This window comes from Henckelia pumila, chromosome 3 (genome assembly GCF_033568475.1).
Source record: "Henckelia pumila isolate YLH828 chromosome 3, ASM3356847v2, whole genome shotgun sequence".
NCBI classification, from domain to species: Eukaryota; Viridiplantae; Streptophyta; class Magnoliopsida; order Lamiales; family Gesneriaceae; genus Henckelia; species Henckelia pumila.
The window spans coordinates 160,734,462-160,806,550 of record NC_133122.1 but is presented as its reverse complement, the minus strand read 5'-3'; the positions used below and the strand labels follow the sequence as shown (position 1 = coordinate 160,806,550).

Sequence of the window (72,089 nt, the reverse complement as noted above, 5' to 3'; positions counted from 1 at the left end):
GAGTACATTGCATGCGATTTCATTAAAGTTTTAAGTCTCATCTACATTTAATTTCAAGCATTTTTCCGAGGAAAAGTTTCAACGTATTTTGAGTACAAATATTTTAAAGTATTGTGCATGTATTATTTATCCTTCGTTACTTCATGCTTTATACTTGTTAAGCCTTTACACTCACTACTTTGCTTGGTGCAGGCTAGGATTTCGATGAGATCGAGGGGCATGACTCTTGAGTAGAATGCGATGCAGGCATGACACATCCCTCCAACCTATGCTAGTCTTCCGTAGATGTCATTTAAACAGATAGTTTTGATGCATTATATTTTTTATATTGGTTAGATGTAAATTTAAGAACTTCTAGATTTGTTTTGTTGGCATGTAAACTATTTAAATGTTAAACTTTGGATGTTTGTAATTTCGAACCTCTTACATTAGGTTTCTGTTCGTTTCTCGTTTTGATTTTTCTGTCTTGTTGGTTGCATCTTTAGTGTGTTGATTTAGGCAGGTGGATTTTAACAGTTATTGAAAGGTCATGCCGATTTGTTTTTTAAAAATCCGCATTTTTTATTTAAGTTTTATTTAAAGTAGATGTTAGGGTCGTTTCACAAGGATTTTAAATAAAAAAAACTCTTACAAGTGACTGAACCACAAACTCAGTTTCTGAGCAGGGATTTTACTCCAATTTTCCCATAAAATTATGTTCAAAACTAGCTAAATATGTTGCAGGTAAACTAGCGACCCAACCAAATGCTACAAGAAAATCACTGGTCGTCTCTAATTTAAATTAATGACGATAAATAGCCATTTTAACAACTAATCTCATTTTATTTTGTTGTAAAACTTTTGTAATGTCCAAAAATCTATAAATCCAATCATGAGAATTTAATTAATTATATTAAAAATTATGAGTTTAAATTATGAATGTTTTAAGCAAAAGGTTAGTTTTTGATGTTTTTCAAGTATGAGTATAATTCCGGTGACGAAGGGAATCGAGACTAGCCTACAAACAAGGATTAGAAATTTTAAAGAAGTATATGTTTAATAAGTAATTTTTGTTTAAAAATTAATGTATGTTATTTAATTTTAAAGTTTAGGAAAAAAATTATTTTAAAAGGTTATATTTTAAGCTTTATGGACCCGCTTCCGACCCATAGACTTTTTTTTAAACATTAGAGTCCAAACTTAACACATTCAAAAGCTAGCGTCAAAACCCTCTCTCAAGTTTCAGCCGCCTCTCCCCTTCCCCAAATCCTTTCAAAAATTCACTCCATTCAAGAAGATTTTGATGTCTCTTGTTCGAGAGAAGTTAGGATCGTGATCCCGGAGACCAGATTTCTCATACCAGACAAGAAAAGGCAAGTTTTAATCAATATTTGAACCACTATCCAAGCAATATTATGCAATTTTGATATTTATATGTGTATTCTAATTATATGATTATTTCTTCTGAGGAATCCCAATGATTTTGTAAGAATGGTGTATGATGGCATGTATCCATAAAGTGTAAGCCCTTCTTGATGAGTTAGGATCATGGTTTGGGTATAAGGGCTTTTAAAAAGAGTACAAATCTTTTTTATGATGATTTGAAGTTTTGATGCATTTTTTGGAGTCATGTTCATGGGTATGAGTTATTATAATAATGTTTTGATACATAATCGAGGTCTATTTCATTGGGGATATCATATTTTGTGTGCGTATATGCATTCGTAAAGGTTTTCCATGAGCCAAAAGTATGTTTTTGATAAATATTTGATGTTTGATGTGTTTTGGTAGCAAGAATTTTAAAGAATCAGAAATCTAAAGTTTTGGGTGTAGAGTTGAGTTTGACGTGTTTTAAGATTCAAAAATATTGAGGATGAATCTTTTTATGGGTCCTATGTTGTGTTTTTAAGTCTATTCTTCGATAGATATTGATTATTAGGTGTTTGTGAGTGAGTTCAATGGTTTTGAAAGAGAAAGGAAAAGAAAAACCCCTGCCCAAAGTTTCACGAAGCATGGTTTGGGCTAGGGCACGCAAAACTGCTTTCCCTAGCACGATCTTTGGAGCTAGAGCATACAGAAATGCGCGCTATAGCGCACCTCGCAGGTTGGGGCGCAATTTTTCAGCCCGTGGATTTTGCACAGCATTTAACTTTGGTGCCCAGTCCCTAAGTCAGATATTCTTTATTTTGGCTCCCTGACACAACACATTTTTATTTTTCACTCCTTAACTCATTATTTTACCTATTTGCACAAATCTTATTCGGTAAAAAATAACTCAACCTAATGTACAATATCAATTCTTCTCTGTTCTCTCCACTTCAACGGTACACAAATGAAAATTGGTCAACCGACAGCCAGAGGTGAGTGACAAACACAATCACTGTGTCTAAAGAATAAAGTTCTCTTCCTTGGCCATGCTAGAGTTTTAGGATATTTGAGAAATAGCAAGCTGCTGAATTTGAGGAAATCAAGCGATGAAGCACAGTCAATGCGTCTGAAAGTGTAAGATCTCCTTGTCCATATACAATTGTTAAGGCTTTTGTGACACTGTAACTTTCTTGTTGGTTAGAGCAGGAAACGAGAAACTAGTTGAAATTGAAAAAAACCCATTTCCTTTGTCGAAATGGGGATGAGTTGAATTAAATTTTTTATTGCTAGATTTTATTTTTAGTGCATTTTTACTACTGCGGTATCTTGATTTATCTTTTATATCAATATCATTTTGGGTAACATGGTTTTTTATGGCGAAATAGTATATGAATTTGATTGCATGGAATCAAAATTTCGAATGTTTAGGTAATTAATTTTAGTGTTGGTGTACTTACTTATCAATGAAGTTCATGTAATTCTTTTCTTTTTATGTAGTTGGTCCATTTCGTTCATTGATTTCCAGATATATATAACATATATTTACATATTTTAATACTTGATTCTCCAGAAATTTCACAGGTTGTGTCATTGGAATAGAATCCAAAATATGGGTTGTCCACTTGTGTAATTTATTACAATAAAATACTCCAGTATTTGTCACGGTTTGTCTATTTGCAATAAATACCAACTCACGAATTCAAGTTCACGGGTTTTCTAGTAGCAACTGTCATGGCTTGTCTAGTTGCGATCAGAGACAACCCAACTGTCAACTCTTACACAACATCATCTGTCACAGGTTGTCTAATATCGTGTAGTAAAAGACACAAAACATGGGTTGTCTAGTTGGCCACTACTCACGGGTCTTGATGAGTGATGTGACTTGTCATTTAGATATATAAAATATATTAATACTTAGTTCTCTAAATATACACCTTCATATTCAATTTGCGTATCTCAAGAAAAAATACATCCAAGTAAGTTGATTTATACCGTCAGATCATATATCCTTTAATCTAGACCGTTGAACCATATTTGTTATCCAAAATTGTTGGGCTATAAATAGAAATTTCATTTATAGCATTGGCGTATATCATTCACATTAAATAATTATTTACGATCAAATGACTTCATCTAAACGTGATGTTGCTTTCTCAATTGAGGAGGACAAACTTCTTGTCACGGCGTATCTAGACCTCTCCCAAAATCCAATAATTGGTATAAACCAATCACACGATAGGTTGTGGTCGCGAGTTGCAGCAACCTACAACGAACAACTATATGGTAACTCAGCAGAGCCTCGTACTATTAAGGCCCTCCAATGTCGCTGGTTCAACATAAACAAATTATCTGTTTCTCACAAAATATCTATCGCCTTGTGTGTTAGTCCATGTAGACAATTTATGACAAATAGTACAACTTTGTGCACTGATACTGTTGCAGTGTCTACAGTGTGCAGAAACCTTTATCAAAAAATATCTAATTTACAACTCTTAAGTAGATTGAATATGTTGGTAATGTTTATAGACTAAACTAACAGTCTTGAAAATACAATGAAGTGCATCAGTTGTCCTCTACTTCAGTTGCGGTCTCGTTCAGTTGAGCATCCTTGACTAGTCAAGAATAGCTTACAGTTACGATTCAGTCAAGGTCCTAAGTTTATTCGTGATTTTCAGTATTTAAATATTTGACTATATCCAATCTTGGTCTATATAATAATTCAATCGTCTAGTCCAGTCATGTCTATCCAGTTAAGCTTGTGTATTGTTGACTCCATGTATATTTTCCTGTTCTGCCTTTAGATTAGTTTTATCGTAGATTAACTTAACACCAAAACTTAGATGTCCCAACAGTTTCTCCCTTTTTGGTGTTGACAAAACTTATGCATATTTTAATTAATCGTCTCAGGCAAAACTTTCAATTGAATTTGTAGGAACTTTGAATAAGAGTGATAATAAATCATAACTGAGTGCTTGAGAAGATAAAAGTGCTGATATAGTGTGTAGATAAATAAGAAAATAACTTCAGCAGTCGTCATCTTCTTCTATGGCCCTGATTGCCTCTACTTTGATGGCTTCTTGACAAATATGTTCTAGATCCCCGAATGGGTTCAGGTCTCGAGCCACGATGTTCCCTGAAATTACTACCAGTTTTCCCTGTTGGCTCATCGAGTGTTCTGTTTCTCCCTTTTTGTCAACAAACACAGAGTGTTGAATTCAAATCTACTAGCTATTTAGATAACGATTCCATTTTGGTCGTAAGATCAGCTTGATATTTATCAACTTTGGAATCAACTCTGGCAATCATTCATGTTAAGTTTTCATTAGAAGTAGACTGATACTGATCCACTTTAGTACCAACAATCTCAATCATATTGGACAATGTGGTATGGGTTGTTGCTTGTTCAGATATAGACTATTTCCAAAGATTTTCCAGTGAACTATTCAGGGACTACAACTGTTTGGATAGATTTACATAGTTAGATGCAATATTTTCTTGTAGTGAAATGATATTCTCATTGTTCAGCTGAGATCCAAATCGAAGTTGGTTGACTGTAGCAGAGAGAGATAGAAAGAGACTAGAATGGTATTGATGTGTTCAACCAGATAATCCTCTAAGTCAGATGGAATCTCATCTTCCTGGTCATCCTTTTCTTTTGGAACAGTAGGAAGAGCCCTAGTAGAGCTAGCTTTACCGGTAGTTTGATTTTTATGCAAATGACTTCATCAGAGTCAACCTCGACTGAGAAATTTTCCACCTTAGGTTCAGGTGACTTAGCAGTCTTTAGTTCATTCATTATTCTTGTGAAAAATACTCGCAAGCATACGAGTGTCAAGTTTTAATAAAGTGATGAATCAAGTATCGTTCCCACAAGGAGTAAATTGAAAATATTCAGTACTTGTAATTATAATAGTCCTAATTTTATTTAGAAAATTAAACTTTGGAGATTTGATGAATAATTAAATAAATAGAAGAAATTATCAAGCTCACGCACACACAATTTTTAAAAGATTGTCAATCAAAGAGAGATGATCTAGAGGTTTTGATTTCACCTTGTCTCGACAATATTCATTCCTAAATAATCTATTTCATGAATTTCTTTTAATTAATAACCAAGAACACTTAAATTATTCTATTTTCCTCTCCCGAGCAACAAATAGAGTATATCGACCACAGTTTAATTTCAATATCCCTATTAAAAATCTAATTGTAATGATATGTGTAGCACGATGTTCCTTAAAGGCTCTATTAAAGTTATACAGTCTCCCGAACTATATAAACAATTAATAGTGTAGTTTCTATTGATCCTATTCAAAATCCCCTCTTCCGAGTGCCGGATTCTAAATAAATATAATAACAAAATTTGTGACCAGTAAATTAAGAAGATATTCAGTACTAGAAACACAATTAATCTGCAGAAATTCAATTCATTAAAATCAATGATTCATGAATATATCTCAACCAAGCTACATCAACCTCTAGACTAGAAAAGTTTAGTTCCTACTCAAATTCAAAACAAACCAAATCATGTTTAACAATTCAAACATAATTCCACAATAAAATAAATAAATAAAGATGAAATAACAAATCCGTAGTTTTTCTTCCGTGTCCGGTTGAAAAGCTGCGTCTTCGTTCCAAGTATTCTTCAAATCACGATCCAAAATCTCACAAAATTATGCTCTAAAAATTGTTTGTGTGTTTGACGGCTAGATAGATCTAATATGATCTCTAAAAACTCCTTTTATATGCCCTAAAACTCGTCCAAAATAAGCCCAAGAAATACCCAAAAGTTTCCATAAAAACTCGGACTCTTCAATTCTGAAATCACGACGGCGCGGGTGCTCAGTAACACGCGCGGGCGCGCCTTCAGTTTGCAAAACATTCTTCAAAATTCCCCAGACGGCATGGGCGCGCCAAGGATCAGCGCGGGCGCGCCTCTTCCTCGCACTTTCTCCCCAATTTCTTCACAAACAGAGCGGGCGCCCCTCATTAGGCGCGGGCGCGCTTTCACCTCGAATTTGAGGTTTTTCTTCTTTTTTTCAACTCTTGATTTTTCCTTTAAACTCCGATCTTTTAGGCTTAATTCCACATAAACGCATCATACTCCATTACTTCCTACAAATAAAAAAACAACAGCAATTCACGCAATATCTACCAATAACTCACAAAAGTAAAGTAAAATCATATACAAATTAAGTGCACAAAATGCACTCATCAAATTTCCCCAAACTTGAACTTTTGTTCGTTCTGAACAAAACTAACACAAAACTCAAAACTCCCAACACATATGACTCAACTAGAACCATCAATAATTATTATGGATTAATGGCCTCCGTATGGATTTCAAAACAATACAAATTCAATCATATCCAACCTACTAACACTTGAAAAATTATTTATCAAGAAAAACAGCTCAACCTTATAAACTCATAAACTCCGCAACTCATGTTTCAAAATACTCTTCTCTGAACTAAATTCAAACATTCACATATCATGAGGACTTTTCAAGGTAGCACATGATCAAAGTAAGGAAAATAAATCAAAAACACTCACAATCGGGTTAATTCAAATAAAAGTAGTGTGTGCGTGTTTCGATCAAAAATTCATACTCATTAAAAGTGTCAATCGACAGTCCATAGGCTAGACTCTCGCAACCTCTCTCCACTAGTATATTGGGCAACTGTGACTTGGTCAATAGAACTTAATCAGCTTATAATGTAAGGTTTGGCTCATGGCTACAAACGAAGGAATAGAATTCAAAAAGAGGGAGTAAATGATATTCAATCTCTAATTTTCACTCCTTGTCATTCAAATTTCACACTTTTTCATCACCCCGTTGATTTTTTCATTCTTTTCATTTTTTTTCTTTCTTTTCTCAACTTTTTCAACTTTTTTTCATCATTTTGTTTTTTTTTTCACTACTACCTTCTTTTTTTTTATTTCTTTTTCACCACACCATTCCATATTCACAAATATAAACTAGGAGCACATAAAATTATAACGTTCAAATTACTTCCTTAAAGGTAGAAAATGGTGTTTGGGCTATTCATGGGTAGTAAATGTAGGACCTTGAAAAAATGACGAATAGGGGTTTATCACACGTTTACACGCATGCCATTTGATTTTCAATAAGGCTCAAACAAGATACTAGAGATAACATGCATTAATAGGGTAGCTTGAAACGCACAAACGAATTCAGAAAAATTGTCTAAATCATTCATAACCACAGTTATGGCCGTATTTTTTCTCGAGGGGTGTCCGAACTAGTTTTAGATAAGTCTCAATCCACAATCAATTCATACAAATTCCAGTCGGTGCAGAATAAATAATCATCAACAGTAAACGATGATTTCAACAAATTCTCAGCATATACCTCAAGTACTCATATAATTCGTGAAAGCTCAAAGGGCAACTAGGGATAAAAAGTTTTCAACAAAAGCAGGCCCAAAAATATAAACAATGCCTCAATCATCTCTATGTTTGTATGTTTCAAGATTCAGATGCAAACACAAATCACAGAGTATATAAGGGTTCAATCGTTCACTTGGTTCCATAAGTTCAAAAATTTGGTCAGATGGGTGGACAGTCATTGATTTCAGTTACAGAACAAAGATTCTAACATCATCGGCCATCTTTCCATGTCATTCATGATTTCACCCAAAACAAAAAACTCACAACGCAACATAATGTCATCTAACCACCAACACAACACAATAAATCCTAAAAACCAAAACAACTAACAGAAAATCAACAAAACAAAACAAACGCAACAAAATCAACAAATTTTTAAATTTGACAACCCCCCCCCCCCCAAACTTGGTACATTAATTGTCCTCAAGGAATAAAACAAGAAAACATAAAGAACATGTACCACAAAAGACGACCGTCAGTGGTCGTCGCAATCACCAGCATCATGGGCAGGGTCAGAAGGGCCAAAGGTGGGTGGCCACTATGGATACGAAGGGAACGGGTGAGCCAAACAAGCTGCAAGCGAAAACTAATGGCTCAAAGCGTCGGTGAAGTCCATCACATAATCCATAAATACATCAGTCTGCTGCTGAAAAGTCCGGAACTCTTTTCGGTGCTGACGCAACTCCTCCTCCAAAACAGCAACACGGTCAGGCGTGACAGGGTTAGGAGTCGCAGGCCGGGGTGCTGGGCCTCTTCTTGCCGCAAATTTCTCATTAAAATCTCTTCTCTCAGCACGCTCCCTCTGCTCAAAAGTAAACACCATCCGGAATGGTGCATGACAAACAATATGAGCGGTAGATTTCAGCAGTTCTTCATTTGGGCTCCACTCCACCCCTTCCTCTTCACATAGATCAGCAATAAGAGCCGACAAGGCAAACCCACCAGTCGTTTTACCAGCCACTACACCTTGAATAGTTTCTTGGCAGATTTGCCCCAAGTCAATGGCTTTTCCCTCCAAGATACAATATACCAGAATAGCTCGTTCCTTGGCAACCTCATGCTCGTGATCTGTCGGTTTGAGTCGAGCACAAACAAAATTTTACCAGAGGTTAGCATCAGCAATCAATTATATTTTCTTCAATTTAGATGGCAAGTGATCACGACCCAATCGCCACTCCGCTCCTGGAATACAGATTCGGCTCAGAATCGCCGAATAATCCACTTCATTGGCTTTGTACTCCACATACTCATCATGGAACACCGGCGGAAGGTTATACATGGTAATGATAGTATGAGCGTCAAAAGGGACCAACTTCCCGTGAACTAGCACTTTGAACTGTATATGTATGACCTTCAAGTTCGCATAGAATTCACGGACCAATGGAACAACTGCATCCTGTGGTGGGGTAGCAAATTTTTGCCACTGACGAGCGGACACAGCCCGGCCAATAGTACTCATGAAATTATCGTTCTCAAATCCCATTAACATATCAAAACCACGCTCAGGTAGAATATTTTTCCTTAACAAGAGTTGATAATGCTCCTCAGCAGTATCGTTCCAAAAACGCTGAGGTTCTGGAGCCGGAGTGGAAGTAGAAGAAGAAGGAACAGATTTCAATTTTTTCTTTGGCGTCATTCATCAAACACGTGATATGCACTCCAATAAACAACAACAATTGAAAAAATTATAACAATTGTTCTCCCCCAAACTGATTTGAACACACAAAACTCCACAAACTCCGAATTCAATCGAAACTCCTCAAGTAATTTAATCAATTAACATGTTACCCCTTTTAATAGCACTAGACTGCAATCCTGAAAACTTAAAAAACAGAAAACTTACCCCTGTTGATAGAATTATGAAGAACACAGCACACCCGTTGAACAACACAAACGACCTAGTACCCCTTGAATATGTGAAGAAAAATTCCGACCCGTAAAGCTTACGGTATAGAGGATAAAGAAAATATTAAAGTGAAGGGAAGAAGGTAGAGCCGAATGGCATAGTAGGAGAATCAAACGAGAAGAACTCGGCGATGTGAGGAGGGATTTAAGACGTAGAGAAATAGGGTAGAGAGGAATTGGGCCAAATTGAAGAAAAGAAGGAAGGGAAGAATCGGTATATGACAAAACATAAGAGCGGGGTGGGCGCTCAGTTGTGCGGGCCTCACGCGCCGTGAGTTCGCACGTTGGGGAGAGATTGAGTCCAGGAGTTGCACGGGCGCTCCATTGGATGGGGGCGCGCGCGCCTTTTGTTCGCAAAAACAAGGAAAATAATTGATGCGGGCACTCAATTGGATGGGGCGCACGCGCCGTTAGTTCAAAATATATGACTGGACAGCTTCAGGAGTGGGGCGAGCATGCAGATGTGTGGGGCGGGCGCGCCTTTACTTCGCATAAAATAGATTTCTTGACATCATGGAGCGCGCAGGCACGCCTAAAAATAGTGCGGGCACGCCGTTGGTTCGATCAGGGACTCCAAATTCCTGGAAAAAAACACAGAAATAATTCCAGAACACACAAAAATATAATTAATAAAAACAAAACAAAAAAAAGCAAAAATAAACAAAGGTAAAGACTAAAAACTAAAAGGTTTGGGTTGCCTCCCAACAAGCGCTTGGTTTAGAGTCATCAGAATGACGTGCACCAGTCTTTATTTGGGGTCCTCAAGCAATGTGCTGCACGTCAGGCTGATGACTCTAAACCAAGCGCTTTTTGGGAGGCAACCCAAACCTTTTAGTTTTTAGTCTTTACCTTCGTTTATTTTTGTTTATTTTTGTTTTTTTTTTATTAATTATATTTTTGTGTGTTTTGGAATTATTTTTGATGATTTTAACAGGAATTTGGAGCCCCTGTTCGAACCAACGGCGCGCCCGCCCCACACATCTGCGCGCCTGCCCCGCTCCTGAAGCTGTCCAGTCATATCTTTTGAACTAACAGCGCGCCCGCCCCATCCAACTGAGCGTCCGCCTCGATTGTTTTCCTTGTTTTTGCGAACATAAGGCGCGCACGCCCCATCCAACAGAGTGCCCGCGCAACTCCTGGACTCAATCTCTCCCCAACGTGCGAACTCACGGCGCGCGAGGCCCGCACAACTGAGCGCCCGCCCCGCTCTTATGTTTTGTCATATACCGATTCTTCCCTTCCTTCTTTTCTTCAATTTGGCCCAATTCCTCTCTACCCTATTTCTCTACGTCTTAAATCCCTCCTCACATCGCCGAGTTCTTCTCGTTTGATTCTCCTACTATGCCATTCGGCTCTACCTTCTTCCCTTCACTTTAATATTTTCTTTATCCTCTATACCGTAAGCTTTACGGGTCGGAATTTTTCTTCACATATTCAAGGGGTACTAGGTCGTTTGTGTTGTTCAACGGGTGTGCTGTGTTCTTCATAATTCTATCAACAGGGGTAAGTTTTCTCTTTGTTAAGATTTCAAATTCGAAGTGTGTGGTGATTCAACGAGATTGCAGTCTAGTTCTATTGGAAGGGGTAACGTGTTAATTGCTTAAATTACTTGAGGAGTTTCGATTGAATTCGGAGTTTGTGGAGTTTTGTGTGTTCAAATAAGTTTGGGGGAGAACAATTGTAAAAAATTTTGTCAATTGTTGTTGTTTATTGGAGTGCATATCACGTGTTTGACGAATGGCGCCAAAGAAAAAATTGAAATCTGTTTCTTCTTCTTCTACTTCCACTCCGGCACCAGAACCTCAGCGTTTTTGGAACGAGACTTCTGAGGAGCATTATCAACTCTTGTTAGGGAAAAATATTCTACCTGAGCGTGGTTTTGATATGTCAATGGGATTTGAAAACGATAATTTCATGAGTACTATTGGCCGAGCTGTGGCCGCTCGTTAGTGGCAAAAATTTGCTACACCACCACAGGATGCAGTTGTTTCATTGGTCCGTGAATTCTATGCAAACTTGAAGGTCAAACATATGCAGTTCAAAGTGCTAGTTCGCGGGAAGTTGGTCCCTTTTGACGCTCATACTATCAATACCATGTATAACCTTCTGCCGGTGTTCCATGACGAGTATGTGGAGTACAAAGCCAGTGAAGTGGATTATTCGGAGATTCTGAGCCGAATCTGTATTCCAGGAGCGGAGTGGCGATTGGGCCATGATCACTTGCCAACTAAATTGAAAACGACATAATTGATTGCTGATGCTAACCTCTGGTACAATTTTGTTTGTGCTCGACTCAAACCGACAAATCACGAGCATGAGGTTACCAATGAACGAGCTATTCTGGTATATTGTATCTTGGAGGAAAAAGCCATTGACTTGGGGCAAATCTGCCAAGAAACTATTCAAGGTGTAGTGGCTGGTAAAACGACTGGTGGGTTTGCCTTGTCGGCTCTTATTACTGATCTATGTGAAGAGGCAGGGGTGGAGTGGAGCCCAAATAAAGAACTGCTGAATTCTACCGCTCATATTGTTTGTAATGCACCATTCCGGATGGTGTATACTTTTGAGCAGAGGGAGTGTGCTGAGAGAAGAGAGTTTAATGAGAGAGTCGCGCCAAGAAGAGGCCCAGCACCTCTGCCTGCGGCTCCTACCCCTGTCGCGCCTGACCGTGTTGCTGTTTTGGAGGAGGCGTTACGCCATCACCGACAAGAGTTCCGGAATTTTCAGCAGCACATTGGTGTATTTATGGATTATGTTATGGAATTCACCGACGCTTTGAGCCATCAGTTTCCGCATGCTGCTAGTTCGGCTCATCCGTTCCCTTCGTATCCACAGTGGCCACCCACCTTTGGCCCTTCTGACCCTTCCCATGATTCTGGTGATGGCAACGAACACTGACGATCGTCACTTGTGGTACATGTATTTTATGTTTTCTTGTTTTATTCCTTGAGAACAATGAATGTACCAAGTTTGGGGGGTTGTCAAATTTAAAAATTTGTTGCTTTTGTTGCGTTTGTTTTGTTTTGTTGATTAGTTGTTAATTGTTTTGGTTTTTAGGATTTATTGTGTTGTGTTGGTGGTTAGATGACATTATGTTGCGTTGTGAGTTGTTATTTTTGGGTGAAATCAAGAATGACATGGAAAGATGACCGATGATGTTAGAATCTTTGTTCTGTAACTGAAATTCATGACTGTCCACCCATCTGACCAAATTTTTGAACTTATGGAACCAAGTGAACGATTGAACTCTTATATACTCTGTGATTTGGGCTTGCATCGGAATCTTGAAACATACAAACATAGAGATTATTGAGGCATTGTTTGGATTTTTGGGCCTGCTTTTGTTGAAAACTTTTTATCCCTAGTTGCCATTTGAGCTTTCATGAATTATATGAGTACTTGAGGTATATGCTGAGAATTTGTTGAAAATAATCGTTTACTGTTGATGAGTATTTATTCTACACTGATTGGAATTTGAATGAATTTATTGTGGATTGAGACTTGTCTAGAACTAGTTTGGACACCCCTCGAGGCAAAATACGGGCATAACTGTGGTTAGGAATGATTTAGGCAATTTTTTTGAATTCGTTTGTGCCTTTCAAGCTACCCTATTAATGCATGTTATCTCTAGTACCTTGTTTGAGCCTTATTGAAAATCGAATGACATGCGTGTAAACGTGTGATAAAACCTCATTCGTCATTGTTTCAAGGTCCTACATTTACTACCTATGAATAGCCCAAATACTATTTCCTACCTTTAAGGGAGTAATTTGAACGTTATAATTTTATGTGCTCCTAGTTTATATTTGTGAATATGAAATGGTGTGGTGAAAAAAAAAAGAAAAAAAAAGGTAGTAGTGAAAAAACAAAATGATGAAAAAGAGTTGAAAAAGTTGAGAAAAGAAAGAAAAAAAAAATGAAAAGAATGAAAAAATCAATGAGGTAATGAAAAAGTATGAAATTTGAATGACAAGGAGTGAAAATTAGAGATTGAACATCATTTACTCCCTCTTTGGAATTCTTATTCCCTCGTTTGTAGTCATGAGTCAGACCTTACATTATAAGCTGATTAAGTCATATTGACCGAGTCACAGTTGCCCAATATACTAGTGGAGAGAGGTTGCGAGAGTCTAGCCTATGGACTGTCGATTGACACTTTTAATGAATATGAATTTTTGATCGAAACACACACACACTACTTTTATTTGAATTAACCTGATTGTGAGTGTTTTTGATTTATTTTCCTTACTTTGATCCTGTGCTACCTTGAAAAGTCCTCATGATATGTGAATGTTTGAATTGAGTTCAGATAAGAGTATTTTGAAACATGAGTTGCGGAGTTTATGAGTTTATAAGGTTGAGCTGTTTTTCTTGATAAATAATTTTTCAAGTGTTAGTAGGTTGGATATGATTGAATTTGTATTGTTTTGAAATCTATACGGATGCCATTAATCCATAATAATTCTTGATGGTTCTAGTTGAGTCATATGTGTTGGGAGTTTTGAGTTTTGTGTTAGTTTTGTTCGGGACAAACAAAAGTTCAAATTTGGGGGAATTTGATAAGTGCATTTTGTGCACTTAATTTGTATATGATGTTACTTGACTTTTGTGAGTTATTGGTAGATATTGCGTGAATTGCTGTTGTTTTTGTATTTGTAGGAAGTAATTGAGTATGATGCGTTTATGTGAAATTAAGCCTAAAAGATCGGAGTTTAAAGGAAAAATCAAGAGTTAAAAAAGAGAAGAAAAACCTCAAATTCGAGGTGAAGGCGCGCCCGCGCCTAATGAGGGGTGCCCGCTCTGTTTGTGAAGAAATTGGGGAGAAAGTGCGAGGAAGAGGCGCGTCCGCGCCGATCATTGGCGCGCCCGCGCCGTCTGGGGAATTTTGAAGAATGTTTTGCGAACTAAAGGCGCGCCCGCGCGTGTTATTGAGCGCCCGCGCCGTCGTGATTTCAGAATTGAAGAGTCCGAGTTTTTATGAAAACTTTTGGGTTTTTCTTGGGCTTATTTTGGACGAGTTTTAGGGCATATAAAAGGAGTTTTTCGAGATCATATTAGATCTATCTAGCCGTCAAACACACAAACAATTTTGAGAGCATAATTTTGTGAGATTTTGGATCATGATTTGAAGAATACTTGGAACGAAGACGCAGCTTTTCAACCGGACACGGAAGAAAGACTACGGATTTGTTATTTCATCTTTATTTATTTCCTTTGATTGTGGAATTATGTTTGAATAATAAACCTGATTTGGTTTGTTTTGAATTTGAGTATGAACTAAATTTTTCTAGTCTAGAGGTTGACATAGCTTGGTTGAAATATATTCATGAATCTTCGATTTTAATGAATTGAATTTCTGCAGATTAATTGTGTTTCTAGTATTGAATGTCTTCTTAATTTACTGGCCATAAATTGAGTTGTTATATTTATTTAGAATCCGGCACTCGGGAGAGGGTATTTTGAATAGGATCAATAGAAACTACATTATTAATTGTTTATATACCTCGGGAGAGTGTATAACTTTAATAGAGCCTTTAAGGAACATCGTGCTACACATATCATTACAGTTAGATTTTTAATAGGGAAATTGAAATTGAACTGTAGTCGATATAATCTATTTGTTGCTCGAGAGAGGAAAATAGAATAATTTAAGTGTTCTTGGTTATTAATTGAAAGAAATTCATGACATAGATTATTTAGGAATGAATATTGTTGAGACCAGGTAAAATCAAAATCTCTAGACCATCTCTCTTTGATTGACAATCTTTTAAGAATTGTGTGTGCGTGAGCTTGATAATTTCTTCTATTTATTTAATTATTCAGCAAATTTCTAAAGTTTAATTTTCTAAATAAAATTAGGACTATTATAATTACAAGTACTGAATATTTTCAATTTACTCCTTGTGGGAACGATACTTGATTCATCACTTTATTAAAACTTGACATTCGTACGCTTGCGAGTATTTTTCACAAGAAGTTTTTGGCGGCGTCGCCGAGGAGTAATTTTTGATTTTGTTTAGTCTTATTACCAATTAGTCTAAGTTTTAATTTAGAGGTTTTTTTTTCATTTTAAGTTAATAATAAATTGTTGTTGTTCTTAACTGCAGTTTATGCGAAGATCTCAAAGCGCGAATTCTTTACTTTTTGATCCAGATATCGAACAAACTGCACGTGTTTTGTGAAGAGCGAGGAGAGAAGAACAACAAAACATGGCTGAAAAAAATATTAGTGAAATTCCCTTGGTTCCAATCAGAGATCACTTCAGGCCGATGATCCATACTCACTATTCTGGAATCGCTCGAGGGACAATAAATGCCAACAACTTCGAGTTGAAGCCGACATTAATCAACATGGTTCAGCAGAACCAGTTCAATGGAAGCGCCACAGCTGATCCTCACCAACACTTGCGCACTTTCCTGGAGATTACTGATACGATAAAAATGAATGGTGTTTCGGAGGATATTATACGTTTACGCTTGTTCCCTTTTTCTCTCAGGGATAAGGCACGGAGTTGGTTGAAGTCTTTGCCGCTAGGAAGCATAACTACTTGAGAGAACGTGATTATGAAATTTTTAGCGAAGTATTTTCCACCGGCCAAGTCTACGCAGCTGAAGATTGAGATCAATACCTTTCATCAGCATGATTCAGAACAGTATATGAGGCATGGGAAAGGTACAAATATTTGTTGAGGCATTGTCCTAACCATAATTTTGTAGATTGGGAGGAAATAGATCTTTTCTACGATGGGTTGAACACGCCTATAAAAATGTCCGTGGACTCTGCTGCAGGTGGTACCATATTTTCCAAGGACCCTATTCAGGCCTATGAGATGCTGGAAAAAATGACCATCAATAGTTATCAATGGCCATCTGAACGTTTGGGAGTCAAGAAGGGAGTGTACAGTGTTGATCCTCTTACTTCCATCACTGCACAATTATCTGCGTTGACTACGCAAGTTGCTGCATTGAATAAGGTGAGTGTAACAGAATCATTAGGTGTGTCGGTTGCCATAGAAAAATCTCATCCACCTGAGGAAGCGCAATATATAAATCCCAGAGGCTATGGAAATTATTGAGGTAACCCTCCGCCCAATACTTATCATCCTAGTTTACGTAACCATGAGAATTTTTCCTATTCCAACAACAAAAATGTGTTGAATCCCCCTCCGGGATTTAATACGAACAAGGGTGAAGGAAAGACGTCTTTGGAGGATGTTGTCGCTACATATGTAAATGAATCTAACAAGAGGATGTCGAGGACTGAGAATCGAATGGACAGCATGGAGACACATATGTGCAGTTTGGGGGCTATGATGAAATCCATGGAAACACGGGTAACTTGCAAATGCTTTGAAGGATCAAAATCGAGGACAATTTCCCCGCAATACTGAAGTAACACTAGTAGAATTTCCTTCATTTACTTCGGTTATTAACTGCAGTCGTTGATAAATAATTACCGAAGTAGTGTCACGTAAAGTAATAGGATACTTTTTACTTGGTGCTATAACCGAAGTCGTAGCCCTGAAATTACCGAAGTCTTTGGTTGGTTCATGGAGCCAAAACAGTTAAAGATTGGGCCGATGCCGAAGTAAAAACATATCATTTACTTCGGTAATTTAATTAATTAACGAAGTAAAAGAAAGTCTTTAACTTCGCTAATTTTATAAATTCCCGAAGTAAACGATATACTTATACTTCGTCGATTAATGAAATAGTCGAAGTAAAAGAAATGTTTTTACTCATTGATTTCATTAATTAACGAAGTAAACGAATTTGTTTACTTCGTTAATTTCATAAATTCTCGAAGTAAAAGATATGCTTGTATTTCGTCGATTAATGAAATTGTCAAAGAAAAAGAAATGAATATCTAAAACTAAAAATGAATAATTAAATTCATAAAATAATCCATACAAAAAACGACAAATATTCACAAATCCACAAATTAACGAGTAGAACCCAAAAATGTATCCGAAAAACCAAAAATGTATCCACAAATATATCCTATAAATTCACAATGGAAATAAGTTTATCCAAACATACACGATCCATTTTAGCACCACATAGGAGTGGACTAATTCTCCCCATTTACTTCTGACTTGATCATATTGAGATTGATTGTAATATCGTTTGTTGATTAATCCTGCAAATCCCAATGGCAGCAGTTTAGAACAATCATAAACCAACAGAAGAAACTCGTCATAAGAAGAAACAAATCAAATCTTATTAAAAATTCGAAATAAACTGCCAACTCAATCAAAATGTCCACGAGAATGCAAACCAAAGCAGACTACAAGACCAAGAATAAATTAACCAGATGGCCACCATTTGAACCACCACCACTAAATCATACACGAAAGGTAGTTTTCAGCAATTAGAACTAATCCACCCAACATATTGAAAATAGAGAAAGTTATGAGAACTAGAAGTGAGCATACCTCCAAAGTTCTAAGAAGCTGACACATCATCCTCTTATTCCTGCTAACCAAACTAGGATCCTCATCTTTCGGCAATACCCTTGGTACATGCTCTTCCGAAAGGATTTCAAAAATCCTATACACACCAACTACAGAACAGAAGAAAACAAATTAAAGAAACATGGTAATATATAAAAAAATCTAACTGAAATAGGAAGAAATACACAAGTCTCAGGGGTTTAATTAACAAATAAAATCTACAAAGATCCATCAACATTTTTGTTTGTAGATGGAAGATTTCAGTCACTTGTGAGGCTAACAACAGAGTAAAAGTGAAAAAACCTTACAAATCAAGACCTAGGTTCAATGTAATAAAACAATGTCATACTCTTCCGGAAGGATTTAAAAAATCCTATACACACCAACTACAGAACAGAAGAAAAAAATTTAAAGAAACATGGTAATATATATAAAAAAAATCTAACTGAAATAGGAAGAAATACACAAGTCTCAGGGGTTTAATTAACAATCAAAATCTACAAATATCCATCAACATTTTTGTTTGTAGATGGAAGATTTCAGTCACTTGTGAGGCTAACAACAAAGTAAAAGTGAAAAAACCTTATAAATCAAGACCTAGGGTCAATGTAATAAAACAATGTCATACTCATAGAAGAAACATCAAGAAGTCTCTAGTAGATTAATGATATCAAAAACTTATTAACTTCTCTATATAATCAAATATATATGTTATCGCATATTCAATAATTCCAGGCATCGTACACGTCTTTCCACTGCTCAGTTTGTCAACAGGCAAATTAACACACTTGTTGCCGAAAAAAATTGGCATAAACTTTCATATCAAAATATCACTCAAAGGAGAAATACAGGCTTAAGAAAATATAAGAAATAGGTTTACAGTTCATCCCCACTCACAGGCACACAGCTGAAATAGGTAAGAGGATATGCTCATACTCTCTCTCAAGAAATTGTACCTTCTTTGATGACTTGTGTAATAACGCAATTTGATGCTTCAAATGGGCAACCTGGTTAACAAAAGATTAAATCAAATTTGAAGCAACGTGGTTAACATGAGATTAAGTCAAGAATTCTTCTATAACAAACACCCATTTTAGGATGGGGTAAGTACACAAGCATGTTTCTATAACAATACCAAACAGGGGATTTGTCCATGATATTGAGTAATATTGTAACTAATAATAATCTCAATTTCAAGATTTAAAAATATACAAAAATCACGAGCCATTATTTTTTTTAGAAAACAAAAGATTGGCACCTCATGTGCTAACAAGTCATATTCGGATATTTCTAATCTAGTTTTTTACTTATAAGGAATCTCTCCCATTTCATGACTCAAATTAGTATAATGACTTAAATTAGTGGAATTAAATTATACTGAAAAAAAACAATTCCACTTTTTAATCATCAATATTTATACTCCCATTTAATTTGTGGATCCCAAGTATAGGGTATGGAATTACTACCTAAAATTAGATTATTTGTGACATGGACATGGTTGAAGGTATATGTTGCAGTACTTGGACATGCACCTACCACAGTTGCATCAATCACTGCCAAGTAAGCAGTAATTACCTATAATTCACGCATACAAAAATGAAATGTTCTCTGAAACAACCCCCACATATAGGAAAACTTCTACTTCAGAACAACAATGATGAGACTAAAGGAAAATACCAAGAAGAGATAAATGGAAACTACCTCATGCACTACCAATGCCTTTGAGAAACTGATTATGAATGAATAACACATTGATGCAACCTCAAATGGACGACTTAATTTGAAAAGTAACAGCAGTAAAGTGAGGTAACAGCAGAACACTCTCAGAACATTGCAAAGAAAGATTATTTAAGTCTAGGCAATGAATATAAATGCACACAGACAAATACAAATAATGACTGATAGCTAATATTCAATAATATGTGCTGTATTTTGTATTTAAAAATCAAATATGTATATTTTGAACAAAAATTGGAAAACAGAAGGTTGTACATAGACTGAGTCCTGACCAAATGAATTAAACAAGCTACAACAAAACCTAAACAAGACAACTTCTCAGTCTTTCATACCTTTGCTTGACAAGAAAAGACGTATTGCTTGAATTCAAACTCTCTAAATGAGTCATCTTGAACAATCTGAGTTAATGCCTTTTCCCTGGGTCAAGAAGAATAGTTTGATCATCTGCAAGCTCCAGTCCTCCAAAATCCCTTTGTCTTCCAGCTTTGCAAAATCATTTTTGGGGACTTCGGCATCCTGTTTCTATCAAGAAACAATTTAAATACAACAAAATGGAATCAAAGTCATATGTACAAGAATATTGAATGAAATGTGATTATACTATAAGATATCCATTGGACTAGTTTAGATTACCAGCCAATTCCACAAACTAGCTTTCACGAAACGGTTCGGAATCACGACATCTCCAATGTTTAGGGAAGAGCTTAGATTCCCAGAAATCCAAAAGTGGATCAGTCCCTCAATGTTGAAGAGATCCAGCATCTTTTGTGTAGATGCGGCAGCATTCACCTAAACATGAGTAAACAACTACCCTTTACAAATTCAATGTTTTTGTAGCAGACAACAATATCTGATTTTATATTTCAAAGCCTAAAATTCAAAATATTACCATCCCAAGTCCACACTTGACATATATGACTTACTTTATTTGCAACTTTCCTACTCGAAATCGTCAGCCTTTAAAAACATATATTTCAGCGTTATTATTACATTTTTTATAAAGATAAACAAAGAAACTTGAACCAAGATTGAATTTAGTTGAATCCGAATAAATCAGTAAGTTACCAGACAAATCAAGAAGGGGTGCTGAGAATCGGGCTCTAGAAAACCAGTGGAAAAGAATGCATCTTCTTCAAGAGAATAAAATGTGATAAGGCCAAGATAAGGGCCTTTGATGTCGATTTCTCTTATTATTTCTAAAGATTTCAGCCTCTGTAGTGGAAAGCCCAACGCATAAACTACGAGCAAAGAGGGTGAAAAACAACATTCTACTACTGACTGTACCTTCCTCTTCCACAAAGCGACGGCAGAGCGGTGACGCTTCTGCACTTCGTTGAACTTGGCCATCTCCAAATCGGTGATGGCCAAAATGAGGAAAATAAATATTCTTACACAGATTAATGGTGAGAATGGGGAAGCCTAGACAAGGCGGAAGTGGTGGCAGCAGGCGGAATGATGGCAGCCGGCGAACATCGATCTACAGGGGTGAAATGGAGAAGCCCTAAATGGATTTGCTTGAATATGGAGAGAAGGGGGCAGACGAAGCTCGATAATAAGTTACGGAGAAATTGAAAATAGAGAGTTTTAAACCGATTAACTTATTACTTCACCACCTAGGAATTAAAAATTTTATTTTCACTTTTTTACTTCGTCAAATTAAATTTGATGAAGTAATAAATCACTTAAGAATTTAAGTGAAGCCCGTTTTTTAAATCGGTGAAGTCTAAAGTGCATTTTACTTCGTTAATTTTATAACCGTAGTAAATAACTATGTATTACTTCGGCAATAATGATTGCCGAAGTAAAAAGACTTTTCTACTAGTGTGAATCCAAAAGAGCAATGCAAAGCGGTGGAGTTAAGAAGTGGTAAGAAGTTAGAGGCTGAGGATCATAGCAAAGCCAAGGAAGTTGAAGAACCAGTGGTTGAAGAAATCACCCAAGAAAGAATCTGAATCAAAAACAATGTACAAGTCACAGCTTCCTTACCCACAGCGGTTCAAGAAGAAGGCACTTGATGAGCAATTTTCCAAGTTCCTAGACATCTTCAAGAAGATACACATCAATATTCCATTTGCAGATGCCTTGGAAAAAATGCCCAACTATGCTAAGTTCATCAAGGATGTGATGTCTAGGAAGAGGAGACTGCACGACAATGAAGTGGTGAATCTGACAGAAGAGTGTAGTGCAATCCTGAAAAAAAGTTGCCTTAAAAACTTAAGGATCCAGGGAGTTTTACTATCCCTTGTTTTATTGGTGGTTCTAAAGTAAATCGAGTTTTATGTGATTTAGGAGCAAGTATAAATTTGATGTCTTTTTCTGTCTACAGGACTTTGGATCTTGGAGACGTCAGAACGACCACCATCACGTTACATCTAGCCGATCGAAGTATCACATACCACGGGGTATTGTGGAGGATATTTTGGTGAAAGTAGACAAGTTCATATTTCCAGCAGACTTCGTGATTTTGGACATGGATAAGGATGAAGAAACTCCCTTGATTTTTGGGAGACCCTTTTTAGCTACTACACGAGCGCTAATCAACGTCCACAAGGGAGAGCTCACACTTCGAGTTGGTGGTGAAGCTGTGATTTTCAACATTTATCACACCATTTGGGGCCCAAACGAGGTAAGTACATGTAAAAGTACTGAAGTTATTGATTCTCATAAATCTTTTTCATGTGCAGGAATTACTGATCCATTAGAAAGATGTTTGGTGGCGGATGATGCATTTGATAAGGAAGACGATTGGGAGCTACATGAACAAAAAGTATTTCTTGAGGGAGCACCAAAAGAAAAAGTGGTGAGTACTAAGGAATCTGAAGCATTGGAAAATAGTGCACCTGAGGTATCTGCTGAAACTCATGATCTTAAAGAATTGCCTGCTCATTTATGTTATGCATTCCTAGGTAAGAAGTCTACTTGCCATGTCATTATTTCTGCTCATCTATCTAAAGTAGAAAAAAATAAGTTCTTGAGAGTCTTGAGAAATTTTAAAACTGCCTTAGGATGGTCAATTTTTTATATACAATCTGCATGCATAAAATTTTGATGGAAGAGTCATATACCCCTTATGTTGATCATCAGCGGCGGTTGAATCCCCCCATGAAAGAAGTAGTTGAGAAATAGGTTTTAAAATTGTTGAATGCGGGTGTGATTTATGATATTTCTGTTAGTAGTTGGATATCTCCTGTTCAAGTGGTGCCTAATAAAGGTGGAATTACTGTGGTTAAAAATGAAAATAATGAGTTAATCTTCACACGTACAGTAACTGGCTGGCGAGTTTTTATTGATTATAGGAAGTTGAACAAAGCTACTCGTAAGGATCACATTTTTCACTTCCTTTCATTGATCTGATGCTTGATAGATTTGCTGGTTATTGCTATTACTGTTTTTTAGATGATTATTCAGGGTATAATCAAATTGCGATAGCACCAGAGGATCAGGAGAAGACTACTTTTACGTGTCCATATAGCACGTTTGCTTTCAGGAAGATGCCCTTTGGCTTGTGTAACGCACCTGCGACTTTTCAGAGATGTATGATGGCGATTTTTGCAGATATGGTGGAGGACGTGATGGAAGTGTTTATGGATGATTTTTCAGTATTTGGTTCCTCGTTTGATCATTCTTTGCATAATTTTTCTCTTATTTTACAGAGATGCCAAGAAAAGAATTTAGTTCTTAATTGGGAGAAATGTCACTTTATGGTTCACAAGGGCATTGTACTTGGACATAAAGTGTCATCAAATGGATTAGAGGTGGATAGAGACAAAGTGGTTGCCATTGAGAAGCCTTCACCTCCAAATAATATCAAGGGCATCAGAAGTTTCTTAGGCCATGCGGGTTTTATCGGCGATTCATAAAGGATTTTTAAAAAATCACTAAACCCCTATGTAATTTGCTTGAAAAAGATTTTACATTCATATTTGTTGATGATTGTTTGCAGGCCTTCGAGAGGATCAAGACGACGTTGATCACAACATTGGAATGAGCCTTTTGGGCTGATGTGCGATGCTAGTGACTATGCAGTAGGGGCTGTCTTGGACCAGAGGAGAGAGAAGATATCTTGAGCCATCTATTATTCCAGTCGCACCATGGATGCTGCACAGCAAAACTACACTACCACAGAAAAGGAGATGCTTGCAGTAGTTTTTGTTTTTGATAAATTTCGTCCGTATTTAATTGACATTAAAGTAGTTGTCTACACTGACCATGCAGCTATACGCTACTTATTTGCTAAAAAGGATGCCAATCCACGCCTGATACGGTGGATTCTTCTCCTACAAGAATTTGATTTTGAGATCAAGGATAAAAAAGGAAGCGAAAATCAGGTGGCGGATCATTTGTAAAAGCTGGAGCTCGAAGAAGTAAAGGAGGAGGAAAGCATAAAAGAAGTTTTTCCGGATGAACAGATCTTTCATGTAAGTTCATCTATTCCATGGTTTGCTGATATTGCTAATTTTTTGTGTTGTGATGTTATGCCCCTAGATTTGAATAGCTATCAGAAGAAGAAATTCTTCCATGACATCAAGTTCTTTCTATGGGATGATCCTTATGTGTTCAAAAGATGCAATGATCAAGTGATTCGGAGATGTGTGGCGGGGCAAGAAGCACATGAAATTCTAGAACAATGTCATTCAGTGTCATATGGAGGACATTTTGGAGCTACCAGACTGCTGCTAAGGTATTACAATCTGGTTTTTATTGGCCTGAGTTGTTTCGAGATAGTTATACCTTAGTGAAATCATGCGATAAGTGTCAAAGAACGGGAAATATATATAGAAGGCATGAATTATCCCTCACAAATATTTTAGAAGTGGAATTGTTTGATGTGTGGGGTATTGATTTTATGGGTCTTTTTTTTCCTTTTTTTTGGTTACACTTATATTTTACTAGCAGTAGATTATGAGTCGAAATGGGTGGAATCAATTTCCACATCTACTAATGACGCTTGTGTTGTAGTAAAATTTCTGCAAAAGAATATTTTTACAAGGTTTGGAACTCCACGAGCGATAATCAGTGACGAAGGAACGCTTTTGCAATAAAATTTTTAATACCTTGCTCACTAAGTATGGTGTCAGGCATAAGGTGGCGTGTGTGTACCATCCTCAAACCAATGGCCAGGCGGAGATCTCTAACTGGGAAAACAAGCAAATCTTGGAGAAAACGGTTAAGACGAATCGCAAAGATTGGGCAATCAAGTTGGATGACGCTATTTGGGTCTACCACACTGCATTCAAAACACCTATTGGGATGTCTCCCTATAGGTTGGTGTTTGGTAAGACGTGTCATTTGCCATTGGAGTTGAAACACAAGGAGTTTTGGGCTGTCAAGAAACTGAACATGGATCTTGAATTATCTGGGAAGTTGCGGAAACTACAGTTGAATGAATTGGATGAATTCCGAAATGAAGCTTATGAGAATGCCAAAATATACAAGGAGCAAACAAAGAAGTGGCATGACAAAAACATTGTACGTAGGGAATTCGAAACGGGTCAGAATGTTTTGTTATTTAACTCTCGTTTAAAATTATTTCCAGGGAAGTTGAAATCGCGATGGTCCGTACCATTTCTCGTGGAGACTGTTTATCCACAAGGTGCCATTGAACTTAGATGTACAGATGAACGAACTTTCAAGGTGAATGGGCAACGAGTCAAGCATTACTTTGGCAACGAAGTACAACATGCGTCCAACACATTGCTTGAGGACCCCAAATAAAGACTAGTGCACGTCGGGCTGATGACTCTAAACCAAGCTCTTGTTGGGAGGCAACCCAAACCTTTTAGTTTTTAGTCTTTACCTTTATTTATTTTTGTTTTTTTTTTGTTTTATTTTTATTAATTATATTTTTGTGTATTTTGGAATTATTTTTGATGATTTTTGATGATTTTTTCCAGAAATTTGGAGCCCCTGTTCGAACCAACGGCGCGCCTGCCCGATTTTTAGGCGCGCCTGCGCGCTCCCTGATGTCAAGACATCTATTTTATGCGAAGTAAAGGCGCGCCCGCCCCATACATCTGCGCACCCGCCCCGCTCCTGAAGCTGTCCAGTCATATATTTCGAACTAACGGCGCGCACGCCATATCCAACTGAGTGCCCGCCTCAATTGTTTTCCTTGTTTTTGCGAACAAAAGGCACGCGCCCCATCCAACAGAGCGCCCGCGCAACTCCTGGACTCAATCTCTCCCCAACGTGCAAACTCACGGCGCGCTCGCCCCGCACAACTGATCGCCCGCCCCGCTCTTATGTTTTGCCATATACCGATTCGTCCCTTCCTTCTTTTCTTCACTTTGGCCCAATTCCTCTATACCCTATTTCTCTATGTCTTAAATCCCTCCTCATGTCGCCGATTTCTCCTCGTTTGATTCTCCTACTACGCCATTCGGCTCTCCCTTCTTCCCTTCACTTTCATATTTTCTTTATCCTCTATACCATAAGCTTTACGGGTCGGAATTTTTCTTCACATATTCAAGGGGTACTCGGCCGTTTGTGTAGTTCAATGGGTGTGCCGTGTTCTTCATAATTCTATCAACAGTGGTAAGTTTTCTCTTTGTTAAGATTTCAAATTCGAAGTGTGTGGTGATTCTCCGAGATTGCAGTCTAGTGCTATTAGAAGGGGTAACGTGTTAATTGATTAAATTACTTGAAAAGTCTCGATTGAATTCGGAGTTTGTGGAGTTTTGTGTGTTCAAATCAGTTTTGGGGACAACAATTGTTAAAATTTTTGTCAATTGTCCAAATCATGTTTAATAATTCAAACATAATCCCACAATCAAAAGAAATAAATAAAGATGAAATAACAAATCCGTAGTCTTTCTTCCGTGTCCGGTTGAAAAGCTGCGTCTTCGTTCCAAGTATTCTTCAAATCACGATCCAAAATATCTCACAAAATTATGCTCTCAAAATTGTTTGTGTGTTTAACGGCTAGATAGATCTAATATGATCTCGAAAAACTCCTTTTATATGCCCTAAAACTCGTCCAAAATAAGCCCAAGAAAAACCCAAAAGTTTTCATAAAAACTCGGACTCTTCAATTCTGAAATCACTACGGCGCGGGCGCTCGATAACACGCACGGGGGCACCTTCAGTTCGCAAAACATTCTTCAAAATTTCCCAGACGGCGCGGGCGCGCCTCTTCCTCGCACTTTCTCCCCAATTTCTTCACAAACAGAGCAGGCGCCCCTCATTAGGCGCGGGCTCACCTTCACCTCGAATTTGAGGTTTTTCTTCTCTTTTTCAACTCTTGATTTTTCCTTTAAACTCCGATCTTTTAGGCTTAATTCCACATAAACGCATCATACTCCATTACTTCCTACAAATACAAAAACAATAGCAATTCACGCAATATCTACCAATAACTCACAAAAGTCAAGTAAAATCATATAAAAATTAAGTTCACAAAATGTGTTTATCGATTCTCTCTGGTTCAGTTTCCTTTTCTGTTTCAACTAATTTCGCAATTTTAGGGTTTTTCCCGTGCTCACCTGTAGGATCTTGTTCAGTCTCTGTTTCACTTTCTTTATCCTTCTGATTTTTAGCTAGTTCCTCAACTGATGATGTAGTTTCTAATCGTTTTTGTTCATTGGTCATATCAATTAATTCCTTGGAGGTGGCTTCATCTGATTTGGTTGGAACTGGGACCTTTTGAGCAGCTAATCCTTCTAGAACAACATGTTGGATCTCAGAAAGTGCTTGTTCATCAATTGATTCACCATCAATTTGCTCTGGAATTTTCAATTCCATATCAAAATTCATTTCTGGAATCTGAACTTCACCTTTTGGATTTCTTGGAACTTCAACATCCATGTCAGTTGTTGTCTCTTTTACCTTAAATATCAACAGGTCATCTTCAACTTCAATTTCTATTTGATTATTATGATCTATCACCTCCTTCTCAATGTCTTCAGTGACTGATTTCAAGATTGAGTCTACATTCATTAAGGAGACTTCTTCAATGGCACTGGTAGTCAATTGTTTCTCTAGATTGGGATGAACAACTGTATTGGTAACTTGTTCAATGACTAGTTGCTCTGGCCCAACTGATTCATGATCATCATCGTCCTGTCTTGATGAGTTGTCTCTTTTTTTTGGTTCAATCTCAGCAGCTTTCTTGGATATCTTTTTCTCGGAGCTATGATGGATGAAAGGAGTAAATAGCTCTTGATCAGTTTCCTAGAACCTCACTTTCCTTTGAAGAGTACTCTGATCCATGTCAAGTTGAGAAAAGACAGAAAAATCATCATAAGCTGTGGAACTTGTTGGATCATAATGTTGTTGAAGTTCTTGGCATGTGTTTTTCAATTTGCGGATTCTCATTATGTCAAAAAAGTAGTCACATCTCTCCAATTCAAGGCTGATCTTGATGGCCTTAACTGAGGTAAGAACCATATCTTCCAACGAGATAAATTTCTTAAGCTTCTCAGACCTCTTCAATTTTTTGGCAAACAATTCAGTCCTGAAGCTATACCATTCATCATTATCAGCTAGATGCTTCTCAGGATACTCAATTCACTTCATCAAATAACAAATAAATTTGTGTTTGGACTGCTAACTACTACCTGATCTGTGGCTTTTCAGTCATTTCCATCCCAGTGAAATTATGTTCGATAGGATCTTGAACAAAAGTACCAATACGACGATGTGCTGGTAGAATGGTTGGGTCTTGGACAACTTGGAATGGTGCTATAGAAGCCCCCCTTCGCCCTTTTGCCCTTGTCCTTTGACTTAGAACTAGGTCCAGAAGTCTCAGAAACTGGATCAGGAAGTATGACTGATTCAGCAATCCATGTAGCTTTAGAGGGTTCAGCAACAACCAATTTCCTTGGTGGTGTGTGCTCTCTTTGTCAGTGGTTCACAGTAGGGTCTTCGGTCTGTTCATCCTCACTCCATGAGTGAGCAGTAGTCTTTTGGTCCTCTGCTTAGGCTTGGCAGCAGGACTAACTTTATTGGTATCCATGGTGGCCTGCACTTGAGATACTTCAGCCACAGTCTCCTCAGTTGATTCAGATGTCTATCCCTTTGCCTTGAGAGACACAATCTTGTGAGCAGTCAATTTCTTGGACTTGCTTAGAGAAGTATCAATTAACAGGGCACTCCAGCATCATCAAACAATCGGCTGACTTGGAGATAAAAATTATACGACTGCTTGCCTGGTATCATTATGGCCTTAAAAAAATTGAAGAGAATTTGACTCCAGTTCACCTTAATGGTTTTGAAAATAGCAATCATGGCTTGTAAATATTCAGTAATCATGGCCGCGAAGGAGCCAGCCTTGGCCAAAAGTCCTTTGGACAACACAACGACCAGAACCTGGTATTCCATCTGTCGTTCTTTATTTTTCTCGAAAATTTTAACTGCCTTTCCAGTTGTGGAGAAGAGAGTTCTCATCTCGTCCACATGAGCAGTAGAGACTTCAAATAGATTTGTGATGCCTTCATACATCAAAGAGAACAAATCAGCGAAGATCTTCTCTCCAATCACCAACTAGTGACCTTCGACCATCTACACCATCTGACTTGCTTCATTTTCAGTGCACTTGCGATACACCTTGAGCAACTCCTTCTCATAGTAGTCAAGTGTGTCAATAAAGAGGAAGGTGCGGAGTCAAGATGTCTCCAACAGTCGAAAAATCTCAACAATCGTTTGGTCTTCCAAGGAGTAAATGGACTCGAATCCACTGAAATAGCATTCATCAAGCGGGTTGAGAGGATGATGACATTGATAGTTTTGTTGAAAGAGACAAGAAAATCAGGTGACTTGCTAGGGTTTTGAGTGCTTAGGAATGCAAGAATACTCTGAAAAAGCTTAAGTGTGCGGTGAAGAAGCTGAAATAAAAGGAATAGGATACATATGTACTGTGACAATTTGAATTACCTTTGACATGACACGTGGCAGTCAGTCAGTGGTTTTTCAAAGTTTCAAATTAAAGCATGTTAAATGTTTCTAAAAGTATGACTGACATAATGATGAATGATAAAAATAGAGTTTTGAAAATCTTATCATATGTCATTCATGGTTTAATTTAATTTGAAACTCAATTGAGTCAAGCATTGATCAACTGTGTGATAAGATCAATTGAGCCAAGAGTCCTGTCGACTTAGTCAGTCGGGCTCAAAGTCAACTAACGATTTTCTTATCAGTCGTCCTTTTAAAATCTCAGAACTCCCCCCTAAATATATTCATCTAAGACAAATCAATATGTCCTAAATATTTTTAAAGTAATAAAACTCAGTCTCAGAGAATGACTTATGAATATGTCTGCTGCTTGTTGTTCAGTTGAGATGTACTCCAAACGAATATCCTTCTTCAGAGCATGGTATCTAATGAAGTGATGTCTGACATCAATATGCTTTGTCCTGAAGTGATTATAGGTGATCGTTATGGTGCTTGTGTTGTCGTAGAATATTGGTGATTCTCTGGCCTCAAACTCATAATCTCTCAACTGTCGGAGCAGTTGAGCACAGCAGATTCCAGCAGCTAAGTATTTTGCTTCAGTCGTGGATGTAAATAGGATGTCTACTTATTGTTAAACCATGATATCAACCTCTCTTAATAATTGGCAGGATCCACTAGCATTGAAAGAATTAATACTTGTCTCATATGTAATTTTTTTTAAAAGGATTTAATTAATAATTTTAAATAACCAAATATAAAAATTAATTGATGCGTAAATTTCATTGTTTTATATAAAAAAATGTATAAATTTGTTAAATAAATAACAATAATAATAAATAATAAATAACATTCAGGGGACTGTGTGTGTCCGGTGTCTTTTTTTAAAAAATAAAAAAAATAAAAAGTAATGTCCAAGATTCTTGTACTTCAGAATTACGCTTTTTTCACGGAGGAAATATTAGTGGGATTTGATTATTTGAACCTCCTCACCGTCTTTTCTATCTCTTTTTTTTTCGTTTTCGATTTTTGATTTGAGCCACCGTCTCCTAAGATTTCTGCTTCTGGGTTATGTGGTGTATTACCCGAAAATTTTAAAACGTAAATTCGTATGCATAACTAGGAGAAATTAATTATTTTAAATTTTTAAAAATATGGGTTAAATGTATTTATGTGTTATTATGTGATTTTATGCATGATTTAATTCATTTTAGAATTTAACACGTAATTTTAGAATTTTTAGATTTTTGGGAATTTTATTGATTTGATCGCGTAGACGGGACCGTGGACGGATGAGATACCAAAATTCTTAGCCAAAAATATTTTATGAGTTTTATGAGCCTTAAAATAATATTTTAAGGTATTTTGTCATGAAAATTTTAGTATTTAATTATATATTTATTTAAGGATTAATTTTTAGCCAAAATTAGTCCCTTTATTGACTTTTATTGAATTTTAAAAATAGCCTATTTAATTATTTCGGGATTTATACTTTTATATCAGATTAGGATGTATTTCAAGAGTTTAAATTTTATATTTTATGTTATATTATCTACCTAAATAATTTGTATTAATTATTAACCTATTTTCTACCCAAAAATCACTCCCTACCCTATGCTTTCTCCATCAGCCGCCTCCCCCACCTCATTCTTCAGTTTTTCATCGGTTAGTAGCAGATATCAGCCCCCATAGCCGATCAAGAAATTTTCTTTGAAGATTTTGGTCTGTTCGTCGTCCCGGAGCCTCGTATACGCATCAATCTTCGTCATAGATTTAAAGGCATGTTTAAATCTTTCATTTGGCCACCATATAAGTTATTACTCATGCATGATGTTTTTATTTCAGAATTATTCATGAATACTTCGAATTTTACATAAGTTTTGATGTTTGTTGCTTGATTTTGGTGATTCATGGTCATGCTCACGTTTAAACCAACATGGCTCGGTCCAGGGGCTGAGGCTCGGTCAAGGGGTTTTCTAGGGTTCCTTAGAGTCGAGCAAGGTCAGGTGGTTCGGGCTGATTTGGGCTGGGTTCGAACTGGAGCATGGTTTGGTCAAGGGTGTGGCAGATTGGGGCTTAGGGGAAGAAGCCATCGGCTTCATGGTTTGGGACCATGGCTCAGGCTGAGGCATGGTGGGTTAGGACCGCCCAGACGTGTGCTACGTCTGGGCGGTGGTACTCCGGCCAGGGGCGGCCGGAGTAGGGCGGCAGCAGCCCTTGTTTGGCTGCTGCTCGCCGCCGAGAGGAGAGGAAAAGGGGGGTTCGGGTTTTGGGTTCTGGGGTGGATCCGGGACGGGTCAGGGGCCTGGGTCGAGTCTGTAGGGTCAAGGGTCGGGTCAGGTGAGTCCGGGTCCAGGTTCAGGTTAGGTGGGACGGGCTCGAGTATTTTAATTTTTAAGTGTTAAATGTTTTAATTGGTTTTTGGGCCAATTAATTAGAAATAAAATTATTTGGGCCTCCAAATAATTTTATTTGGACTTTCAAAATTATTTTTAAGTTAGCCCAATGATTTTTATGGGCTCGTGGGCCCATAGAAATTTTTTGGCCAGTCAGTAATTTTATGGGCCAGTCCATGAATTTATATGAATTAATTAGTTAATGGGCCTAAATATTTTTATTTCAAGCCCAATAATATTTAAGTATTTTATTTTAGTAAAAATTATAATTTTTAAAATTATGTTTTAATTATGGGGTTAAGTTAGATAATGGGCTTTAAGTCAGTTAAGGTGCTTAGTAGAGAGACCAGCAGTTTGGACCGAAACCATGAAAAATCCCTAAGTCCGAAATATATATTTAATTATTTTAGTGCATGAAAATATTTTAAGTATAAGTATATATTATGACAAATCAATTAATTAAATATATATTACGAACAAATTTTCAGTGCATGCATTCATGAAATTTTATATGCTTATGATTATGTATGTGTTGAGCAATAAAATATTTTTTTGATGGAAATTGATGTAGTGTGACATAAGGGTGGTTATCCACCATATGATTTATGATGTAGTTTACTACCATAGGAGGTGATTTATCACCGCCACGTACGTTGGTTCAGGAGACTGATCGCTCGGCACAGTTAAGGTCACACTTACGGATAGGACCATAGACTGTTTCAAAGAAATAACATGCTCAACTATGTTATGTATGACGAAGAAAAGATTATGATTATGTTTAAGATTATGATTCAACATTTATGTTATGAAAATGTTTTCATGCATGTTCATGTATCATGTATATGTATTAGTATGATTATGTGATGGCTTCTTCCCCTAAGCCCCCTAGACTCACTACGCTTATATGGTGCAGGTGAGACAGATATTAATTATGTAGCTCCTACCGTTGGTGAGGACGTATGAGTTCACGGAACAGTGGTCCCGTGACCGTTGCAGCTCTTTAGTTGATGTTTTAAGATACAGTTATTTTATTATGCTGAGTTTCAAACCAGTTACATTTTATTTATTATTTCCGCTTATGGGAGGTTTTCACTAGTATACTTATTATATTATTTCATGCATGAAACCTTTTTAAGTTGTAGTTGTTTATTATTATTTGAGATATTTTATTTAATAAGAAATATTTTTCTTGCATGTTTATACATATGTGTATGGGCATATATGTATAGTATTATTTTTAGTATCTTTTTAAAAAAAATAAAAAAAAATTTCGCATTTAAGTTTAAAGAGTATTAGATGTTTCATGTGGCGCTTTCGGAAAACATGAATTTCTAGAGTTCATAAATCCACCGGTCAAGATGGAGGAATACTCGTCGAATTCTACGCTCCATGGTAATTAATTTTTAAATTCAATTTTACATTTAAATACTCAGTTTGACCTTTGGTTGTGCTTTTGCTATTTATTTTTGTGAATTATGCTGAATTTTGTTGATTGGCTTATTTAAATCAGATTTGATAGAATTTTATATAATCTTGAAATTTGTTTTAGGTGTTTTTTCACTTGTTACAATGACTTGACATAAAATTGATTGCGGTTTTTTTTATGATAATCAAATAAAAGCTAGATTTTTTAAAAAAATTTCTTTTTACAATAATAGTGGAAGTAAGCTCGCTCCCGAAAAATTTGAAGAAGGCCAAATCAGTTTTGATGGGCAAGATTAGAATAATTTGATATTGTGGGAACGTTTCTCTTGATATTTGTTAATGCATCTCTTCTTCCAGTTTCACTGCCATTTACTAATTTTCAGAATGTGTGTGCATATCATTGTTTTTGTATTTCAATTCGTTTGAGTCTTTGAGGCTTACCGTGCATTGTTTAATGAAATATTTTTTAATGTTTTAGGTGAAGCGATGAAGCACGACTCAAATGCTAAAAGGGTTACGAGGCGCTATGAATTGATTAATCATTGTTCGCCATCATTTTTTCATAGAACGATTAAAAAATTGAAATAGAAAATTGGTTCAAGACAAATGCACGGTTTGAAACAAACCCCATAATATCACTTTTTTGAAATGCATAGATTTTCTATTAGTTTTGCTCGTGTGGAGTCAGTTCTTCGTAGATATGACCTGCTCTTAGATGCTTTTTGTTTTTGGTGATGGAATAAAAATCCCGTTTATTTCATCTGAACTTTCGATTGTTATGGGGCTGAAAGATGTTGGCCAACACATTGATTTAGACATGCCAATGAAATCTGATATGGTTAGAATACATTTTCAAGGGAAATTAACTGTTGTCGATCGAAGCAATATTGCAGCTAAACTTGACAAGTTAGCAAACAAGCAATGCGATATAGATATTGAAGATTTTGTGAAGCTGTATTTCTTTTTGTTTTCAATTGTATCTTATTTCCTGTATGCAATCGTTCGACTCGTTGATTCTTGTTGCCTTATGTTGGCGACCTTAGCAACGTATGCGATTATGCATTGGAAAATGCAGCATGTAGGTTTTTAAATGAAAAAATATCAAGGAATGCACACAATGGTGAAGAGAGAAATGTGTATTTTGATGGTTGCGTAGTTGGATTATTGGTAAGTATGATTTGATATTAAATTTTATTACTATATTTTAATGCTCACTAATATAGATTATAATCTTAGGCATGGGTGTATGAACGGGTTCCATCACTTGGGAAACCATGTGCATTGCATATGTTTCCAAGGTTTTTTCATTGGGTTGACTCTAAATTCCCAAATGATCTTGATGCGGCTTTACTTTCCATAATAAAGAATAAGGTTAGAAATCTTTTTATTTAATTGCATAATTTGATATGATTGTAAATATTTTTATATGATCTAAATATCAGTGCAATCATCTACATGTACTCTATATCTACCCTTTACCCGAGGATAAGATACTTGTAGGTGATCGTGACATTGACAATGAGGTAACAAAATAACGGGATATCAATTGATTTATGGAAAGATTTTGATTTTAGTTAATTTTTATTATCGTATTCTTTTTGAGTTATGAACTATAAATGTAGGCTCAGATAAAATTGTTGGATGCGATTATTAGGGCATAAGAAAATGAGATAAGACAAATGAAAAGAATATTTTCAAAGGGGAAGGAGGTGAATTATGCTGATAAAAGTGATGATTTAATACATTGTGCTTGTGATACTGTTCCTTTCGAGAGATATGATGATGGTCTTGCTTCAGAAGAGAAGAGGCAAAAAAATGTTGAGAAGGATATCATTTCAAAGGAGGAGGAAAAAAATGCTGAAAAACATGATGCATTGATACATTATGCTAGTGATAAAGTTTCTTCCGAGAGATAGGATAGTGGTTCATGCTTCTATTGGTAATGAAATTCAATTCGAAACAACTACAAATGCGAATTTAGTTTGAAATCATAGCAAGAGTTCACATGTAGATAATGTTGACCGAAATATCGATGCAAATAGTAAAAGTGACGCTGAAAAGGAGAAGAAGACCGTGCTTGATAATGACATTTCTTATATTGCTTGTAGTGTTATGAATAGGCAGGCCAAGAAACCAAAGGGTATGGAAAAAGACTTCGTGACACCTTTTACGACCAGAAAAAAAAATAAGGAAACTAGTTGGCCAGAGACTTGGGAATAACCCCGTGGAACTGGTGAATGCGAAGAACATTTCTAGATGCTAACTAGATATTGAAAAACTAATCATTTATCATATGATATGAATTTATTTATGTATTGTTTTTACGTGGTGTGAAAGTTTTGATATTGCAGTATGTATGTTGGATATATATTGAAAAACTAATCATTTAATCATAATGATGTGTTGAAATTTTTATATTGAAGGAGGATTCTGGATTAATTTTAACCCAAATCGCAAAAGCTGCAGCAGAGGGGACATATAGGTGATTGGAATACGGTGGATGGCCATCACTTTCTGGTAATGATAGAAAGATTTTAGATTCTTTTTTTAATGGATCCGATATAAGGTAAGATGTGATCTAGTTTTTAATTCTATAAATATTTGGGATAATTCGTTGCTAGTAGTGATAGAATACACTTTTTAGTGGGTGATTGCGTGGCAGATTCAGCAATTAACGGTTTCAGAGAATGGCTATGTGATTTGTTGTATGAAAAGGAGTTGGTAGATGATGTGATTAATCATACCTAAATATTTTATCAAGAAGTATTTTGGGACATGACAATCGACCAAATGTATGAGTTTCAGATTCTTCAGTTCAGGTAATTAATTTAATGTTAGTAGTCTATCTTTGCATATTTCATTTAATGACAATAACAATTTTATGATATGGCAATCCACATAATATATGAGTTTTAATTTTTGTGCTTAAGGTAATTGAATTTAATTTTTGTAGTATGTCTTGTATAATTCAGTTAATAAATTTTTATGCAATAAGCCAACTTCCGAGAGACAGATTCTAAGAAGGTCAAAGAAAAGAAGTAGATGCTCACTGACATTCCAAGATTTATGCAATCATTAAGCCAAAGTAGCTGTAAAATTCTCGGAAAACTGAATGCTAATGTTCTCAATGAATGTCGATATATTATGATGCCTTTGCACTCAAGTTCTCATTTGCTTTTGCTAGTTTTGGACACAGTTACTGGTAAATTTGTGCACATGAATTCGTTATGGTCAACTAAAGCAAAAAGGTTTGTCAAACTTTTTGTAAGTTTGTATTATTAGTTGGCTGAAACATTTTAGATGAATGTCGTTTAGATATCAACTAATTCTGTATTTATTTTTCACACTAAGTTTATTTTAAAACATTTTTATCAACCAATTTTGGATTTCTTTCTCAGGCTAAGTTCATATCTGGCTACATCATGTATTCACTTCATTATCCTGCATTAAATGCTGAATTTGAGCTAGATGGTGAAGCATCCCATATTCATAGGCCAAAATGGAGGCAGCCACGTGTGCACGAGAATCTTGAATATAGCATGAATTCATGTATCTCCAAAATTCTAGATTATCTTGTGCATAGGTCTCCGCCCATGGGCATACTAAAACCCCACAGTCAACTACTCCACTCTGTTGTCGGCTTTGATGACACTCAACTTCAGCATTGAAGGGAAGATAATGAAGTGAATACATGATCTAGCCAGAGATGAACTTAGACTGAGAAAGAAATCCAAAATTTGTTGATAAAAATGTTTTAAAATGAACTTAGTGTGAAAAATAAATACAAAATTAGTTGATATCTAAATGACATTCATCTAAAATATTTCAAGAAGCTAATAATAAAAACTTACAAAAAGTTTGACAAACCTTTTTGCTTTAGCTGAGCACAATGAATTCATGTTCACAAATTTACTAGCAACTGTGTCCAAAACTAGCAAAAACCAATGAAAACTTGAGTGCAAAGGCATCATAATATATCGACATTCATTGAGAACATTAGCATTCAGCTTTCCGAGAATTTACAGCTACTTCGGCTTAGTGATTGCATAAATCTTGGAATGTCAGTGAACATCTACTCCTTTTCTTTGAGCTTCTAGGAACTGTGTCTCGGAAGTTGGCATATTGCATAAAAATTTATTAAATGAATTATGCAAGATATACTACAAAAATTAAATTCAATTACCTTAAGCTAAGAATTTAAAACTCATATGTTATGTGGATTGTCATATCATAAAATTGTTATTAAATGAAATATGCAAAGATAGACTACAAATATTAAATTAATTACCTAAACTGAAGCATCTAAAACTCATATATTTGGTCGATTGTCATATCCCAAAAAACTTCTTGATAAAATATTTAAGTATATGCATTAATCACATCATCTACCAACTCCTTTTCATACAAGTCACACAGCCATTCTCTGAAAACCGTTAAGTACTGACTCTGCCACACAACCACCCTATAAAAGTGTATTTTATCACTACAAGCAACGAATTATACAAAAAATTTATAGAATTAAAAACTAGATCACATCTTACCTCATATCGGATCCATTAAAAAAAGCATCTAAAATTTTTCTATCATTACCAGAAAGTAATGGTCATCCACCATATTCCAATCACCTATATGTCCCCTCTGCTGCAGCTTTTGTGATTTGGGTTAAAACTAATTCGAAATCCTCCTTCAATATCAAAATTTCAACACTGTATCAAATACAATACATAAATAATATGCATTATATGATTAAATGATTAGTTTTTCAATATATATCCAACATACATCCTGCAATATCAAAACTTTCACACCACATAAAAACAATACGGAAATAAATCCATATCATATGATAAATGATTAGTTTTTAAATATATATTTAGCATCTAGAAATGTTCTTCGCATTCACCAGCTCCATGGGGTTATTCCCAAGTCTCTAGCCAACTAGTTTCCTTTTTTTTTCTGGTCGTAGGAGGTGTCACGAAGTCTTTTTCAATACCCTTTGGTTTTTTGGCTCGCCTATTCATAACACTACAAGCAATCTTAGAAATGGCATTATCGAGCTCGGTCTTCTTCTCCCTTTCAGCGTCACTTTTCTATTTGCATCGATACTTCTGTCAACATTATCTACATGTGAACTCTTGCTAAGATTACAAACTGAATTCGCATTTGTAGTTGTTTCGAAAAGAATTTCATTATCAATAGAAGCACGACTCATTATCCTATCTCACGGAAGGAACTTTATCACTAGCATAATGTATCATAGCATCATGTTTTTCAGCATTTTTCTCCTACCCCTTTGAACTCATATCCTTCTCAACATTTTTTTGACTCTTCTCTTCTGAAGCAAGACCATCATCATATCTCTCGAAAGGAATAGTATCACCAGGACAATGTATTAAATCATCACTTTTATCAACATAATTTCCCTCTTTCCCCTTTGAAAACATTCTTTTCATTTGTCTTATCTCATTCTCTTGTGCCCTAATAATCGCATCCAACCGTTTTATTTGAGCCTACATTTATAGTTCATAACTCAAAAAGAATACGATAATAAAAATTAACTAAAATCAAAATCTTTCCATAAATCAATTGATATCCCGTTATTTTGTTACCTCATTGTCAATGTCACGATCACCTACAAGTATCTTATCCTCGGGTAAAGGGTAGATATAGAGTACATGTGGATGATTGCACTGATAATTAGATCATATAAAACAATCATATCAAATTATGCAATTACATAAAAGGATTTCTAACCTTATTCTTTGTTATGGAAAGAAAAGCCACATAAGCTGCATCAACATCATTTGGGATTTTATAGTCAACCCTACGAAAAAACTTTGGAAACATATGCAATGCACATGGTTTCCCAAGTGATTGAACTCGTTCATACACCCATGTCTATAATTAAAATCCATATAAGTGAGCATTAAAATATAATAATAAAATTTAACATCAAATTCTACTTACTAACAATCCAACTACGCAAGCATCAAAATACACATTTCTCTCTTCACCATTGCGTGCATGTCTCGATATTTTTTCATTTAAAAACCTATATGCTGCACTTCCATGCATAATTGCATATTTTGCTAAGGTCGTTAACACAAGGCAACAAGAATCGAGGAGTCGACCGATTGATTACTGCTTCATAGAATCTTCAACATATATATCGCATTGTTTGTTTGCTAACTGATCAAGTTTAGCTGCAATATTGCTTCGATCGACAGAAGTTAATTTCCCTTGAAAATGTCTTATAAAAATATCATATTTCATTGGCATGTCTAAATCAATGTTCTGGCCAACATCTTTCAGCCCCATAACAATCGAAAATTCAGCTAAAATAAACGGGACATTTATTCCATCACCAAAAACAAAAGCATCTAAACACTACAAAATTTTTTTGGATTTAGCCACGGCCAAAACTGTGGCTAAAATCGTAGTTAAAATTTTTAACCACGGTTTTAAAAAACCGCAGTTAAAATTACCACGGTGGTTAAATTAGCCACGATTTTAAAAAAACCGTGGTTAAAATTACCACGGTTATAAAACAACCGTTAAAAAAAACCAACGTTCAAATAACCACGGTTTAAATAAAACCGTGGCTAAATTAACCACAATTTAAATAAATCGTGGCTAAATTAACCACAGTATAATTTATTTAAAATACCATACAGATCATCAAAAAAGTTATCTGTTTCTAAGGTGACATACTGACATCATTCACCAATATTTTTTAACAATGTTAGACAACATGAAAATTTACACTAAATAAATTATCATGCACATTTGAAAACAACATACATGATACATCACATTTGTCCAATACATTCCATGATATTAGTCACGTAAAACAAATCCAAACATAGTCCAGAAGTTCTATATATAAGATAATGTATTTAGCATAAACTTTTTTTAAAAAAAAGAGCATTGATTCACTATACCTTTATGACTGCAAACCTTTTAGGTTTCACTTCAAAGTAAGCAAATCACGATGTCTAATCATTAGTTACTCCACAACTAAAATCACCTATGACATTAATATGTGTTAAAAAAAGAGCATCAAATATTTATAAGCATAGGATCAAACACAAGTGGATGCATTAGACCTTGAGTTGCCTCACCTTGTTATCAGATGTTACCGTCCCAGTCTTCTCAAAACATCACATATCAACCTATAGAAGGGAAACATCAAAACATGCTAAAGACTAACACTCTTGAAAAGCAAATGGAACATCCCATCACAAGGATAAAACACAAACATCAAGAGAGTTCCTAATGAAAAGACCAGCTTTCAGTTTATTAGTTCAATTGGACAATTAAAATAATCACTTCAAAATACACATCTTTGTCAAAGAGGAGTGTTAACAATTCATCAGACAATATCAAACATTAAACTCTCACCTTTCCAGCAAATGGGATGCTAAACGGTTCTGTGCAGTATATCCCAAGTCGTGCTAGTGCAATTAACGAAGTATTAACAACAATTGAAAGCTCCAAAGGCAGTTCAGGTGGGATCACAGAAGTAATAATTAACGAACAGCTCAAAAGAAGCTTTTATCTACTCCTTGTTGGATCCTCAAGCCCCTATACAAGAGTTTCATTTGATCATCCAACCAGTGTTATTATCTCAGTTATAATATGTCCACACATAATATTCTTGTCAAACAGGGTATCTATCAGAATCTGTTTTACCTTCTTACGTACATATCCAACAGCTATCAAAGCAAATACCGCTAAGAACAAGATAAAGAGCCTACTTTCTCAGCTATTCGCTGTAATCTACAATACAATTATAATTATAAACACAAGGGCCGTACAAATAATAAATCAGCTCACAACATTCAGAAAAGCACCAATGAGATTTCAAATTCTTACCCTCTCAGTAGAAAATAATATTGTACGCATTAGCTTCCCTTAACTTGTTTCAAATCCAGTTCTCAAAACAACTGCAAAGCAACCACCATCAGGAGCTTTCAAATGAAATGTCTGACTCAAGAAGACAAAAAGAAAGAGCCGATTGTAAAGGTTATGCTCGAGGAATGTTAACAGCAAGCCAAGCAGTATTTACAATTTTTTTTTTTTTTTGGGAGGGTTAGGGAAAGTTCTTTGGGGTAGGGGGGAGCCTTGTCTGCTGTATGCTGTAATATTTTTGTGCCACCAAAGTGAACATGTTTGAACTCACAAAACTATGAATGTCCATTTATTTCGAATGAGAACTAGGGATTCCACAGGAGTAACTCAATTACGAAATTACAATGGATTTAATCAACATAGCAACATCCATTAAGAAGTTTGGGTTTCCTTGGCCATCGCACATGAAACTCAATTTACAAATTGTAGATGAATAGTCGTGGTTTTAAAGAACAAAAAAAATTAGAAATGAATAATTGAAGACCCACTATTTGAAATATTTTTGAAATTTGAAATTATGCTCCAACAAATTCTGAAAAAATATCAAATACCTTCAATATATCGACTTCAATATAATACCTACAACCAATAATACATCAAATATCAATGACAGTACAAATGAATTAAACTCAAGATTTCAATATATGAAATAGAATACATAATCAAAAACCTTGAAAAATGAAGAGGAACTCTGGCAGATATCCTGAAACCAAAAAAAGGAAAAACAACATTATCTATAACATTGGAGCGCACCCACCATAGATTCTTCTGACTTAACATGATGCAAAATGGCCAACATACAAAATTGGAGCGCACCCACTATTTACATCTCCATGAACAAACTTAAAATTAAAAAAAAAAACCCCATAGTCTATCATACTAAATAATACTACTTAATTCTAACAAACTAGCTAGCTACTAACCAAAGAAAGATCCGTATATATTTTTAATTTCTTTTAACTAAATATATAGATATAAGACATCATACCATGTGCATTCTTTTGGACTGTGGTGCCAAACTGAAGGCAGAGCCGCAGAACAACATAGTAAAACATCATACCATGTGCATCATTTTGGACTCGTCATCATTGCCACGCTCTTCATCTTCTTAAACCTTTCTGCTGTGGAACCTGAACATCAAGTTACAAATAATGACAGTAAAAAACTGAGTTTGGGGCATGTGAGGCCCGGTTACTCTAGTTATGTATAATGATCATACGATTAAGAATTTAATAGTTGAGCAGCGGAAAAACGATTTAAAATAAATTTTTAATTTATCTTTGGGCCTATAAAAATTTCGACGTGACCTTCCCATAAGTAGTACATCCCAAAAATACTCAGACATCCGTTTATATAAAATAACTAAAACTAGGACCTCAACAAACTAAAATAACACACAAACAAGTGCCGGCCAGGCACGACAACGACATAGAACATTCAAACAAGTGTTTAAGCCGATAAGGCTTGACAAAAACATAATTACTTTAAAACATAGCGACAACTCTCAAATATAATGCAGATACATCGTGGCATCTCCCCGGAGAACATAAAAATGACTCTGACATAATACATATAATAACTCCGAAAATACATAATATAACTGGGAGACAAGACATGATCCAACCTCCTCAACGAGCTCCGCCAGCGGACCCTCCACCTGGTGCTGTAAAGTCACTTGGGTAGCCTACCATGGTGCCAAACAGCAGCCACATTAGCCCCCCAAAATTAACTTAGGTTAGGATTCTGGTATAAAACAATAAAGCAATAACAACAAAAATGCTAACAATGCATAAGCACGTTTAGAAAATGTAGTATGCAATGTATGAACTGGGTTCAAAGTGAACTGCAACAACAACAAAAATGCTAACAATGCATAAACACATTTAGAAAATGTAGTATGCAATGTATGAACTGGGTTCAAAGTGAACTGGATAACAGGAGCCAACAAACAGTGTGAGGCCCGGTTACACTAATTATATTTAATTATCATACAATCAAGTAATTAATAGTCAAAGCGGCGGAAAAATGATTTAAAATAAATTTTGGGCCTATAAAAATTTCGACATGACCTCCCCGTAAGTAGGACATCCCAAAAATACTCAGACAGCAGTTTATATAAAATAACTAAAACTAGGACCTCAACAAACTTAAACATCACACAACCAAATGCCGTCCAGGCACGAAACGAATTAAAACATTTAACACATACATGAGCCGACAAGGCTCGATAACAATTTAAAACATAGCAGGAACTCTCAAATACAACACAAATACATCAGGGCATCTTCCCAAAGAATATTACAAATGACTCTGACATAATACATAATATAACTCCGATAATACGTAATATAACTGGGAGACAAGACACGATCCAACCTCCTCAACGAGCTCCGCCAGCGGTCCCTCCGCCTGGTGCTGTAAAGTCACTTGGGTAGCCTACCATGGTGCCAAACAGCAGCCACAGTAGCCCCCCAGAATTAACTGAGGTTAGGATTCTGGTATGAAACAGTTAGGCAACAACAACAAAACATATAAACTATGCATAAACACATTATAAAATGTAGTATGCAATGCATGAACTGGGCTCAAAGTAAACGGGATAACAGGAGCCAACAAACGGTACGATAACAACTGGAACAATGCTCGAGCCATAACACAGGGGAGCTACATCGTCATGTAACTAAACCGCCCTGCCAAGTATGCGAGGTATGTCGTGCTGTGTGAAATCAAACACCCACGACTCGGCCTCCATACAGCTGATAACGATACAACAGATAGGCACAATAATGAACAACATACGATGTCAAGATTCCAAGTGCATATCACACAGAAAATGCATCAAGGAATAGACAATCATAATTTCGGTCTCAGGGATACTAGGCATAAAAGCCACCAGTTGATTTTCGAAATAACAACACGTGTGCCCAGAGTACAATACAACATGATAACGGGTAACAAGAAATGATAGCTCATCGTGTGATGTAGTGAATATCATGTCCTATTCTAAATACCACAACGTATGTCAAATAAAACAACATAGATAACGAGGCATTTAAATTCACATAATCCATACAGTTCACGTAATCAACATAATATGGCAAAACAATATTTATATTTTACCGTCGTATGTTACCAAACGTAACATACCTATACCAATTCAAACGAAGGTCCTCAACTCTAATTTCCAAAATTTCGGCCTACAACACAATTTATATTCCATAATATATCAAAACAATGCGTTATAATCAACGAGAATGAATTAAATTCAAACAGGTAAAATCCCAGAGTCGGGCAGCCCACTATACCTCAACGAACCAACTGAAAATTGGGTCTAAAAGCTTCAATGCTCGAAGCTAAACTGATCTGGAGCCGAACAACAATTGTATCACGGCGGCAGCTTGTCGGACGATCCAAAATGCCACTGAAACGAGTCGAAATTCAGAGCTTGAGTTTGGACATGAACTAGGTTCTGATTCCTACACTTACTAATCTTAAAAGGACTGAAACTTACCAGGAATTAATCCGAGAAGAACCCACGACGAACAGATCACGAACAGAGCTCCACAGTGCGCAGGACCAGGTTCTGAAATTGGTTCGATTCGGGCTCAAACGGGTATCAAATTCAGCGATTCTTAGCTTGAATCGAAGCCACAGATGTAAGGAAGAAAACCCAACAAACGGATTGATGTTTGGATGCCGGACGAGAAGTTATGAGCGATTTGCCGGTGCTGCTCAGGGAGGTGACGGGAAATGAAAGGGTTTGGGGGTTGCGGCTTTTATTTTCTTTTTCTCTTTCTTATTATTTAAGCGTGCAATGTATGTAAGTATATGTGTTTGCCCCTATTTAATTATTATATATATTTATATCGTTTAGATCTCGATATTCAAAAATATATATTTTTATTACACTTACTAATTTATTTGGCAAAAATAATTATTTTAATTTAGCATCTCAATAATTATTCTAATTATGTCAAATTACCAGATAATTAACTTTTGGGTCTTACACAGTACGATAACAACTGAAACAATGCTCGAGCTATAACACAAGGGAGCTACATCGTCATGTAACTAAACCGCTCTGCCAAGTATCCGAGGTATGCCGTGTTGTGTAAAATCATACACTCACGACTCGGCCTCCATACATTTGATAAACGATACATCAGAATGGCACAATAACAAACAACGTATGATGTCAAGATTTCAAGTGCATATCACACAGAAGATGCAACAGAGAATAGACAATCATAATTTCGGTCTCAGTGATAATTAAGCTTAAAAAGCCACCAGCTGATTCCGAAACAACACGTGTGGCAAGAATACAATACAACATGATAACGGGTAACAAGAACGATAGGGCTCAACATGTGATGTCATGAATAACATATCATGTTCTAAATGCCACTAAATATATCAAATAAATTAACTTATAGGTTCACATAACTCACATAAACATCATAATCATGTATAAAACGAGATTTATATTTTATCGTCGTATGTTACTGTTGAATCCGATATTTTGGTGATAACAAACAACAACTCATTGTATAGGAATGTGCTGCCAACCATTGTATTTCAGGAATCTACTACAACTTCTACCGGAAGCTTGTCAACCGCCTTTGCTCTCGACCGGCTGAAGTCACAAGCCTATCGACTGGCTATCAAAACCAGCAGAGGATAAATCTCTCTACCGGAAGCTTGTCAACCGCCTTTATCTCTCGACCGGTTGAAGTCACAAGCTTATCGACTGGTTATTCAAACCAGCAGAGGACAAATATCTCTACCGGTAGAATGCCAACTGCCTATCTAGATATCTCGAGACAAGTACCTGTGACAAGATGTTCTTTGCAGGATCTTTTATTAAAAGCAGAACCGGCGTTTCAGAAGATTTGTTGACTCCTGCAAATCAAGACAACAGGTTGTACCAAAATGGCAAAAACACAGAATGACTGCAGATAAAGCATTCGACCGTTTATTCCAGTTTTGGACCCTGGAAGTTGTCTGCAGTGTACGATCCTCATGCAGAATCATCAATGCATTTATGAGCATTAAATGTGCATTCAATGCAGCATCAGAACGTTCAAAATAAAGACGTTGATGATTGACCTATATAAAGGGAAGATTGCTCAAAAAGAGAACAACAACAAGAACAACAACAAGTGATACGAGACAACGAAGAGAGACAAGCAACTCAGAAAAATTTCAATCACTTGACTAATATCAGAAGTCCTCATCTGATATACTTGAGCACACTTACAAGATCATTCATCTGCTGCTCAAATAAACCCTCGCCTACAGTTCACATATCTGATCGTCAAGGATCATCCTAGGGTTTTCAAGCCTCTCGACCGCTCTGCAGTCTGAGAAGCTCAACTCAACTATACTCAGTGTTGAAGAAACTTGAAGCTGCTCTGAAAGCTTCCACCAGTCTGATAAGAACTGAGAATCTTATCTGTGTAAATCTAGGAGTTTCGGATTAGGCATTGGATAAGTCCTAAGTCTGAAGTGGGTGTATTACAAGACGTTGTAATAACCAAAGTCTTCTAGTGAATTCCTTCCTAAGTGGAAGAAGGGGAGACGTAGAAGGATTAAGCCTTCGAACTTCCATAAAATCGTGCTTTAGCATTTACTGCCATTTATCTTACATCCTGCTCATACATTGCATTATAAACTTTGCATCACTAAAACCTCTGAACTATTTCCGCACTATTTAAGTTGTTCAAAACGTTTTAGAAGTTGAGAAAACTGATTAAGTGAACTAAACCTCACTTGATCATTTTAAAAAAGAAGAAGAAAAGTTTCAGAGTGTATTCACCCCCCCTCTACCCTCTCAACCGATCCCAACAAGTGGTATCAAAGCGGGTTCCTTTCTCAACTGCTGATCTGAAGTTTTCAAATCATGACTTCTTTCAACAGAATTCCTATGTTTTCTAAAGAAGAGTATGATGATTGGAAAATTCGCATGCAGGCACATCTTGCAGCACAGGATGATGACATGCTATATGTCATAACAGACGGTCCTATCAAAATTATGAAGGTCAACCCAGCTCTAGCCGATGGTGCAGGACAAATGATTGAGAAACCAAGAGCTGAGTGGACCACTGAGGACAAAAAGAAGGCCAATCTTGACAATGTGGCCCGGGACATCCTATACAAAACACTGGACAAGAATATGTTCAGCAAAATCAAGTCATGTTCCACAGCAAAGGAGATTTGGGAGAAGCTCACTCAGCTGTGTGAAGGGAATGACCAGACAAAGGAAAACAAGCTCACTCTGGTCATTCAAAAATATGACAACGCCAAAATGAAGCCAGGGGAAACCATGGCTGAATTTGATGAACGGTTCAGTAGTATCATCTGTGATCTTATTGCTTTAGGTAAAACTTATACTAACCGTGAAATTGCTGTGAAGGTTATGAGAGCTCTGCCCAAAGAATGGGAGATCAAGACAGTGGCCATGAGAGAGTCAAAAGACTTGAGCAAGGTTGAACTGCATGATCTCTTTGCAGATCTCAAAGCCTATGAGTTCGAGCTCAACATGAGAACAGAAGATGAACCATCTACTTCTCAACCAACCAAGGCCTTAACCTCAACCGTGATATGTCCACCGGTCGAGGAAGCTCCAAAAAGATCAGCTGAGCAAATCAGCAATGAAGCCATGACACTCTTTGTCAAGAAATTTGGTAAATTTATGCGTAAAAACAATTCTAAATTTAAAAATTATCATAAATCGGACCATACAAACGATGGTCCTACTTGTTTTAACTGTGGAAAGCCAGGCCACTTCATTGCAGACTGCACCAAGCCTAAGAACAATGATCAGAAGCAATTCTCCGAAAGAAGAAGGGGTAAGGAGGATAAAAGGACGTTTAGAAAAGGAAGAGACCAAAGGGTTCTAGTAGCAGACGAAAGCAAAAACAAGTGGGCTGAGTCTGACTCTGACAACTCCAATACCGGAAGCTCTTCAGATGACAGCGATGATGAAAAAGTGGAATGCCTTATGGCCGACATCGAAGAAGAAGCTGATGAGGAGGTATTTGACTTTGGCTCACCTGAATTTACTCACAGTGATTTAGTTACTGCTTTACACGAAATGGCTAATGAATACAAAGCATTATCCAAGGAGTTCGAGGAAGTAAAGGCAGAAAGAGCTGACCTAAAAGATAAGTCAAGCAAATCAAGCTGCATGCAGCAAAAAGAGCTTGATGGTCTTAAGGTCAAGCTAAGTCTGCTGGCTACTGAGAACGACACCTTGAAAAGAGTATTCCAAGCTACCTTGATTGAGAATAAAAAACTACTTGAAACTATTAAGGCTTGGAATAAATCTTCGGTAACCATTGACAAGATTCAAGAAATCCAAAGACCGGTACATGATAAAACCGGTCTAGGGTTTGGAACAAATGAACAGTCTATGGAATCCTGTATTCAGTCAAGCCTGGACAAAGGCAATCTTAACAAAATAAGATTTGTCAGGTCCAGCACGATATATGAACACGATAAGTGCAGCTTTGACAAAAATCAGAAAGTATCGAACGAACGAAGCTCTAAGCATAGAGGGCTGGGATATGTGGATCCCCAGACCTCTAATCAAAGAGGAACTTGGATCAAACCAAAACCTAATGAAAGAAGAAAGGGAAACCAATCTAATTTCAAAAGGCCATGGAATGAGTCTAACTACTCTAAGAAAAGATGTCAAAGGAGAAGCCTTACCAGTACTTTAATTGCAGGCCAGTTCAAAAGAGGTACAGGCTAACTGATGAAAATAAAAAAGGCAAGCAGCACACAGCAACCTCACAAGCACACACATTTACTGCCTATCGACCGCACAGATTTCTGGACACACACACGGGCAAACCTGTAAGGGTGTTCCAGGTGTGGGTCCCGAAAGGGCTAATCCGACCTGGACCCTACTAGATATGGGTACCAAAAGTTCTTCACTCTTTGCAGGTACTAAAAGTCCAAACGGGCGAGAAAACCACTTCTATCAAGGACACTACCTGGTATTTAGATAGCGGTTGCTCACGACACATGACAGGGAATCCAGAACTTCTAACAGAAGTGGTGTTGTGCAAAGGACCAAAGATCAGCTTTGGAGACAACTCCAAAGGTAAAACCGTGGGTAAGGGTAAGATCATCCATGGTAACATCATTATTAAAGATGTGTTACTTGTTGACAAACTATGCTATAATTTGATAAGTATTAGTCAACTATGTGACAATGATCATTCGGTCGAGTTTCACAAACACACTTGCCTCATAAAAAATGACAAAGGTGAGACTCTTATGACCGGTGTACGAGACCTAAACACCTACAAGGTAAACTGGTCTTGCTCACATATTTCTTCACCTACTTGTCTTACTGCTCATCATGATAAACATTGGTTGTGGCATAAGCGGTTAAATCATCTAAATTTTAAGTCCATTTTTAACTTGAGGAAGCATGATTTGGTTTCTGGTCTGCCCGAAGGAGATTTTATAAAAGACAAAGTTTGTCCTGCTTGTCAACTAGGAAAGCAGGTGAGAGCAACTTTTAAAAATAAAGGGTGTATGTCTTCTTCCAAATGTTTAGACTTACTTCACATGGACCTATTTGGTCCTATACCAGTATATGCTCTTGTTGTTATAGATGACTTTTCTCGATTTACTTGGGTCATCTTTCTCTCTTCAAAAGATCAAACTGCACCTCACCTGATTAAGCTTTTTAAACGCTTGCAAAATGAACAATCTACTGTGATAGATAGAATCAGGAGTGATAGAGGGACTGAATTTTTAAACACCACTCTTATGACTTATCTAGATGATCAGGGAATCAAGCATGAGTTGTCAGCTGCTAGATCCCCACAGAAAAATGGGGTGGCTGAAAGAAGGAACCGTACTTTAAAAGAAGCAGCCAGAACTATGATTGCTGATTCAAATGTTTCTCAAAGACTTTGGGCAGAAGCAGTTAACACAGCTTGCTATACTCAAAACAGATCTATGATTAATAAACGATTTAACAAAACTCCATATGAGATCTGGAATGGCACAAAACCTGATATTTCTTATTTCAAAATTTTTGGGTGCAAATGCTTTATCCACAACAATGGCAAAAACCATTTGACAGCCTTCGATGCCAAAGCAGACGAAGGAACTTTTATTGGTTACTCAGCCGTTAGCAGAGCTTATCGAGTGTTCAATCAAAGATCACTAACGGTCGAGGAAACCATTCATGTTGTTTTTGATGAATCTACTCTATGTACAGAACAAACTCAAGGGAGCATAAATGATCTGAGTCACAGACTGGAAAACACAAATCTACAGGAAGAGAGTGACAGTGATCTATATCCTCCAAAGAAGGATGATCCAGTTCCCTCTACCGGGTGTGATCAAACAAGGCCAGAAGTGGATCCACCGGTTGATAACAATCCTCCAGCCAATGATGATCCAGTAAACGAGGACGTTCATCAACCAATTGATGACAACCCTTTAGGGAATTATTTTAGGTGGAACAAAGATCATCCACCTGGGTTGGTCATAGGTGACCCTTCTGCTCCTCGAAAAACACGTGGTCAAATGATTAATGAATTCTTGCATGCCGCTTTCATATCTCAGGTAGAGCCCAAGAAAATAGATGAAGCTCTATCAGATGCCAGCTGGATTGAAGCTATGCAAGAAGAGTTGAATTAATTCACCCGCAACAATGTTTGGCATCTAGTTCCTCGACCGAAAAATCAAAATGTGATTGGAACTAGATGGGTGTTTCGTAACAAGCTCGATGAACATGGCACTGTTGTGCGTAACAAAGCTCGACTTGTTGCTCAAGGATTCAGACAAGAAGAAGGCATAGACTTTGAGGAATCTTTCGCGCCAGTTGCAAGACTAGAAGCAATCCGCATCTTTCTTGCTTATGCAGCCTTCAAGAATTTTAAAGTTTATCAAATGGATGTGAAGTCTGCATTCCTCAATGGTCTACTTCAAGAAGAGGTGTACGTTGAACAACCACCAGGTTTTGTCAATCCTACTCATCCTCAATATATCTATAAACTTGACAAAGATCTCTATGGATTAAAACAAGCACCGCGTGCTTGGTATGACACTTTGCTAAAATTTTTACTGGAACATGATTTCCAAATTGGAACGGTCGATAAGACCCTGTTTAAATTTGTAAAAGGTGATCATGTGTTACTAGTACAAATTTATGTTGATGACATTATATTTGGGTCAACTAACCCCAAGTTGTGCTCAAAGTTCTCTAAACTGATGAAGGAGAAGTTTGAAATGAGCATGATGGGCGAGCTAAACTTCTTTCTTGGACTTCAAGTAAAGCAACTTGAAACTGGAATATTCATCAATCAGTCCAAGTATGCCAAGGAATTGGTAAAGAAGTTTGGAATGGAACAATGCTCAACTGTATCTACCCCCATGAGTACATCAATTAAGCTTGATAAAGATGAAGGGGGAATTCCGGTCGAGGTAACCATGTATCGAGGCCTTATTGGTTCACTGCTCTATTTGACTGCCAGTCGACCGGATATCATGTATTCAGTTTGTTTATGTGCTAGATTTCAAGCCGCACCTAAGCAATCTCATTTCATTGCTACCAAACGAATACTTAAATATATTAAAGGAACTACTAATGTGGGTCTTTGGTATCCCAAAGATTCAAATCTTAATCTTAGTGGCTATTCAGATGCAGATTATGCAGGTTGTAGAATTGATCGCAAAAGTACAAGTGGCACATGTCAATTCCTTGGAGATAGACTAATTTCGTGGTCAAGTAAGAAGCAGACATCAATTGCTACCTCGACCGCCGAAGCAGAATACCTTGCTGCTGGCAGCTGTTGTGCTCAAATACTCTGGATTCAACAGCAGCTTAATGATTATGGGATTCGGTCGAGTGAAGCTCCAATCTACTGTGACAATACAAGTGCCATAGCCATCACTCACAATCCAGTGATGCACTCTCGGACAAAGCACATTGATGTCAGGCATCACTTTATCCGAGATCATGTCTTAAAGAAGGAAATCAGGCTGGAATACATCTCTACCGATCAGCAAGCAGCAGACATATTCACCAAGCCTCTACCGGACGCTAAGTTTTCATATTTTCGAAATATTCTTGGCTTAGTAGATTTAAGTTAGTATGCATGTGTTTAGGGGGAATGATTGTCAATATGACATTAACAGATTAGCTGTTACGTTGCCATTAATATTGGCATATCATCCGCCTTTAACTAGTCTCTGACAGGCTTCGTACTAGCAGCTTGGTGCTTTGAACCAAATGACATTAATTGGGCGCCGTGATTATGCTCTTCAAAACTTTTTGAATTTCAAAAATACTTTTCATGACATCACCCTATGGCCCATAGGTTCCTATATATACTTCTTTACACTCGTATATCAATCTTTCACCTTTGCTAAAAACTTTCATATTGTATTAAACGCTCCATCGAATTACTCTCAAGCTTTTGCTTACTCTTTGCTCGAGTTCTTATCTACAGATATCATGTCGATCCAGAAGACTTGCCTCGCCATCAACTTTGATTCCGTTGTTAAGGCAAACAACGCAGGAATAACTGAGGTCTTCACCATGCTTGAAGCCTCTGGACTGAAGAAATTTCTGGAATGCAGCGCCATCTGCGATTTGCCTGTTTTGAAGGAGTTCTTCGCAACCGCTCAAATCGAGCATGGGACTATCAAATGCTTGATCAAGACAGAGGTCTACTCCTTCAATCAGAAGTTCTTCGCCAGCACATTTGATCTGCCCTCCAGGGGTTTGACAAAATGCACGGATCTTCCAGATGGTAACTGCTCTTATTGGTTGAAGGAGTTCTCAACTACTGATGCTCCGATCAAACTACCGGCCCAGAAGACATCTCTCAAAGCTCCATTCAGGCTACTGACTAATATCGTGGCCAAGAATCTTCTGGCCAAGGCTGGATCTTACGACAAGGTGACGCTGGAGAAATTTCAATACATGGCTTGTATTGCCTCCAAGATCAACATAAACTGGTCAGACATTCTGTTCAATATTCTATGTGAAATGATCAGGGGCAAAGGGCAATCCGAGGGATTTGCTTTGCAAATCTGCCACATCTTGGGCGTCCTTGGAGTGGACTTTTCCAAGACTGAGCCTCTGCATCCCACCAAATGGCTCAACAAGTCTACGATTCTCAAATTCCTGAACAAGAAAGAGACTGCGGTCGACACCTTGCCCTCAACCGCAAAGGTTATTGCTATCCCTCAACCGCTTTCAACGGTTTCGGTCGTGGCCAAACCAGTCCATACCAAAAAGTCTGCCAAGCGTCAACTGATCATCGAATCTGACTCTGAAGATGAATCACGTGAGAATGTTCCACTGATTCAAGCTTTCAGCAGGTCATCCCCTTCGGTCTCCAAAGCAGCTGTGTCATCCACGCCTGCAGGCGAGAAGAAGAGGCAGCACAAGAAGCTAAAGTCTCTTTCTGGACTTGCTCCTACCCTGCCAACGGTCGAGACTACTACCGTTGTTGCTTCTACTGCTCCTCGTCCTACAAAAGGTGTGATAATCCGGGAATGTGCCTCATCAGCTCCTGAGGTCACTCTAGCTGATCCCAAAGACAAAGGGAAAGGTGTGATGATCTACACACCCAAGGCTCAACCAGCAGCTACGATAGAACTCAATATGATCATCTCTCACGTGCTCCGTACTGTCAAGCGTCATCTACAACGTTTTGACAGATGGCATCACTCCCGCACTCACTTGACACTCGCTCAAATATTTCCTAAATGGAAATCTTTAAACGTCATTGAGCAGAAGATGCTTCTATTTGCTGATACTGAAGACATCGTGGAGGCTCTGGGAAGAAGACATCTCATAGACTTGAAGCTTCGAGGAAGCTTGCTATCACTGCTAATTAATGAGCGTGTCAAGAATTTCAAATCCAAGAGTCCTACCGCTGCCGATGACTTTGTGATTTTGACTGGACTACAGGATAGTCTACGTCAAATCACTCAACTACTTCAGCACTTCCAAGCTCTCAACAATGTCAAAACACCAGCTTCAGCAGCCTGTTTGCAAGCTTATGTGCTGGAAGCACAAGTGATGATGAAAACCTTTCTCACTCAAGATCAGGGTGAAGAAGACGTCTATGCTCTCCCTTCTTCAGATGGGATTCTGACCGATCTCATCACTGCTGACCTCTTTCAATCATATGCTCTAAGATCGAGTGTAGCAGCATCTTCATCGGTCGACCCCTCCTCAACCGCAGTCCAAGCAGTTACTCAACCGGAAGCAGTTGTGATTGCTCACTCCTCTCCCGTGACGACCGCTCACCCTTCTCCCGGTCATTCACAAGATGTTTTAGAAGTGGTTGCACAAGAGATACCTGTCACCTCTGTGACAGAGGCTCCTTGCAGTAGTGAAGCAACAGTGCCCCCAACGGAGATATCAAGCACTATTGTATCACCTGCATCTCCAGAACAGCAAGTGACTGATGCTGATCCAGCACTTCAACCGTCTCCATCTACTGAAAAGTTTATGGAAGATCTCATTATGGATGAACCAAGTGCTGATCCTGGTACTCCACCAACCATATTGGCTGCAGTCGAAACTATTACATCTCCAACTGTACCATTATTGGAAGGTCCATCGGGTAGCTCTCCAGCAAGTTCACCCGCACCACATCATCGTGAGTCTAGCCCGGTTTCATCAAGAAATGACTCAGAAGGGCAAATGATTCAGACTGATGATTCTTTAATTGAAGCCATGGCCGCAGCTCTAGATCATACCTTGATAAATCGGCTTCATGAGCTCATGCAAACGGTTAGGTCCTTCTCTCAAGACATAACAAACTCATCCTTATCGGTCGATAATTCACGCCAGACGATGATTCGGCATTTCGAGACCGTGTCTCGAGACCTTGCTCGTCTGTCCACAGAGATCACTAATCATCATCGCACTCAAATCAACACGCTCTCTACCGTCTCCGAACAAGTTATCCGATCCGAAAATCGCCTTCATAAGCAGTTGAATGATCGGATGGACACTATGCAAGCCACTCTACTTGCTCAAATCGATGCAAAAATAGACACTATGCAAGCCTGCCTTGGCACTCAACTCACTGAGGTCATCCTTCGGCTCAACCAAGGTGATGCCAAAAAGGGGGAAGAAGAGCAACGTAGAGCAGCAGAGGCAAGAAGACGTGAAGAAGAGTCCAGAAGAAAAGAAGAAGCCGACAGAAGAAGAAGAGAAGGCGATAGGTCAGGAGGAGCCAGTTGGTTCAAAAGATGAACAACTTATCTCTTCTTTACTTATCGCAGCCGCATCTTTTTTTTTTTTTCTGTAGGTGTAATAAAAATGCTTATTGTACTTAATGAAATTCATTCTCTCAATGAAGTTCATTTTAATGCTTTCATATTGTTCTTGGAGCACTTAAGTTTTGTCATCACCAAAAAGGGGGAAATTGTTGAATCCGATATTTTGGTGATAACAAACAACAACTCATTGTATAGGAATGTGCTGCCAACCATTGTATTTCAGGAATCTACTACAACTTCTACCGGAAGCTTGTCAACCGCCTTTGCTCTCGACCGGCTGAAGTCACAAGCCTATCGACTGGCTATCAAAACCAGCAGAGGATAAATCTCTCTACCGGAAGCTTGTCAACCGCCTTTATCTCTCGACCGGTTGAAGTCACAAGCTTATCGACTGGTTATTCAAACCAGCAGAGGACAAATATCTCTACCGGTAGAATGCCAACTGCCTATCTAGATATCTCGAGACAAGTACCTGTGACAAGATGTTCTTTGCAGGATCTTTTATTAAAAGCAGAACCGGCGTTTCAGAAGATTTGTTGACTCCTGCAAATCAAGACAACAGGTTGTACCAAAATGGCAAAAACACAGAATGACTGCAGATAAAGCATTCGACCGTTTATTCCAGTTTTGGACCCTGGAAGTTGTCTGCAGTGTACGATCCTCATGCAGAATCATCAATGCATTTATGAGCATTAAATGTGCATTCAATGCAGCATCAGAACGTTCAAAATAAAGACGTTGATGATTGACCTATATAAAGGGAAGATTGCTCAAAAAGAGAACAACAACAAGAACAACAACAAGTGATACGAGACAACGAAGAGAGACAAGCAACTCAGAAAAATTTCAATCACTTGACTAATATCAGAAGTCCTCATCTGATATACTTGAGCACACTTACAAGATCATTCATCTGCTGCTCAAATAAACCCTCGCCTACAGTTCACATATCTGATCGTCAAGGATCATCCTAGGGTTTTCAAGCCTCTCGACCGCTCTGCAGTCTGAGAAGCTCAACTCAACTATACTCAGTGTTGAAGAAACTTGAAGCTGCTCTGAAAGCTTCCACCAGTCTGATAAGAACTGAGAATCTTATCTGTGTAAATCTAGGAGTTTCGGATTAGGCATTGGATAAGTCCTAAGTCTGAAGTGGGTGTATTACAAGACGTTGTAATAACCAAAGTCTTCTAGTGAATTCCTTCCTAAGTGGAAGAAGGGGAGACGTAGAAGGATTAAGCCTTCGAACTTCCATAAAATCGTGCTTTAGCATTTACTGCCATTTATCTTACATCCTGCTCATACATTGCATTATAAACTTTGCATCACTAAAACCTCTGAACTATTTCCGCACTATTTAAGTTGTTCAAAACGTTTTAGAAGTTGAGAAAACTGATTAAGTGAACTAAACCTCACTTGATCATTTTAAAAAAGAAGAAGAAAAGTTTCAGAGTGTATTCACCCCCCCTCTACCCTCTGAACCGATCCCAACAGTTACCAACCGTAACATACCTATATCAATTCAACGAAGATCCAAAGCTCACTTAAATTACCAAGGTTTCGGCCTACAATACATTAAATCCATTATATATCAATAATGACGCGATATAAACGATAAAAACGAATTAAACATGCCATGAATAACATGCCCTGTTCTAAATGCCACTAAATATGTCAAATAAATCAACTTATAAATAACGAGGCATTTAGATTCACATAACTCACATAAACATCATAATCATTTATAAAACGATATTTATATTTTATCGTCGTATGTTACCAACTGTAACATACCTATATCAATTCAACGAAGATCCAAAGCTCACTTAAATTACCAAGGTTTCGACCTACAATACATTAAATTCATAATATATCAACAATGACGCGATATAATCGACAAAAACGAATTAAACTCAAGGTGGTAAAATCTCAATTCCGGGCAGCCTGTTATACCTCGACTGAACCAGCTGGAAATTGAGTTTAAAAAAAGCTTCAATACTCGAAGCTAACTGATCTGAAACCGAACAACAACCTAATCGCAACGACAACTAGCCGAAAAAACCCAAAATGCAACTTAAACGAACTGAAATGAAGAGCTTGAGTTTGAACATGAACTAGGTTCCGATTCCTACACTTAATAACCTTAGAAAGGACTGAAACTTACCAGAAATTAGTCCAAGAAAGCAACCACGAAGTGCTGTTCACAAACCGAGCTCAACAATGCGCAGGACCAGGTTATGAACATGGCTCGATTCGGGCGTAAACGAGTATCAAATTCAGCAATTCATGGCTTAAATTGAAGCCACGGATGTAAGTAAGAAAACCCAACAAACGGATAGAAGTTTGGACTCCGAATGAAGAAGTTACGAGCGAATTACCGGAACTGCTCCAAGGGTGACGGGAATGAGTTTGGGGTTTGGGGATGAGCTTTTCTTCTCTCTTTCTTTCCAGCTTGCTTTATGTGTTCAAGTATGTATGTGTACATGTATGTATGTGGATGCGTGTATATTTTTTTTATTAGAATTGTTGGAAAACTTGACACAATCTAGATATTTCAACTCTCGTATATTATTTTAGCTCCAATATGTATCTATCGTTTAAATCTCGATATTCAAATATACATATTTTTAATACACTTTTTAATTTATTTGGCATAAATAATTATTTTAATTTAGCATCTCAATAATTATTTTAATTAAGCATCTCACCAGATATTTAACTCCTGTGCCGTTTATTATCAATACTTACCTTAATTGTCAAATAATTACCACAATACTTTTTACAAACTCGGTGTGATCCTAGTTATTCCAAACTTGTGGAAATTATCATTCCCATCAATCATACCATATATATCAACATCCAAACGATTCAAATATTCAATCCTAAGGTCGAAAAATATCCAAATCTTAATTCTGAAAATTCCTATAAATGCCCAAAATTTCCAGAATTATTATATACAATTTCTATGGCATTCCAAGACTCAAATATCCTATAATTCATAGCATTGTATCCCTCTAATCCATCTTGTAATTGCACGCGTTAAATTGTAGATATTTGTAGTCTTTTGCACTTGATTTGACTTTATTGCTCTCTTTTTTTTTTAGAATAAATCAATAAATTACTCTTTTATTTTTTGCCAATAAAAGTTCTATATTTGGAAAAACTACGTGTACCAGTTTATTAAAAAAAAAACAAATAATGTAAAATAAATAAATAAATGGAAGAGGATACGAGAAGTACATGTGAATGAATATTTAATTCTTAATTATATTATATGACAAATATTCATTTTAATTAGAACAAAATGAAAAACTAATATGAGAAATAATTTAAAATATCTTGGGACAAAAATTTAGATTTTACAATTATATATATAACCATAAAATATTTTGTTTGTTCTCGTAATATTTTATATGGATCAGTATATTTTTAAAAAATTATATCACAATCTATTATATCATATATAAGTAAAACAAAATATTTTTTTTGTGATGTTAAAATGATGAAGTATTTTATTTATTTATATTATACCTCAAGTGTTAGTTATATATAAAAAAAATATGAGTCCAAATTTTTTCACAAAAATATAAAAACCAAACTGAAATTTAAAATTTTATTTTACAAAATATTATCAAAGTTTGAGGAAAAATAAAATATTAAACTAGTATAGATATAAAAAAATATGATTCAAAATTTTTCCAAAAAAATATAAAAACCAAACTGAAATTTAAAATTTTATTTTAAAAAATATTATCAAAATTTGGGGAAAGATAAAATATTTTTAATATTAAAATTAATATTATTATGTTATCGTTTTATATTTATATGTAAATTGGAATGTATCCTCCGTTATTAAAGACAAAGTTTTTATATTCTAAAATTTTAGTATAAACTAAATATTATGTTTTAAATGTTAAAAACTAAATATTTAAACTATTTATATTTATTTTATTTTTAATTTGAAGAATGCTAAAATATAAATATGTTAACTATGATAAATAATATTTTACTTTAAAATAAAATTTTGAAAGTTGCTATATTTTTTAATAAAATATTATGATTAATTAGAAAACAAAATTTTTTAACTTAAAATTTAAAACTATGGGATACAAAAATTTAAAACGTTAAAACCACGCATTCCTTGTTTTGAAAAGTTGAAAATAACATATAAATTAAGATTAAAATAGATTTAATAATTAATATTTATTTTATAATTTTTTATATTAATGATATTTATATAATTAATTATAATTTTTTGAGTAATAGATATTTTAAATAATAAATTTAGAAATTGAAATTATTAATGAATTTATCAAATATATATTTAATCAATTAAAGAGTAACATTATCAATTTATAAGATAAAAATTAAATATTTATATTTGTATTGATTTGTCTCAAGTTTTTAATGTAATTTATTTTTAAAAGAATGAATATTAATGAAGATTTAAGGATAAAAGTTTTTGAAAAAAGTACATCCAAATGAAGCTCGAAAATGAAGCTGGAAATTATTTTCTTAATGTGTTGATCCACTCTACACTATTTATAAATCTTCTATCTACAAAAAAATTTAAACAAGATTTATAGATGTTAAAATACTTTGATAATGGAGGAAAAAATAATGGAAAGAGGGAAGAAAAAAATGTATCAACCCCGGAATCAACATACGAACAATATAAATCAACCCCGGACATCCCAAATTATGAACAAATACATGATAACAAAATAAAAATTACCGCGAGAAGAGCCTAGCGTGGTACTTGCTTCACTAAAAACGAAGCTGGAAATTATTTTCTTAGGTACCATTTGGTTGAAGGATAGGATTAATAATACATAGACTAGTAATATAATATAATAAAAAATAAATTAAAAATGATAGTAAATATAGTATTTAATTTGACTGATAGATTAAAATTTATTTAATTTGATTGATTAAATTTTATATAAAATTGTTAAATGACTATTTTGCTCTTTTAATATTAAACAAAATATAAATAATATTATTCATAAAAGATTATAGAGTAATCTAAATAACGGATGATGGGTGTATATCATGTTAATTATCCACGGTTTAATTAAAACCGTGGTTATTTACAAAACCATGGCTAAATAACCACGGTTTTTAAAACCGTGGCTAAATTTTGCAACGATTTTGAAAAAACCGTGGTTAAATTTAGTCACGGTTTTTAAAACTGTGATTATTTAACCACGGTTTTTTTAAAACTGTGGCCAAATAGCCTATTTTAGTGAAAAGCAAGTAATATCTACGAAGAACTGACTCCACCCGAGCAAAATTAATAGGAAATATAGGAATTTCAAAAAAGTGATAAAATGGGGTTTGTTTCAAACCATGCATTTGTCTTGAACCAATTTTCTGTTTCAATTTTTTAATCGTTTCAATGAAAAAATGAAGGCAAACAACGACTAATCAATTCATAGCGCCTCGTAACCCTTTTAGTATTTGTGTCGTGCTTCATCGCTTCACCTAAAACATTAAAATTATTCATTAAACAATGCAAGATAAAACAAGCAACACAAGCCCCAACTGAAGAATCGCCATCAATGACTCTTGAACACAACATATAATTGATGCTCGAGTAAGCCTCAAAGACTCAAACGAATTGAAATACAAAAACAATGATATGCACACACTTTCTGAAAATTGGAAAATGGCAGTGAAACTGATGATATGCACACACTTTCTGAAAATTGGAAAATGGCAGTGAAACTGGAAGAAGAGATGCAGTAACAAATATCAAGAGAAAAGTTCCCACAATATCAAATTAATCTAACCTTGCCCATCAAAACTAATTTGGCCTTCTTCAAACTTTTCGGGAGCGAGCTTACTTCCACTTTCATTGAAAAAGAAATTTTTTTTAAAAAAAATCTAGCTTTGCTTTGATTATCATAAATAAATCGCAATCAAGTTTATGTCAAGTCTTTGTAACAAGTGAAAAACACAATTCCAGGATTACAGAAAATTCTATCAAATTTGATTTAAATAATTTAATCAACAAAATTCAGCAGCATTCACAAAAATAAATCAAAAAAACACAACCAAAGGTCAAACTGAGTATTAAAACATAAAATTGAATTTAAAAATTAAGTACCACAGAGCGTAGAATTCGACGAGTGTTCCTCCATCTTGACCGGTGTATTTCCGAACTCTAGAAATTCATGTTTGCCGAAAGCTCCGCATAACCCAGAAGCAGAAATCTTAGGAGACGGTGGCTCGAATAAAAAATTCAAAAAAAAAAAAAAGAGGTAAAAAAGACGGTGAGGAGGTTCAAATAATCAAATCCCACTAATATTTCCTCCGGCCGCCCTATTTGTTTCTCCTCTTGCTTGAAAAAAAAGCGTAATTCTGAAGTCCAAGAAGCTTGGACATTACTTTTTATTTTTTTAAAAAAGACACCTGGACACCCACGGTTCCCTGAATGTTATTTATTATTTATTATTATAGTTATTTCTTTAACAAATTTATACATGTTTTTTGTATAAAATAATGAAATTTACACATGTCACTAGATTAAAAGAATTGTCCATAGCATACCACAATCCAATATTTGGGGTGTCTTTAAGATACTTCAATATGCGTTTGGCAGCTAGGTAGTGTGATTGCTTTAGATTGGCCCGAAATCTTGCACACAAACAGACAACAAACACAATATATAGTCTACTAACAGTTAGATAAAGCAATAAGCCTATTAGACCTCGATACAGAGTTAGATAAATTTTCTAGACCTCAATATATAACATTAGCCTAAAAAATTTGGAATGTGCAAGATAAATTTTCACATATTTTGTGACAAAATATGTTTTGACGGATATGTTTTCAGGCACCCTTATAATTTAATTTGGTTTGCAATGGGCTATATCTTTTTCTTTGACAGATGAATAAGCATTTATCTAATAAGTGAATATGTTCTTTGAATTAAAGCAGTTCACACTTTCACTCGTACTATCTCTTCTAGATATTTTGTTTCAACTCTTCAAAAAAAAATACCTTTAACTCATAAGTTGCATACAATAAGAGACACCTACATTTCTCCCTCATGTAATGATTATAGATTTAAACTTACCGGTCCTCCAACTTTCTACTTTAAATTGGATATATATATATATATAGATTGTTTTCACTCTATTTTCAATTGTAAATCGAGCGTGCTGCAAATTATCAATGTATACCTAGCTAGCTCGTTGGCTCCTGCATCTTAATGGCTCTGTAATTGGACTAAAATAAGATATATTAGACCATAAAATGCAACCAAACTTGCAATTTCACCCAAAAATCCATCTATTAACTTTTCAGCCATCAATGAAAGTTTTGATAACTAGGTTGTTTTGCCTATGCAATGAAACCACCCAAATAATTGCTTTGAAATTGTTAGACTATGCACCATAATTTTTCATTCAGGAAAGTTTAGTTTTTTTTTGTCGAAAGCTCAATAAGAAAGAAAAATGTAACAAGAATGAGAAGAATGAAATTCCTGAAAAGAATTAGACTTTAAAATCGTATTGAAAACAAACGTGTATCGAATGCAAGTACTAATGTTTACCTTGACCATGCGGAGGATTGGTGAATCGAGGGACCGGCCAGCTTTGAAGATATGGATTCTCTAGGAGGGCGATTTGAAGAAGATAAATCGATTAGGGCTAGGACATTGGTTTTGGGATTTCTTCAGGCAGAAGCTTCCTTACTTATTCCGTTTGTTTGAACTCATACTTGATGGAAAGACCGGGCGAGTATCACAAAATTGATTTGGGGCTAAAATGAGAAACACCCAAAACATTTAGGACTAAACCGATAAATTTTCCTATTTATACACTTACAATATATTTGGATGAGTGGAATTAGACGGATTTGGTGAGATTTGAAATTGAAAATACTGTTTTAGTGTTTGGTAAGATGGGATTTCAAAACGAGATTGATATTTGATGGAATTTGAAATTGAAAATACCGTTTTAGTCCTTAGTTAAGTGAAATCTTGACAAAACTGATCGGATTTCACGGGATTTGAGTTTATAAAACAATAAAATTAATTTTAATAATAAATTTATATACTTTACTTATAAATTTTAAATTTTCTTTATAATTTTTTTTTTACTTCTTCCAAACACCAAAATGAAATTTCAATTCCATGGATTTAAAATCCAATTTTAATTTCAAATTTCGTTTTTAGACATCCAAACACACCGTTAGTTGTGTGCATTCAGGTGGGGTAGTTCAGGTCTAGATCCAAACCGAAGCCAATTAGATGGGATTACTCTGGGTAGTTCAGATAGTAATTCCGGTTTTGGATAGATAAATTTTATCTGAATAACCCAATCGATCGTTCATTAATTAAGAATTTTAAAAAAAAATAGAATACTTATAATTGTAATTGGAATTATAACATTGGATGATTTAGGTTGTGAACAAAAATGTGTTTAGAAGGGGTGAATAATAATTTAATGTAGTTAATTGTAGGAGTAGTAGTAGTAAGAGAAGAAGGAATCGTAGTAATAATAAAATTATATCATTTATTATTATTAAAAAATAATTTTGATAGTAAATATATATTTATATTATAATTATATCAAAATAATTGTTTTTTAATTGTATAACAAAATAATTATTTTTTTAAACCGTAATTATAATTGTTATATAATTATTATAATTTAAATTTTAAAATATTAGTATTACAATTATAATGTGATCAAATATAATGATATTATTATCATTATAGAATATTATTACAATTCTTTTTCTATATTTCTTATAATATTATTAATCTTTTAATTATCATTAAAAAATATAAATTTATTGTAGGACTGAGCGCTTGTTGATTTACCAAAAGTTATAGCTGGTGTTAATGGTGCAACTCAAATCTTTTAAACTGCACAGCAGTCCAAAAGCCATGGTACGATCGTTCTACCAAATAGGGACAATTATTGCACCTCAACAATCTCACTCTCAATAATTGCACTCCTTTCAATCAATGTAAATTAAACTCATGGTCTTGGCTTTGATATCAATTTTAGGACCGAGCGCTTGCCGATTTAGAAAATTTTGATATCAATTGTTGCACACTGTTTGGAAGCATAGATTTGGTGGAATTTTGGAGGATTTGAATTTGTGAATCCCCTTTTTCCTTGTTTCATAGAATTTTAAAAAAAGAAATTAGATTTTGAGGAATTCCATGGGATTTTCTAGAATTTTATTTTGTTGGCTCAAATCTCATCAAAATTGAGAAGATTCGGTGTGATTTGAATTTCAGTAAGATAAAACTCATTCAAATATTTATTTTCTGTCTTTATCCTTTTCATTTCTCTTTTCATGTCATCAATTCATCTCTCTTCTTCCATTCACCTTATTTAAGGCCCTAAAATATGAATTTATTAATTACAAAATTTGAGATTTAATGAAACGACCCTAACTACTCGCTACTAGACTATAATTAAAATAAAGGAAAATTACGGATTTTTAAAAATTTTGCCATGACCTATTTGTAAAACAAATAAGCCATCAAGACTCAAACAGCAATTTAAATAAGGAAAGAAAATTGACTTCAAAACTTAAGTGCGTTAAACATAAACATGCAATCCTAGTAACCACCTCCCGGTTACAGCATAAAGTAAACTAAAGCATTTAAAATTAATTCCAACGATAATCATAAACTTGCAAAAGCGGAAAACGTACTTCAAAACATAAGCTGTAGCACAGGGAATGCACATCCTGGCTATAAATACTACAAGATCTCAAATAATACTTCATTATTACAAATTCGATAACTGTGCGGAAAAACATAAACTAAAAGGAAGCAACGGTCACTGGGCCTTGCACTACCGATGGCCTCATCCCAGTAGATCACGCCCCTCCGTCTCCTCCACAAAATCCTCACCTGCAAACATTCAAGCATAGTGAGTCTAAAGACTCAACAAGCATAACTAGGATAATAACAAGGGTTTAAAATACGTGATGCAAAAACTCAACTTAAACTGTAATATGCATGAAACTAGAAAGATATAGAAATCATGCATTAATGAACTCACACTATGATAAACTTTAACTTTCATAACATTCAACTTAGACTCATGCATAACTGAAAGACTGACATCAATGCAAAACGAGTCAACTAAAAATGTGAAACTTTAACTTTTAAACTTTTCTTTACTTTTTCCTCTTAGAAATCCGATCCCTGATTTGTGACCCTCTGTTTCGATCATGATCATGGCTGCAGTGCACTATGCCGGCAAGACGACGAGATTTCTCCCGACGAACTTAACCCCTCTATGGCAAGGAGACCGAGATGCCTCCCGATCCCACATTGCCCCTCTGTGGCAAGGGTAAACAAGATGTCTCTTGCTCCTTGCCTAACCTCTATAACCTCTTGGTGAGTAGACCGAGGCATCCCCCGGCCTAGCAACACCCCTCTTGTCACAAACAGATCACTTCATTCAAAAATATTTGCTTTCTTTTCCCTTTTCATTTATAAAGACTCAACTCATACATTAAATGTCATGCAAACAAGTAAACTTCCTTTTTCTTTATTAAACTCAAGAACACGTCAAATGCACACGAATAAGCAATCTTTAAGACATGAGACTCGACTCGAAAATGTGAGTTTAAGGTGGATGAGTGGCTGCCCCTAAGTCCAAAGAAGACAACTTACCCAACAAAATCCTCAAACTTGACTTAACTCTAGCAAGTAAATCGAAAAGCCCTTAACTTTGTCATGCCTTATCCAAAACCCGTCCCGCTTGAACCGACACTCAACAAACTCTCCAAATCATCCCAAGGAATAGGTGGTATCATCAAAAGATCAAAAGAGCAAATTTACAAAACACAAAAATCGGACAGCCCCTATTCAAAGGAAAAATCTGCACTTGCACCCAATTTTGAAAAATCCATAACTCACTCAATTCTTATCCGAATCAAGCCCATTTTATATCGACGCGACCACAACGACACGAACTTTACCATGGAATAGCCTAACCCTGCCCAGACCTCAGCCACGACCCTGCCCTTCCCCGTGAACAGTGCTGCCCTGCACACTCACACACCTCCAATTCCAACAATTCAAACACTTAGCCCACTTTCCTCAACTTATCTCCACACCAAACACCCAAACACCTCAAATAACCTCTCTTAGGACTTTTCCCAAACACTTGGGCTACACTCAATCCACACTTTCACAACACATATCAAGAACATCAAGAATTAACCATCAAAACTCCAAAATGTTGAACAATCAATCAAGACCAATGCAAGACCATTAAATACTTCAACATCAAATAAATTTCAGCCCCTACACATGCATCATTTCGAAAATTAGGTCCATATACAATCTGAAATTTCGAATTTTGGCAAGGACAGTCAATTAATTCCATGTCAATGCACATATACTCAACATTAATCCACATAAACTCAACTCCCTAACATATTTAGAAAAAATCAGCCCCTAAACATGAAAAATTCGAAACCCTAACCTTCTAAAAACATGCATTCTCGAAAATATTGCAAGAAATCATAAGGGTGGGGGTAGATATTGCTTGAATGTGAGCCCAAAGGAGTAGCTACACTTGCCTTCACCAATCTACCAACAAATTTCGAACAAGAAGAGGAGATGAGAGTGGAACTTCAACCAAACACCAAGCTAAGCACCTAGGGGAGCTTCTCCGGTGGCTGGGATGGCGGCAGGCGGCGGCGGACGGCGGCTGGGCGGCGGCTGGAGGGGTTGGACGGCTTCTTCAAGGGAGAGGGGAGAAGTGGGCGGCTAGGGCTAGGGTTTGGGAGTTAGGGTTTGTGTCTTGATTTTTTAATTGAAATGTTTTAATGATAGTGTAAATTAAAAGTGTAGTGTATTGTGTGTAGTGTTTTAAAATTTCACTTGTACTAGCAAAAGTACTACTTGTACTATTAAAACTTTATACCTCAAACTTTTTGCTATTTTCAAACTTCTAAATTTAAAATTTCAACTCACAACATTTTGATTGAAATTCCACTAACCCGGATTTAATAAAATCCTATTTTATGGAAAATTTAGGAAATAACCCAAGAAAATGATAAAATTGCTTTTTGACCCCTAAAAGTTCAAAATTGCATTTTTGGCCAAAACCCCCCTTTTACCTCTAACTTAAAATCTTAAAATTAAAAATCTTGAAAATAAACCACCGAAGCCCACCGTCGTCGCCTGCCGGGACAGAAACTTACTAGACCAAACAATTCAAGGCATTTAATCCAAATAAATCGAACAATTCTATCTTTAACTAAAACTTAAACAATTAACTTCAAGAAATAAAAATATAAATACTAAAAATAATTTTAGGCATGATTTTCAAATTTTAGAAGTTCTTGGTGCTACAATTCCTCCCTCCCTAATAAGAAATTTCGTCCTCGAAATTAAAACTTACCAAAAAGCTTCGGATATCGAACTCTGATATCTGCTTCTGCTTTCCAAGTGGCCTCTTCATCCGAATGGTTCTGCCATCTCACCTTGATAATTGGAATCGACTTGTTACGGAGTCTTCTCTCCTGTCTATCCAAAATCCGGATGGGCTTCTCCTCATAGGTCAAGTGAGGAGATAGCTGAAGCGGTTCCGAACTAAGCACATGGGATGGGTTCGAGATGTACTTCCTCAACATCGACACATGGAAGACATTATGGATCTTATCAAGGTTAGGCGGCAAGGCCACTCTATAAGCCAGTACCCCTACCCTATCCAAAATTTCGAAGGGCCCTATGAACCTCGGTGCCAACTTCCCTTTCTTTCCAAACCTCATCACACCCTTCATGGGTGCAATACGGATAAAAACATGATCACCCACCGAGAACTCCAAGTCTCTCCTCCGGTGATCAGCATAGCTCTTCTGCCTACTCTGGGCAGTCCTCATCCTATCACGGATCTTAGCCACTACCTCGGTGGTCAATTGAACAATCTCCGGACCAAAGTCTGATCTCTCACCTATCTCATCCCACAACACTGGAGATCTACACTTCCTCCCATATAGTGCCTCGTAGGGAGCCATGCCAATAGTGGACTGAAAACTGTTATTATACGCGAATTCCACTAGTGGTAGTCTCGACTCCCAACTACCTTGAAAATCAATAGCACATGCCCTCAAAAGATCCTCCAAAATCTGAATCACCCTCTCTGACTGGCCATCAGTCTGCGGGTGAAAGGCGGTGCTAAAAATTAGCTTCGTACCCATAGCAGAATGAAGACTCTTCCAAAAAGACGAAGTAAACCGTGGATCTCTATCAGACACTATGGAGATTGGAATACCATGTAGTCTGACTATCTCCCGGATATACAACTCCGCGAACTAAGTCATCGTGAAATTCATCTTCACCGGTAAAAAGTGAGCCGACTTAGTGAGACGGTCTACAATCACCCAAATGGCATTCGAACCTCTCAATGTCTTCGGCAATCCCACGACAAAATCCATGGAGATATTCTCCCACTTCCACTCCGGAATAGGGAGAGGCTTAAGCAAACCGGCGGGTCTCTGATGCTCCGCCTTAACCTGCTGGCATGTCAGGCATTCTGACACGAATCGGGCAATGTCACTTTTCATGCCTGGCCACCAATAAAGCTGCTGAAGATCCCGATACATCTTCGTACTACCAGGGTGGATTGAGTACGGCGATGTATGTGCCTCTGTCATGATAGTAACTCGCAGAGAATCACCTGCGGGAACCCAAAATCTACCTCTGTACCTCACAATCCCATCTACCACAGCATACAAACCGCTGCCTTTCTCCTCATCTCTCTGTCTCCACTTCCTGATCTGCTCATCAACTGACTGCGCTGCACGGATACGATCAAAAAGTGTAGTCTGCACACTAAGGGAAGACAAACGGGGAGCTCTACCACTCGCATAAAACTCAAGACCATACCTCTGAATCTCAACCTGCAACGGTCTAGACACTGACAAGGAGGTAATCACTGCAGTCTTCCTGCTCAAAGAATCTGCAACCACATTAGCTTTACCAGGGTGGTAGCTAATATTGCAGTCATAGTCCTTCACCAACTCTAACCACCTACGCTGCCTCATATTCAACTCCTTCTGGGTGAAGAAGTACTTGAGGCTTTTGTGGTCTGTGAAGATCTGACTCTTCTCTCCGTAAAGATAGTGTCTCCAAATCTTAAGAGCAAACACTACCGCTGCCAACTCTAAGTCATGAGTAGGGTAGTTCTTCTCGTGCTCCTTCAATTGCCTAGAAGCATAGGCAATAACTCTGTCTCGCTGCATCAGAACTGCTCCCAATCCCAACTTGGAAGCATCAGTATACACCACAAAATCACCTTGCCCGGATGGCATGGTCAACACTGGCGCTGTCGTAAGAGCTTCCTTCAAAGTATCAAAGCTCCTTGACACTCGGCACTCCAAACAAACTTGGAGTTCTTCTTAGTCAACGCTGTCATAGGCACAGCAATGGAGGAAAAACCCTTGATAAATTTTCGGTAATAACCGGCTAATCCAAGAAAACTGCGAATCTCAGACGCGCTCCTCGGTATAGACCACTCCTTCACTGCTTGAACCTTTGAAGGGTCTACTTCCACACCGCTCTTAGAAATAATATGACCCAAGAAAGCAACTTTCTCCAACCAGAATTCACACTTATCAAACTTGGCCAACAACTTGTGCTCTCGAAGCACCTCAAGAACGGTCCTCAAATGCTGTTCATGCTCCACTCTATCCTTCGAATAAATGAGGATGTCATCGATGAAAACAATGACAAAGCGGTCCAAGTAAGGCTGAAACACGCGGTTCATAAGATCCATGAAAACCGCGGGCGCGTTCGTCATCCCAAACGGCATCACAAGGAACTCGTAATGACCGTAACGAGTCCTAAAAGCTGTCTTCGCCACATCTGACTCCTTCACCTTCAACTGATGATAACCTGAACGAAGATCAATCTTCGAAAAGACGGATGCACCTTGCAATTGATCGAAGAGGTCCTCGATCCTAGGTAATGGGTACTTGTTCTTCACAGTCACTCCGTTCAAACCTCGGTAGTCTATGCACAATCTTAGACTACCGTCCTTCTTCTTAACGAAGAGAACTGGTGCGCCCCATGGGGAGAAACTAGGGCGTATGAATCCCTTGTCAAGCAACTCTTGAATCTGCTCTTTTAACTCCTTCATTTCGGTAGGAGCCAATCTGTACGGTGCCTTGGAGATAGGCACAGTACCGGGAATCAAATCTATAGAGAACTCCACTTCTCTATCGGGCGGAATTCCCACAACATCGCTAGGGAACACATCCTCAAACTCCCTGACGATAGCCACATCAGAAATAACTGGTCGCTCTGGCAGCTCTGTCAAAGATAAACTGGCTAGAAATGACTCGCACCCACTAAGTACAAGCCTCTGAGCTTGCAAAGTAGAAATGACTCGAGTCTTCCTCAAGCTCTTAGCAGCCTCAAACCAAAACGGTTCCTCGCCCTCAGGCCTGACTAGTACTGACCTCTGCTGAAAATCTATCATCACCGCATTCTTCGTCATCCAATCCATCCTTAGAATCAGGTCAAACTCTGGCAAAGGTAGCACTATGAGGTCTGCTACCACTGACTGACCCTGCAAAAGCAATACAAGGTCTCTCACCAAGCTCCTGGTGGATAGCTCTTCCCCTGAGGGGATAGTAACTGAGAATCCAACCTCCAATTCCTCGCTCTGAATGCCCCTCTCAAGGGCAAAAGACTCCGATATAAAGGAATGGGTAGCCCCTGAGTCTAATAAGGCCCTCGTGGCTACGCCTGCCACAACAATCCTACCTGCATAGCAGTAGTTACAACGACGAAAGGTTGAAGTTAAAACCACGAGTTCTACTTAGGATCATTCTAATTCAACAATTCCCAAACAAGATACTATTCATGCTAAACAGTCAAAGGTCCTAAGGCATGCAACAAGTTACTAGAGTAAAACCTCAAACAAGCAAAGATTTAGAGTCGCATGCATCAACAAATCTTTAACTGCTCTAACCCAAAAGTTAAGATATTACCTGTGAGAAGAGTAGTGTCTGGGTCGGCCTGCTCGGCCTCCATCACGAACACTCTGCCCTGCACGGGCCTCCTCAGCTCTGGACAATGGGTAGACATATGTCCTGGCTTCTTGCACTTGAAGCAAACTCCAGCATCCTTCAAACACTTCCCAAAATGCGGACGATGGAAAAACTGACAAATAGGCTTCTCCCCAGCCTTGGGAGGAACCTGTCTCTGGGCCTGACGCCCCTGCGGTGCCTGCTGTCCCTGCTGTCTCGGGGGCCCATGATACGGCTTCTTGCCGTGCTGCTGCTGCTGAGAGCGGCCCTGATGAGGGAAGGGCCTCTTGCCATGCGCCTCCGCGCTAATATCT

General features: G+C 36.8%; 1 protein-coding gene across 50 annotated transcripts; it reads right to left on the bottom strand.

The window, feature by feature from the left end:
- Positions 1-17,530: 17,530 nt before the first annotated feature.
- Positions 17,531-63,442, bottom strand: LOC140887453 (bark storage protein A-like). 50 transcript variants are annotated; one of them, XR_012151861.1, is made up of 22 exons: positions 63,305-63,442; positions 61,856-62,385; positions 57,249-57,593; positions 45,480-45,609; positions 44,984-45,055; positions 44,778-44,893; positions 44,620-44,669; positions 43,849-43,908; positions 43,097-43,156; positions 42,461-42,602; positions 42,143-42,175; positions 42,024-42,051; positions 41,437-41,507; positions 41,254-41,340; positions 40,963-41,145; positions 40,683-40,733; positions 40,503-40,588; positions 20,486-20,641; positions 20,185-20,374; positions 19,072-19,122; positions 18,098-18,225; positions 17,531-17,802 (listed from the first exon to the last, which is right to left on the bottom strand). XR_012151861.1 is itself a non-coding variant. In XM_073294701.1 (6 exons), exons 1-3 carry the CDS (start codon positions 21,197-21,199, stop codon positions 20,237-20,239), a joined length of 576 nt encoding a protein of 191 aa, XP_073150802.1. In that variant the 5' UTR covers positions 21,200-21,390; the 3' UTR covers positions 17,531-17,802; positions 18,098-18,225; positions 19,072-19,122; positions 20,185-20,236. The 50 variants fall into 50 exon arrangements, 3 of the variants coding, with proteins under 3 accessions (XP_073150802.1, XP_073150803.1, XP_073150804.1); XR_012151859.1 differs by having other exon boundaries at positions 44,984-45,609; positions 57,249-57,311; positions 57,541-57,593; XR_012151865.1 differs by lacking the exon at positions 45,480-45,609 and having other exon boundaries at positions 57,259-57,311; positions 57,541-57,593.
- Between the last annotated feature and the right edge of the window lie 8,647 nt (positions 63,443-72,089).

What these genes read in the sequence shown, in the direction of transcription:
- LOC140887453 (XM_073294701.1), bottom strand. Translation starts at nt 21,199, where the DNA reads ATGGCCAAGTTCAACGAAGTGCAGAAGCGTCACCGCTCTGCCGTCGCT. An exon ending in ACCCCTTCTTGATTTGTCTG is followed by an intron (nt 20,642 to 20,917) that starts GTAACTTACTGA and finishes ACTCATGTTTAG; the next exon opens with GTGAATGCTGCCGCATCTAC. An exon ending in CTAGTTTGTGGAATTGGCTG is followed by an intron (nt 20,375 to 20,485) that starts GTAATCTAAACT and finishes GTTTCTTGATAG; the next exon opens with AAACAGGATGCCGAAGTCCC.